Genomic DNA, 72,089 nt, shown 5'->3' with positions numbered 1-72,089 from the left:
GTGTAGTAGCAAAAATACATATTCTTTTCTCACTATTTAAGTTATCAGATAAACTGAAATCTCCCCTATGGATGAGTGCCAAGTGGTGAGTGATGTCTATTTCAGCAAAAGACTTTAGATCAGGGTAAGAAATTCTTTCTGGCCTTTTACAGGAATGTATCCTTTTTAGGTTGGACACAGGAGGCAGTTGGGCTATAACCTGAGTTAGATTCCTGTATGAATAGTCTTTCAAAATAGGAGCACTGAAACTAGTTGAGGTTTCTTTCAAGCCTTGGATTATCCCAGTAATAATAATTTGTTTTAATATAGTGCTTCATCCCACAGTTCTGCCATGTTTAAGCGCTTTAAATAATAGACATAACTATTACCCACTCATGGTACTCAATTCACCAACCTATAGAATGATGGAAGGCTGAGTTAGTCTTGCAGAGATCCGAGCTTGTCATCTGCTGATCACCTTTTTTTTACAACAGTGGGCGTTCAGCTCATTGAGCTACCCCTCCGGCTTGGATAGAGTTGCAAACCTCAATCTCAGCCGTATTTGGTGGAAGGTTGTGCTCAGTTACATTCTCCTCTTCGTTATTTGGGGGCATATTTACAAGCCCATTGCTCCGCCGGAGCAACACTTTTTGTGATGTTCCGGCGGTGCAGATTACAAAATCCTATCTATGAGGACAAACAAAGCCACTATGCATGGCTTTGAATGGCCTCATAGATACGGAGTAAGGCAAGGCAGCGCAAATTGCTGCGTTGCCATACTCTGCTCTTGGGATGCATTCCATGGGTGTTGGGGTGGGTGTTCCCATGCAACGCCCATGGATTTTGACACTTCCCCAGATTTACCAGGGGCGGCTCCTCCATGTGGGTGGAGGAGTGTCGCTCCACTGCTTTCTCACAGTGCGAGAAGCAGTAACATAAAATACATATATATACCATTTTATGTTTCTGCTTCTCGCACTGCAAGAAAGCAGAAGGGTATGGTTGGTTTGGTCCTGCTCCAGGGCAGGTGAGGAGTGGCTTGCCCACTGTTGTGGGCGCTGACTGTTTGGTCGGCCCCAGGGCTGACCAAACCAGTCTTACGCACTCTGTCCTTTTCTCCATGTAGACTCCATGCGAGTCATTCCGGCCGCAACTGGATTTACAAGACCATGTAACCCTAGGCAAGCGCCAAATCCTTACCCCACCCGAGGTGAGGTGTAACGAGGGGATATAACTTTATTTCTCCTCGTTTTTCCTCTTTCTGCAACACCTCCAAGGATTGTTTCTGTGCAGAAAGGAACCCCTTCCTGCACAAAAACAATCCTGCTGACAACACAGGCACACTTGCACCATGGTGCATTGGTGCCTGTGTTGGCGCTAGGCTGTAGAAACGGCACCAGCACAGGAGAAAAGGACAATGAAGCACCATACTGCATAAATTTAATGCATCCCCGCTCTTTCACTTTCGCTTAGGGAAGCAAACAAGCTGACTTGCTGCACTGCCCTACGCCAAATCACCATATATGAAGCCTTAGTGCTGTGGCCATTCCATAGTAACTACTGAAGTAGTATTTTGCAGACTTACAGTGGCTATGTTTGTTGTCACTATTACTTTTACTTTATTTTTATCAAAGGTACATTAGGTACATTAAAAGTGTTTTCCCTTTTTGTGAGGTAGTTAAAGTAGACTCACTAGGCACACTGGGATCAGTATTTCGTTTAAAAATATTAAAACAAGTGTAGTGTAATGGCATGTATGTTATTTCATGTAATCTACATCGTTCCTTAAGTAGAGTTACTTTTTCTAATTTCCTACCTCTTCCAGTTGTTTTGTTGTTCAGATGTGAAGTTTTGAACGGTAGGGGGTCCATTAGTATGTCGGGTGGATCGCCACCGCCCGCATACTATGAAATCACAGATCAATGCTGTCTCCTCCGCCTGCTTCCTCACTCTGCGCATGCTACGTAAGATCTTCAAGTGGTTACCCCTACACACGAGGGTATGCAGATAGAATATCGAGTTGGAATTGTCTACTTACACAAATATTGAGTTGGAAATATCGTGATACAGAAATATCGACAGCAAGAATATCGTGGTCAAGAATATCAACTTTAAGGTAAGAAATATCGTTGAAAAAAATAAAATATCGAAGTCATTAATATCGTTTGCAAAAATATAGTTGTTTAAAATATCAATTTTTTAATTAGTGTTATGTATTTTAGTATGTATTTTAAATGTAGGTGATCTATTTTTTTTGCATAAGTATTGTTTTTGGTTTTTAATATACGTGTTAAATTTCTAGTAGATATCAGTTTTATTTTAATTAAATGTTGAGTTTTTAATACCGTAGCGGGTTGTGGGTTTATAGAAGAATAGGGTGGAAAGTAATTTAATTATGATAAATTAATGATTATTTTTTATTTAGTAATATTTATTTAGTTTAGATTTTATAGTGTTAATTGTGGGAAGTAATTGGTTATGATTTAATTATTAATTGTTAATTAATATTAATTAATTGATTGGTATTTAATTATGGTAATGTAATTATTTTAGAGCGGTTTGTGGGAATTATAGGGGTAAAGGATGGGAAGTAATTTAATTATCATAAATTAATGACTTTTTAAAATGTACTAATATGTATTTAATTTAGATTTTATATTGGTAATTGTAGGAAGTAATTTATTATTAAGTAATTATTAATTGGGTATTAATTATGATTAATTAACTAATTGGCAATTAATTATGTTAATTGTGACTTTTTTTAGGAGCGGGTTGTAGGGTTTATAGGGGTAAAGGGTAGGAAGTAATGTATTTTTAACGAATTAATAATTATTTGATAATTCATGCTAATTATTTAATTAAAATTTAAATATGGCAATTGTGAAATTAATATTAATTTTAGATGTGAGTTGTGAGTTTTATAGTGGTAAAGGGTGTGAAGTAATGTATTTTTGATTAATTATTAAGTAGTTGTTAATTGATATTAATTTATTATTTTTAAATTAATTATGGAAATTGTGTATTGATTTTTAGGTGTGGGTTGTGGGGTTTATAAGGGTAGAGGGTGGAAAGTAATTTATGTTTAAATAATTAATAATTAGATGATAATTAATATTAATTCATAAATTGATAATTAACTAGGGTAATTATTTATTTTTGTGTTTGAGTATTGGTTTTGTAGTGGTTATGTGGTATCTGTTTTAATTAGTTTTTTAATGAATAATATTTCTTTAATTGATAGTTATGTTAATTATGGAGGTACATTTAGATGTGTGTTGTGAATTGTGCGGTGTTATAGGGTAGGAAATAAAAAAGATTACATTTATGTAAAATTTAATGTTTTTGTTTATAAATAATTTCTAATTAAAAATAGTTATTTCTTTGTAAATTATTTTTACATTTATTTAATATATTATTTCTAGGTATTTGTCATATCTATTTAACATAATAATATGTTTCTATTTTTCAGATTTTTAAAATATTTTAAAATATTTTTCTTTTTTTTTCTTTATATTTTGTGTTGGTGATATTTTGTTTGTTTTAAATTTTGAATTGACTGGAGTGGGAATATTATTTTTTAACCCTCTGCTATCCAACACTTTCCCTATTGTTGCACTAACTGGAGTGGGAATAGTATTTTTTACACCTACGCTATCCAACACTTTCCCTAGTGTTGCACTAACTGGAGGGGGAATAGTAATTTTTACCCCTCCGCTATCCAATACTTTCTCTCTTGTTGCACTCACTGGAGTGGGAATATTTATTTGTATTCCTCCTCTATCCAACACTTTCCCTTGTGTTGCACTAACTGGAGCAGGAATAGTAATTTTTACCCCTCGCTAACCAACACTTTCCCTACTGTTGCACTCACTGGAGTGGGAAGAGTATTTTTTACCCCTCGGCTATCCAACACTTTCCCTACTGTTGCAGTCACTGGAGTGGGAACTGTAATTTGTATTCCTCCGCTATCCAACACTTTCCCTACTGTTGCACTAACTGGAGTGGGAACAGTCATTTTTATTCCTCCGCTATCCAATACTTTCCCCACCGTTGCACTCACTGGAGTGGGAATAGTAATTTTTACCCCTCCGCTATCCAACACTTTCCCTACTGTTGCACTCACTGGAGTGGGGATAGTAATTTTTACCCCTCAACTATCCAACGCTATCCCTACTGTTGCACTGACTGGAATGGAAATAGTAATTTTTACCCCTCCGCTATCCAACACTTTCCCTACTGTTGCACTCACTGAAGTTGGAATAGTAATTTTTACCCCTCCGCTATCCAACACTTTCCCTACTGTTGCACTCACTGGAGAGGGAATAGTATTTTTTACCCCTCCGCTATACAACACTTTCCCTACTGTTGCACACACTGGAGTGGGAATAGCAATTTTTACCCCTCCGCTATCCAACACTTTCCCTACTGTTGTAGTCGCTGGAGTGTGAATAGTCATTTTTATTCCTCTGCTAGCCAACACTTTCCCTACTGTTGCGCTAACTGGAGTGGGAAAAGTAATTTGTATCCCTCCACTATCCAACACTTGCCCTACTGTTGCACTCACTGGAGTGGGAATAGTAATTTTTACCCCTTTGCTATCCAACACTTTCCCTACTATTGCACTCACTGGAGTGGGAATAGTATTTTTTACCCCTCCGCTATTCAACACTTTCCCTACTGTTGCACTCTCTGGAGTGGGAATAGTAATTTTTACCCCTCCACTATCCAACACTTTCCCTACTGTTGCACTCACTGAAGTGGGAATAGTCATTTTTACCCCTCTGCTATCTAACACTTTCCCTACTGTTGCACTCACTGGAGTGGGAATAGTATTTTTTACCCCTCCCCTATGCAACACTTGCCCTACTGTTGCACTCACTGGAGTGGGAATAGCAATTTGTATTCCTCTGCTAGCCAACACTTTCCCTACTGTTGCACTAACTGGAGTGGGAAAATTCATTTTTGTCCCTCCGATATCCAACACTTTCCCTACTGTTGCACTCACTGGAGTGGGAATAGTATTTTTTACCCCTCCCCTATCCAACACTTTCCCTACTGTTGCAGTCACTGGAGTGGGAATAGTCATTTTTATTCCTCTGCTAGCCAACACTTTTCCTACTGTTGCACTAACTGGAGTGGGAAAAGTAATTTTTATCCCTCCGATATCCAACACTTACCCTACTGTTGCACTCACTGGAGTGGGAATAGTAATTTCTACCCCTTCGCTATCCAACACTTTCCCTACTGTTGCACTCACGGGAGTGGGAATAGTAGTTTTTACCCCTCCGCTATCCAACACTTTACCTACTGTTGCACTCACGGAAGTGGAAAATTTAAGTTTAAAGACTTTTAAATAGTTTAATGTTTTAATTTATAATATAATTTTTTTATTAGATTAAATGTTATTGGTGTATATGTATATATATAATGTAATGTTAGCATATACACAGCTACATGCATGTCAACCACACTGCATTAAGCAGTATTACTGACTTAGACTGTTCCAAGATGTCTGCCATGTTTTGCACTCTGCATATTGATGTTGTCCTTCCTCTATGATCAAAGCCAAATACTTTATCTGGACACCAGTGCAAGCACAATTATTCACGTGGTCAAGGCTTTTGTAGTCGAAACACGTTTCGAATAAACACCCTTTTTGAATCATCCAATCTGTTGGAGTCGTTGGTTACTGAGAGCGCACAATATTGATTTTGTTTGACAGAGGCCTACGTCCCGGCGTGCTCCGCCGGCGTGTGCGCCACCTCTCGTGGACCCCGAAGCAGTCGGAAGGAGCGTTCTTGCAATTTGTTACAAAGTGAGGACTGCACTTGGACCGGCCGTATATTGAGAGTTTTGACAAGTCGGGAACAAGATTGTGCGCAGGACGACATGCTCAGGGGTAAGTGCTGGTCCCGTACTGTCCGTCCCTTGGGGGTTGAGGGTGGGTGACACCACAACTGCGGTTCTGCCGGCTCTCTCCCCAGGGCAGTGGCAGAGGGACCGCGTTATCCTTTGGGCACTCGGGACTTTCCCGCTACGAAACTCCACTTGGGCATTGCGTTTCTCCGTGGAGAAAGAAACGCAGTAACATCAAGATCTCAGCTCAGGAGTGTATGTAATAGCAATATACAAGGCATTTCACCTGTGTGAATCTAAGGAGCAATATCAATCTGCTGACTCCATCTCCAACTTTTTCATGAAACTTTTTCATAGAACTTTTCCTAAAACCTTTTTATGAACACTTATTCATGAACATTTCTCAAAATTCAAGTGGTCAATAGACAGATGAACGGCAGGAGGAACCTGTATTGAACAGGGGTATATCGACTCCAACAGATATTTTGACATTTATTAGGGTGTAGTGTACTATGGAACAAGAGGAAGAACGAAGGGCAGCGGCCCAGATTCTTTTCACCAGGAAACCTAAAACTAAGGCTGGAACAACATTAGGGACAGTCCAAATTCCACCCATGGATGACAAATTGGCCAAACTGGAAAAGTTGAAAAAGACAGAAATTTCCAAGTGGTGGGAAGCTATTTCCTTACAAAATTATATTGATCAAGAAATGATACCCAGGGGCTTAAGGATTTTCACCACACCGACATAGGACACACCCAATCCAGCCATGCTTACAGAATGGTCAGAAAATTCTGCACTAAGTTCCAAAAGGATGATAGAGATCTTGGTGAAGTATGCATGGATCGACAGGGTTGTTATCTTAAAACAAATACAAGAAATATTGGAAGAACTCAAAAAGGTGACTGAAAGTGAGATGGTGGAAAGGGCATTAAGTGCCATGAAAGACCGCCTCAAGAAATACGAAGAGGATATCAAAGCCCGCAAGGAAAGGAAACTCAATAGACTATGAGAGTGAGAGAATTCTCACTTTAAGTCGCAAATATGACCATCTCTATGAAAAGAAGGAAACGCCAACCACAACATTTGAAAACATAGAACCTGATCGGGCAGCCTCAATTTCCACGGCAAGTGAAGCGGAGTCGGACATTTCAGTTGAAGGAGCGTCCAGTCTCGATCCTACAACTCGCCCAGTGAATTTTTTAGAAGAATATTGCCATCTGCGCCGGAGCAGGCGGACAACGAAGGAGACTCCGGCATTGAACACACAAGGACGAAGAGGACGGGGAAGAGGCAGCGGACGGGGAAACGTAGAAACAGAAGCAAAAGACTTCAGCAACGATGGGAGAAGAGGCAGAGCAAGGGGCGGCATGGCAACTTACAGAACCCCCTCCAGAAGAATGCGCTGATGGATTCTATAATGGTAAATAGGACTATTATAAATCTGTCTAAAAGAGTAATGACTGAAATGGGGAAAAAGGACTTTATGTTTGGGCCTTTCTTTCTGTCCATCTAAATATTTTAACTATACTGATGCCAAAATAGATTTATTCAAATTTGTCAGAAAGTTGAAATTAAAAAAATGGCACACTTTGAAAAGATTGGGTGACAATAGAAGAACTAGATTCCCTGCTCCCAGACAACAGGACAATGTCACCATTGGCGACATTGACACTCTTATTAATCTAGTAGAGTTGGAGCAAGCAAGTCTTGGGGAGAGTAGGGAAGGTTGGAGTGATCCAGCTGACCCCTATGCTGATACCAACAGGCAGAGTAGTAATACTCAAGTGTTGGACAGTTTAGGACTGACTACTGACAACAGTGCTCTCTCGGGTTTCAAACCCAAATTTACGTTTCTGCCCACTCTTCCACATGGCAGTATCGACACTTTTCATGAGTGTGTCACGAAAGCCTTATGCAATTTTAGATACAAAAAGAAGAATTTTAAGAACATGCACAATAATCTATCCTATGATCAGAGACAGGCTCTTAAGTCTCTCTCTGAGGATATGAATATTGTCATACGGCCTGCAGACAAAGGAGGCAATGTGGTCATATTAGATAGGGACAAATACATTGCTGAAGCCTCGAAACAACTGAACGATCCCAAAAGCTACATTCCCGTTACCACAGAAGTGTACAGCAATAGTGTCATTGACCTCTAGGATAGGCTCATTATGTGGAAAGATAAAGGCATTTTGGAATGGGAGGAGTACAGGTATCTCAAGAATGACCATCCAATACTTCTGGTACTCTACCTTTTGCCCAAACTCCACAAAAACCCTATTGATCCACCAGTGCGCCCTATAGTGTCATCTAGAGGGAGTGTGTCAGAGCATGTATCCACATATGTGGACCACTTCCTCAGGGACTATGTCATGAGCCTACCCAGTTACGTCAAGGACACCAAAGACTTTCTTAAGAAGATCCAAGACATCGAGTGGAGTGAGGATTCCCTCCTCATCACACTCGATGTACAATCATTGTACACCATCATTGATCACAAACAAGGGTTGGAAGCGTGTGGTCATTTTCTCAACAACAGGCCCCTCAGGTTCAGAGAACAAAGTAAGATGATATTGGAAATGATAGATTATTGTCTCTCCAATAATATCTTTTTGTTCAACGGTGTTCTGTATAGACAAGTAACCGGCACTGCGATGGGCTCATGTTTCGCCCCAAGTTTTGCCAATCTTTTCATGGGACGTTGGGAGGAGGAGGTATTTGCGAACCTTGAGTATGGACACCATCTAGAACATGTAACCACGTGGATGCGTTACATTGATGATCTGTTTATCATCTGGAGGAGCAGTGAGCGAGAGGCACATAAATTTATTGAAGATCTCAATGTCAATAACAACAATATTGTCCGCACAGGCCACGTCAGCAGAGAGCAAGCAGAATACCTAGATGTTAAGATTGACATCAAAAACAACAAAATGCAGTCCACTCTTTTCAGAAAGACCACTGCAGGCAACAGTATCCTTCATGCCCTCAGCAGTCATCCAGAGACTCTGAAGTGGAGCATTCCGTTTGGAGAGCTGCTGAGGGCTAAGAGGAACTGTAATACTGAAGATGCCTATCAACAAGTGAGTAACAAAATGTTGGACCGTTTCAAGATCAGAGGATATCCTAATTGGGTATTACTTAGAGGCAAAGATAGAGCTAATGAGATATCTAGATCTCTCACCTTAACGGATAAACGTGTACAGTCCACAACAGAGGATGAAAACAACACCCGCATCATCATGACATATAATGCTGATTCCGACAATATTAAAAAAATCCTAGTTAAAAACTGGGACATTCTCAAATGTGACAACACTATTGGTACTAGCATACCTAATCGACCCAGCATCACGTACAGAAAAGGGAGGAATATCCGAGACACGGTGGTACGCAGTGATGTGGCCATATACCCCATGAGACATGAACATGGCCTCAAGGGATTTTTTCCCTGCGGCCACTGCAAGGCGTGTAGGAACAGTACTTTCCTTAAGACAACCACCTACAACGGGGTAGACAAGGAAATTAATCAATTCCTCACATGCAGTAGCACGTTTGTAATTTATGTGATTGAGTGCCCATGTAAACTTTGGTACATAGGCAGTACCACTCTCCAGGCAAAAAAACGGGTACTAGAACACAGTAGGGCCATCACGCATGAGGATGAAAGGTATCCAGTTGCACACCATTTTAGAGACCAACACTATTCCGATCCCACTTTGCTTAGATTTTTCATTTTGGAACAAATTATGAACAATCCCAGGGGAGGGAATAGGGTATTGAGGTTAAGGCAAAGGGAATCCAAGTACATTGCGGATTTCCAGACCAAGGATCCGGGGGGCCTCAATCATGACGAAGAATTGGCCATACATCTCAGAGAATAATGTATCTATATTGTGGTATTTTACTGATTTTCCAGTTGGTGCCCTTGAAGTGAGCTTTTAGTTTTGTGTTTTTTTTGTTCTCTTCTCTCCTCTCCGACCATTTTCAGCATTGTGCACTAGAGCAAGTTAGTATATGTATTTTTTAAATGAATGTGTGAATTGTTTTTCATAGTGGTTTTTGATTAATGTTACAGGAGGAAAGGAAGGGGCCCGGACACCAGCACTCACTCTTCACAGGCAACCTACCCTTTTCCCCTTATTATCACTCCCATTGCTGAATGTCGGGTACTGTGAGACTTGGCACATAAGAGCATTGGACTATAGCTCCTCATTCGATACGGTCAGTTATCGTAAATTACAAAATAGCATTTGGTTTATGCAGAATTTTGGATTTGTGAGAATATGTGCTCGAAGGCATTGCAAGGTATTCACGAATAACAGGGGATAACATCTATATTATTTTGGTTGGAAGGGGACATGTCACCTCTGGGCACTTGCCCATTTATTGTGTGATTCATTGCGCAATGCATTTCAATCAAGCCTCCGCGGATTCAAACAAATCTGCTGATTATATCTTGTATTTTGTCATGTTGGTTTATATGCGAACAAATCTTCAACAGACATTTGCGTCTATGTACGTAATTTGTACAGTTTGCCATAAATACACGATACACAAGGAACTCAGCTTACAACATGATAATATCTTTTGCTCAATATATCAATATGTATATATAATATGGCGCGCTGCCGTTTATACCTGATTAAAGCTGTGCTTCCAGTTGGTGTTGGAGTGCGTCTCATTGCACAGGGCAAGTAGTAGCGTTCATATATATATGTAGATAGTTATAGTTAGGACCGAGTTTCCATAGGAAATCTGAAAATTCTATTTTGAATAACTTTGGCACCGGTTGACGAATCCTCGCGAAATTTTCAAAACTAATGAGGCGCTCCGTTCAGCTCCTACCCTGAAAGTCTCGGGGTGATTCGTCAAGCGGGGGCCGAGAAAAAAGGGGGGTCCCAAAACACGTTTTCCCCATGCATTTTTCCATAGGACCTTTAGTCGAAGGTACAGCCCGAACGGCTGAACAGAATTACTTGAAATTTGGCAGAGAGGTAGTCCTCAGGTCAGAGAAGTGCCTTTTGCAGGTCTGGTGTCAATCTGTTCAGTAGTTCCTGAGAAAATAGCATTTAAAAGCATATAAATATCTATAAGCTCGCACCGTGCGCGCACCGTGCGAGCACCCTAACGTGCGCGAGCGTAATTCTGATTGGTGGTTACATGTTAGTCAACGTTCGAATCGGTCGAAATCAGGGAATGTCGGCCGTTATTTTGTTTGTTTTCAGTGCGAGAGTGAAAAAGGAAGGTGGCGAACGTGAAAAGGGGGCAGGGTAGAGAGTTCCTGACCCCCTAGCCTTTGTCAGGGGGTCCCTGAAGGACCCCGAAGGCAGAAACAAATTTTAATTTTTTTTTTTTTTTAAATCGCGGGGGTGCGCGCACCGTGCGCGCACGGTGAAAAACCAAAAAAAATAAATATGTTTATTGTAAAATAAATATATATAAAAAATAATAATACATAAATAAATTAGCATTTAAAAAACCGTACAAATTCACTGAAAAAACCATAGGTTTCACACATGTTATAGTTAGAAATTAGCATTTAAAAAACCTTGCAAATTCACTTAAAAAACCATAGGTTTCACACATGTTATAGTTAGGTGGATATTTCACTCGTAAAAAAACAATGAAATTCCCCCGTTATAGTTAGTTCAGATAACTATAACTCGCGCGACCGCCACTCTATCACAAGGATGATGTCATCAGTGATGTCATGAGTGATGCCACTGACCATGTCATGAGTGATGTAATATGTGACGTCATGAGCAGTGGATTGCGGGCGCGCGAGTTATAGTTATCTGAACTAACTATAATGGGGGAATTTCATTGGTTTTTTACGAGTGAAATATCCACCTAACTATAACATGTGTGAAACCTATGGTTTTTTAAGTGAATTTGCAAGGTTTTTTAAATGCTAATTCCTAACTATAACGTGTGTGAAACCTATGGTTTTTTCAGTGAATATATATTTATTTGTAAATTTCCATATATAGAATTATAAAATAAATTAAAATGAATCGTTTATTAATTGTTTTAAAGTACATACATATATATTACATTTTATATACATGTTTAGATTATTTTTAATTAAATGTATTTGTTATATTTGTTAAAATTTATATTGAATCTAATTTATTTTTAAGTTAATTTTATTATTTAATATATTTAATATTCTTTTTTATACATATATTAGAATCGATATTTTGTACAACTATATTTTTTACTCCAGTCGTGGCCTGATCTCACGCATATATGCAGCAGTGAAGGAAGATCCGGTGGTTAATATGTCTGCAGTTAGGGGGAGGTGGGAGGAGGACCTGCCCACTTTGCTGACAGACGGAGAATGGAAGAAAGCACTAGCACAGGTAGCGGAAGCCACAAGTAATGCGAGGTTTGAATTAATTCAATTTCACTAGCTACATCGTACATATGAAACACAACAGCAGAGAGCACAGTTCATACCGTGAGCCACACCGGACTGCCCGAGGTGCGGCACTGACCCTGCCACCTTTTTGCACATGACGTGGAGCTGTGTATGTTTACAACCATACTGGGACCAGGTGGTACAGTCCCTCTGTGCAGCTACAGTAATGAGAATAGACTTCTCCATAAAACAGTGCCTATTGGGTGTCCTACCAACACCAAAAAAGGGAACACAGATCAGACAAAAGTTCTTACTGCTGGGTCTGGTCTTGACGAAAAAAAGAATCGCGATCCACTGGACTAAGTCCTCTCCACCCAAATTGTGTAAATGGAAGGCTGACGTGCGTGAATGGGGGGTGGCGGGGGAGTGCCGCCTCTGGGGGGTGAGAATGGATGAAAACGCAGAATGTGATATGCTTGAATGGGGACAAATGTTAACGGCAGTGACGGTTGCAGAACCCCTACAAAATGACGATACAACACTGACGCAATCAGCTGTTTCTGACCCACAGGTACTCAGCGCCGAAGATAGGGACAGCCCCCCGCACACTCATAACTCTACATCAGGTACATCATCCAACCTGAATTCCTAAATAATGCCTAAACAAAATAGCTGCCAGCTGCCGGGAGAGAAGAGGGGTGGGGGGTGGGCAGGAAATGTTCATGTTCAAATATGTTTACAGGAGAACATCCTGCAGTTCAATAAATTGAAAAGGCGTTGCAAATATGCTATATATCGACAGGTCATGCATAATGATGCAAGTTGTGTTATAATATGATACTGTAAGGAAATGTACGACATACTTTGTGATGTGTTATCAAGCAGTGCTATCAATAAAAACAGTTTTTGACATTTTTGATATCATATATTTTGAGTTGATATTTTTTTCTCAATATTTTTGTACTTACCATTATAAATATAGGATGTCAATATTTTTGACATCGATATTTATAACTCGATATTTGTGTATGGGGATATTTTGGGGGCCAATATTCTATCAGTGAACCACACACGAGACCCACCGTGACCCAAGCCCTCATCACCAGCTGACTGGATTATGGCAATGCCTTCTACATAGGTATCGCCGCACACCTTCTAGAAAGACTTGAGACGATACAGAACGCCACAGCTGAACTCATCCTCGGCCTTCCCTGACCAACCCACATCACACTCCACCTCAGGAAACTCCACTGGCTCCCCGTACAGAAGAGATGCCAATGCAAGCTGCTGACCCACACACACAAGGCTCTACACAACTAAGGACCCGCCAATATTAACCACCACCTGAACTTCCGCCAACCGTCAAGAAGACTATGCTCCACCTCCCTTTCATTTGCCCATACTCCCAGCATCTACGGAAGCAGAAGCAAAAGATAATCCTTCTCCCATATAAAGACCTGGAACAGCCTCCCCACGCACCTCAGGACCATCATTTCACTTCCGGAATTCCGAATGGCCCTGAAGACCTGGCTGTTCGAATAAGCCTCCGGGGCCTGCAAGAGCCTGGATACCCGAACTAGGTAATTAGCCTTGCTTTATAAATCCTGATTGACTGATTGAATATGATCGATGTTATAATTTTTTTATATGTTTTCCTTATGTAGAGAGCAGGTTGATATTATGTAACTCAATATTTTGTTAATATTGATACGTAAAATTACGATATTTGTGTTGTCGATATTTTGGTAATTTACGTAGACACTAATTAAACTTAACATTTCGGTTAATTATATTTTTGTATGAAATATTTTTGTAATCAATATTTCATATGAGGACACTAAATTATTGTACATATAGTTCTAAAATTGTGGGTAAATTGCCATTGTTCATGAAAGCCTCATCTATATACATGCATCTTGTAATGTGTATTAACAGAATATACGTCACTTTTCAAAAAGCAGCACACCGATCAATGTGTGTAAGAGTAACTTAAGCACTGCATAATTTCAGGGAAGGCTTTTGTGAATTAGTCCCAAAGCACCATTAACCTTGGCTTGCCCCTTCCTCTCCTGTGCCCTTGTCACACACAATCTGCCTGTGCTTAGTATGGCTGTGGACAAACTTTACTTCACATCACCACCTACTGAATATAAGCAGGGCCACTTGAATTATGTGATTGTGCGGCTGCAGCGATTTTCACATAGTTGTATATTTGCCACATTTGCCACATAATCCGTAATCTGCTGCATACCCTGCAGATTTTAAGAACCAAAAATGTGTTTGTAGCTCAAACAGTTTAAAAGTTAGTAAAAAACGCAGTGACACGTGTTTCAGCGCAGTGGAAGAACCTTTGTAAACGTTGACCGGTCACTTATTACTATATTTTGGTGTTAAACTGGTACTAATGAGGTACAACTAATGCCCAGACAGTGTTAACAAGTTTAACAAGCATTGGTAATGCATTGGTTTCACCTATGTAATGAATAAAGAGCTGTTGTCACCAGTCATCGTCCGGGAAAAGGAAAGAGCTCCCTGACAAATAACACTGGAGTGGAGAGAATGTGGCGCAGCGGCCAGAACTACTGACTCGCGAGCTGGGGATAAATTGCTAAATAAGTATGCCACAATAGTAAAAGGCAAACCTTTATGAAAATATAGTTCCACCAAAGCGGATGTTAACAGTATTTTGTCTGCGGGAAACTGGTAAGAGAAGCAGACGAGGGACAAGCATTGATAGATGCAGGAAAATATGCTACAGCCAATAGAAATGGAGGAAAGATAAGTGGCATGCACCGGAACCAATTAGAAGGCTGGAAATAGAGGAGGCAGGATGTGAGTCCCTTTAAAGTTTATATTAAAAACAATAGATTTCCCAAGCACAGCACAAGCGCTGTGCAGGCGAAACCAAAAAATGACTAAATAATGAGGTAATATTATCATAAAATGTGCTGCATAAATTGCCTTTTCTTGCCGTACAATTTACACAACCCTGCTACATAATGTGACCCTCTCCTGCCGCACAATTCCAGTGGCCCTTGAATATAAGCAAGATTGCTCAGTACCTGGGCCTTGAAGACTGTAGGCATGAAACACCTTATGAAACGTCAGGTTCTTTTAGAAACATGGCAGCATTCCAAGGCTGGAGACTTGATTGTACTCAGCATCAACAGCAGTGCCGCTAGCAAGGAGACATTCGGACTTTCAGTCGCCCTCGAAAGCTCTCAAAGACTCAGTTCAAACCAGGAATGCTCTTTTTTAAAATTGACATTGTTTCTTTTGAGCTACACTTCCCTTTTGTTGCAATTGCAAACACAAAACACACCATTACTTTGCTCAGCACCAAGGTTATTTTTAATAGAGGAGGCCGGGCATTTACTTAATTATGCCATACTTTTCAGTTTTTGGACATTCCATGTGTCGTTCAATATCTGTTTTCGCCTGGCCATGCTATTTTGCAGAATGTTCACCTGTGGGAGATTGATTTGAGGAGAAAATATCTCGCAATAACTGTGAAACTGGACTTGGAGTAGGTATACCTTGCATGGCTGTTGGATGCGAGGGCATACCGTACATAAGATATTCACATGGACGATCATTCACACCAGACTAAAAAGAAAATAATGACAACATGCATTGGCAATGTATTTGCGTATATTACAGTACATGAGGAAAGGCACACCATAAACAGGCACACATAACTACAGATCACACATGAATGTGCAAACTGACCAACACACCTGCAGCCACCCATTAACACAAAGAGATATACAGACAGATTTGCCACAAATACACCTTTGCCACAAATACACCAGCTGGGTCTGGCGGCTTAGTGGACTAATGCGTACACTGTAGGGTCCTATGTTTGACCTCATGGTCACAGGTTCAAATCCCAGCGAGTCCACTAAGACTTTCATTCTTCTGAGGTTGATAAAATGAGTACCATTGAGTTAGATAATAAACATCTGTTATTCAGCGCCAAGACAGCCTTCTGGATGAATGCGTGCTTTACAAATACACGTTATGTTATGCATTTAGGCACCCATGATCAACCAGACTACCAGTTTATAAATAATTCTTCTATACAATAAGGAGCTGAAAAGGAAACAATCAGATTAGGTCGCCCTCCACTCAAAGTCATGAACAACAACAATTAGACCTAATCTGCTAAGGCAAAAATCCTATTTACTTCATGAGTGGGATTGGAAGTTTATTTTCTTCCTCAACAACAATCCTTCACTTTTTATAAGTATTGTCCCTACTCATAATTGCCTTATAGTTTAGTATTAAAAGAACCAACCTAAGAATCAACAGTCACTTTGTTCAAGAAAAATACCCCATACTTTAACAGGTGTATATAACATACTAATGTGCACCAATGTGAAACAATGTAAACAAACGAGATAGCACCTCACGTGCGCACCACCAGAGAGGCTTGCTGGTTAATTATCACCAGTTATGCCCACGTTTCTCATCATAGGTTGCTACCTCGTAAAAACAAAAATAATTGGTGTCCAGAAAACCAGTGAAAACGGTTAACATGTGTAAAAATGACACAATTCAACCCTGTGTGATTTAAAATTGAGATAAGACACACAGTCACCAAAGAACCACTTTTATTCTAAACTCGTGGGCTTATTCAAAATAAAAACATACTGCATGTTTGCAGACCAAATAATGATGGGCCGACATGTTTCATTGCCTGTCAATTGTAGTGTCAATTTTTTCAGGGCACGAGGACTTTGTCCACCTTTTCTGCGTTTTGCGCCGTTTCATGTCGCGGGAACTAGGCCTACCCACACAAGTGAAGTACCATTTTTCTCAGGAAGACTTTGGGAAACGCGGGGTGGATGGAAATTTGTGGATCCGCGCAAATTCCAGAACTTTCCAACACAGAAATGTGAGGAAAATTAGTTTTTTTGGCAATGTTTTTGGTTTGCAAGGGATTTTAGGTAACAGAACCTGGTGAGAAGCAGTCGAGTCACCCTATCCTGTATTCCCCTGGGTGTCTAGTTTTAAAAAATGTATAGGTTTGCTAGGTGTCCCTAGGTGACGGCAGAGCTAGGGTTCGAAAACTACAGCTAGGTACTTTGCCAAAAAAGAGTCATTTATCACTGTGAAATTGTGTTGTGTCCACATTGTGTTTTGCGCCGTTTCCTGTTGCGGGCACTAGGCCTACCCACACAAGTGAGGTACCATTTTTCTCGGAAGACTTTGGGGAACGCGGGGTGGGTGGAAATTTGTGGATCCATGCAAATTCCAGAACTTTCCACCACAGAAATGTGAGGAAAATGTGGTTTTTGTTGGCAATTTTTAGGTTTGCAAGGGATTCTGGGTAACAGAACATGGTGGGAGCCAGTCAAGTCACCCCATCCTGGATTCCCCTGAGTGTCTATTTTACAAAAATGTATAGGTTTGCTAGGTTTCCCTAGGTGCCGGCAGAACTAGGGTTAAAAAACTACAGCTAGGCCGTTTGCCAAAAAAGGGTCATTTTTCACTGTGAAATTGTGGTGTATCGACGTTGCGTTTTGCACCGTTTCATGTCACGGGCACTAGGCCTACCCACGCAAGTGAGCTACCATTTTTCTCGGAAGACTTTGTGGAACGCGGGGTGAGTGGATATTTGTGAATCCACGCAGATTCCAAAACTTTCACCACAGAAATGTGAGGAAAATGTGTTTTTTGACAAGTTTTTAGGTTTGCAAGGGATTCTAGGTAACAGAACCTGGTGGGAGGCAGTGAAGTCACCCCATCCTGGATTCCCCTGGGTGTCTATTTTTCAAAAATGTAAAGGTTTGCTAGGTTTCCCTGGGTGCCAGCAGAGCTAGGGTTCAAAAACTACAGCTAGGCACTTTGCCAAAAAAGGGTCATTTTTCACTGTGAAATTGTGGTGTGCCCACGTTGCGTTTTGCGCCGTTTCATGTTGCGGGAACTAGCCCTACCCATGCAACTGAGGTACCATTTTTCTCGGAAGACATTGGGGAACGCGGGTGGGTGGAAATTTGTGGATCCACGCAGATTCCAGAACTTTCCACAACAGAAATGTGGGGAAAATTTGCTTTTTTGGACATTTTTTTAGGTTTGGAAGGGATTCTGGGTAACAGAACCTGGTGAGAGCAAGTCAAGTCATCCCATCCTGTGTTCCCCTGGGTGTCTAGTGTTCAAAAATGTATAGGTTTGCTAGGTTTCCCTAGGTGCCGGCAGAGCTAGGGTTCAAAAACTACAGCTAGGCACTTTGCAAAAAAAGGGTAATTTTTCATTGTGAAAATGTGGTGTGTTCACGTTGCGTTTTGAGCCGTTTCCTGTTGTGGGCACTATGCCTACCCACACAAGTGAGGTACCATTTTTATCAGGAGACTTAGGTTAATTCAGATTTGTAAAGCAACTGTGATTACCTATTGACTTTCAATGCATTTCTGCCTTCCAAATGAAAGACAATGTGTAAAAAAGAAGTCATTTTGAAAAATGACCGATAATTCTCATGCTAGTATGAGTGTTCCCCATTTCGGAAATGTGCAAATATCTACTGTTTCTAAACACTATATTTTGTTCCCATTTCAGAAATACATAGGTGTCTTTCATACCAATTTTTACATGTATACATTTTCCAAGAGTAAGTGCTATATACCCGCTACATAATACAAAACCATTGCAAGTCGCTGCTCAGTTTTTGGCTCTGGGTTCGTCGGGTTCTTGGTGAACCTACAAGTCCTATATATCCCCACAACCAGTAAGGTCCTGTGGATGTAACAGTATATTGCTTTCAAAGAGCTGTCACAATTAGAAGAAGTTACAGGTGAAAACGTTGACACAAAAAGATGTTTTTTTCAACTAATTTTCAATTTGTCCTATATTTAACTGTTAGTTTCTATAAAGAAACCTTGAAGGATGTAGACAAGTGACCCCTTGCTGAATTTAGAATGTTGTCTACTTTTCAAAAATGTATAGCTGTCCAGGATCCATTATTGCTTTCATACCCATTTCTACCATTAAATGGAAGGAGGTTGACAGCACACAAAATAGCAAAAATAAGCTATGTCGCAGAAAAATACCAAAACTGTGTACAAAATTCTGGTTTTCTGACAAAAGTCTGTCATTCCCTAAAAGCTGGGAAATTGTTGATTTTAGCCCCACAAACTCTTTTTTGATACCATTTGCAGGGAAAAACCCAGACACTTTCATTTGCAGCACTTTTTTCCCATTTTTCCAAAAACAAATTTAGCTGTATTTTGGCTAATTTCTGGTTAATAGTCCGCTCTCCCATGGTACTGACACTTTTCAACTCCAGTTCCCGTACGGTGAGCAGCCCAGTCCGCTGCATATCTGTCCCTATCGGTCCTCGAGCAGCATACCCGTGCCAGCATGGCAAGTCCTGGCCTTTCCGCTACGGGGGCAAATTCTTACACTCTGGTCTACCCCCCAACCTCTCCAAAACCACCGCTAAATCCTTCAAGCACTCCACCCTGAAAAGGCACCCCGAGTCACTGAACTCTGACCTTCGTTATAGCACAGACAACGGCACAGTCATTAATGACCCCATTTTCTACTCTAGAAGAACCTCTGCTTGGCGCAAAGCCTTTGCCCACCTCCTCAATGTACGTGCAACAAAGAACATTCCATACAGCACTAAGCTAACAATAACACCCTCTCCAATCCTGCGAGCTGACCTCACCATCACTCTTTACAAAAATGGCATTGTCTTAATCCAAGCCTCAACCAAAAATTTTGATAAATTTGCAGACCTTTTCACTCTCCTCAGAAACCACGTGCATGACTCTGGTAGGGTAACCAACTCCCGCCCTGATGAGTCCTCATCCAGCCTACCCAGCGTAGCTAGCCATTCACAAACCCCTCTAGGTAGGGTAACCAACTCCCGCCCCAATGAGTCCTCATCCAGCCTACCCAGCGTAGCTAGCCATCACACAAACCCCTCTAGGTAGGGTAACCAACTCCCGCCCGATGAGTCCTCATCCAGCCTACCCAGCGTAGCTAGCCATTCACAAACCCCTCTAAGGTCTTCCAACACGGACCCCCCTATCCACTCAAGCACGGCGCCAGGCCTTGCCATCAGAATCACCCCTAGACCTTTGGTCTCCTCCCTACTAGCCCCCTATATAGACTATGCCACCGGTACGCCCCCATAGACCTATGATACAGGTCGTGCTTGCCCTCCCAGCCCTCAACCCAACCCGCAAAGGGGCCCCAGCATAGATACAACGACCTACAATACAGGTCGTACTAGCCCTCCCCTCCTATCCCCTATACATGCCGACAGAATGGTTCCTGAACCACTGCCCCCGCCCTCTAACGCCTCCACCTGATAGGGACATGGTTTTTCTGCTCTCCAGGGCTACCAAACTAACCCAGAGCGTTCATATTTCTATCTTGGAATTAATTAACCTCCTTCACCTCGCTGAACTCTCCCTCACCAACCTCTTGGCCCTGCCTAACTCCACTCCCCCTCAGTTGACAGAGCGCCCTAAACAACCCCTTCCGCTAGCCTTGAGACAACTTCGCCCCCATAAGCAACCATGTCTCCTCTCAGAGGAAGAAACCCTCGCTCTGGTCCTCTCCTACACCTCTTACCTTACCGTCCCAAGTCCACTAGACCTCACTGAAATGGAAATCCTGGCCATCCTCCAACACTACAACTCTACCCCAGCTTCCCCTTATCGTTTTGACGGGAATGCCGAACATGACATCCGCTTGGTCACTATCAACCCCAACAGGCCAGCCACCCTCCGCAACAGAACTGTGGTCAAGAGTAATCTAGCACCTGTTCACCTGTCCGCCCAGACTCCCGAAACTCCGTCCAAATCTTCTCTGTCTGGTCTGTTAATCAATTGCCGATCTGCAGCTCAGCACGCCGCAGATATTGCTGATCTCATCCTTTGCAAAAACCTCGACGTAGCAATCCTAACAGAATCATGGCTAAATGAATCCTCATCTCCATGCCTGGACCTCCTAGTCCCTCCTAACTACAACATCGCAAGGCTGGACAGACAATCTATCAAGAAAGGAGGAGGCATCGCCTGCATCTACCCCTCTAACCCTCTTGTCACAGGACTTTTGGCGGACACCACCGAATCCTGCGAATACCTCGCCCTCGCTATTTGCAGCAACTCCACCCAACTATGCAACCTACACATCTTTTACCACCCCCTAGACCCTAGGCAGGAATGACTCCTTCACTGACCACCTCATGGAAGTCATCACAGCTAAGATTCCCACCAATACCAAAGATATTTTCCTAGGTGATTTCAACTTACACTGGAATGATCCCAATGATCCACATGTCAACGCCATCAAAGACCTCCTGGCAGATCAAGCCCTGACCCAAGCCTGCTCATTACCAACTCACTCAAAAGGGGCCACCCTTGACTGTATCATCTCCAAAGAGTCAACTGTCAAGCTTATCTCTATTGACCCTTGCGACTGGTCTGACCATCAAGTCATCACCTTCCATCTACCTGGCACCCACAAATCTAAAGCACCGCAACTGACGATTCCTAAACGCTGGATCAGAGACACCAAGATCTTGGACCGAAGTGAACTTGAGGCCCGATGCAAATCCAACCCCCCCCCCCCGTCGCATATCACAACAGTCAGTGGCCTCAATGATCACTACTCTGCGACCATCTCAAACATCCTTGACGATCTAGCCCGACTAAAACTGAAAAGAACCCAAATTAAAGACAGAAACCCCTGGTTCACGGGATCCCTTAATAATGAGAGGAGAGCCCTCCGGCAAGCTAAAAGATCCTGGAGGCAGCACCCCTCTACCGCACATCTAAAACTCCTCCGCCAGGCCAGAAATGTCTACAACAGGAACATACTCAAATCAAAAAAAGACTTCTTCAGAACTAAACTAGAGAAAGCCAAGAACAGACCCCACAAACTCTTCGAACTGGTCAAACACCAATCTAATAAACTGGCCAAAACATCGAAAGAAACCCGCAAGTCTCTTATATCCTCAGAGGAATTCTCCTCTTTCTTCGCTGACAAAATCTTGGCCCTTGGAAACGAACTCAGCGCCATCACACACCCTCAACCCCTTCCTAACCCACCTCCTCCCACCGCGACGCACCTACAGGCTCCACCCAAAAATCATGCTCACTGGACTGTCTTCAAAGACTATGATGAAAACTCCATCTCTAAAATCCTCTCTACCTTAAACCCGAACAACCATTTCAATGACCCGCTCCCTGCCAACTGCCTAGCTGCCGTCGCCCAATCCATTATTCCCAGCTGGACTACAATAATCAATGCCTCTCTCCAGCAGGGAACGATGCCTGGCTCTCTAAAAGCCGGCCAAGTCCTCCCCATTTTGAAAAAGCCATCACTGGATCCAGCCTCCCCCGACAACTTCAGACACATCTCCAACATCCCCCTCTTAGCCAAAGTGCTGGAGAAATGTGTGCAACAGCAGCTAAGTCACCACATCAACAACTTCCACTTGCTTGATGACTTCCAATCCAGATTTAGACCAGGGCACAGCACCGAAACCACCATGCTCCACATCATGGATGATGCCCTCCAAGCCCTTGACCAAGGCAAAACTTGTCTCCTAATCCTCCTGGACCTATCCTCGGCCTTCGACACAGTCAACCATGAAAACTACTCGATCGCCTCAAACTCAGGATGGGATTGGATGGCAGTGTTCTAGATTGGTTTAGGTCCTTCCTCCACAACCGGTCACAGAGATTCCTAATCAATGGCAACCTTTCATCACCATCACCGGTCACGGTTGGAGTCCCTCAAGGATCAACCCTATTCCCCACCCTTTTCAACCTCTACCTAGAACCGCTTACCGAAGTATTACGCGCAGCTAATATGTCCTATCATATCTACGCTGATGACACCCACACCCAGATCTACATCAAAACCTCTTCTCTCGAAGAGATTCTTCCCTGAACGAAGCCCTGAAACTCACCGTCCAATGGCTCACATCCAATCAACTTAAACTCAATGCAAAGAAAACAGAATTTCTCCTGATCTCCCCTCCCAATACCAACCGCGAGATTCAATCATGGATTAAGGCTATCACAGCCTTAAATTGCCCACCGACCATTGTGAACTTGGCGAAATCCCTGGGAATTACCCTTGACACCAACCTGAACATGCGGGACCACATCAATTTGATGGCCAAAACAGCCAGATTCCACCTGAGCTACCGTAGGAAATTGAAACCCTTCCTCGAAGCTTCCGACCTAAAAATGGCAGTCCAAGCACTCGTCATCTCGAGACTGGAATACGGCTGCTAACCCTCTCTGGTTTACCCGAGATCTCCCTGGCACCTCTTAAAGCCTGCCTCAATGTGGCCGCCAGACTACTTACCGGCTCAAGGAAATACAATCATATTTTCCCACACCTGAAAGCTCTCAACTGGCTTCCCCTGGAGGCAAGAATACAGCTCAAACTAGCATGCATCACGCACAAAGCTTTATACTCTAACTCCCCTGCATATCTGACACAGAAACTTGTGATCTCCGGAGGAACCAGAGTCTCCCGATCTGCCAGAGACCTCTTGCTCCAACCTGCACGCTTTCGGGAAAAATAAACTTACAATCGGGCCTTCTCATGGGCAGCTCCAAGAATATGGATCTCTCTCCCACCCGACATCGGAAGAATCCTCTCACTGATTCACTTCAAAAAGGATGCCAAAACCTTCCTTATGGGCAAATTTCTTGGCTAAATATTGCCTCATCCACCACCATAGCCCGACCTAGGGCCGTCCACTACCTCCCTTCGGACTACCCTGTCACCCCATCAGAAACCTGGGGCCTGGCTTGAATAATTGTAAACGTATTCTGTAAATATGGTATCTCACCTTGAGTAACTGGTTATGTAAACTGTAAACACATGCTCTTCTTTCCTGTATGTATCTGGCACCCCTTCCTTTACTACTCGAGCTGTTACTGGCTTGATTCTAAGTCTGCCTGTATATTGCTTTGCTCTCCCGTAAAGCGCTCTGTAAAACACATAAATAAATTAATAAATAATAATAAATAAATAAGAGGGGGCGAGTGGGCCTACTACATTTGTTGCCCTGGGTACACAGATAGGAAGATGAAACCTGCGGTTGGGTAGCAGTGTCCATGATGAGCGTAGAGTACAGTACTTTGTTCCACATGCACTGGCATGGTGTGAGCCACTCTTACCTGGACACCATGCACCGGTGCACACTGACTTTGGAGATTAAGCCCGGGTCGTGACATGAACAGAAAATTAAAACCATGAACCGCATCAAAGTTGATCTTGCACACTGCCACACGGGATACTCGAGGGACATTTATAACGAAGATTGCTTCATTGTTCGGTTTTCGTATAAGCCTTGAGAACGCACCAGGCTAATGGGCCAACAGGGGGAAAACACTTGTCGGCTGTCTCGACATCTATCTACTTGTGGAACATTCTATGTAGGATGAAATGATGGGAAATTCCAACTGTGAATAAAACTTAAACAAGAAGCGATATTCATATTTACTACAGTTCACAATGTCTGGATAATGGAACAATGATATAGTCAAAACAAGTGGGAGGACGCACTCACCCCCTTTACAAACTTTGATATAGAGACATGAAAGGTCTAAACCTCGAGTAGCGATTCTCCCCAAAAAAAAAAGGTACTGCCCAAATGGGAGGGAGAGTTGAACCTTGTAATTCAATACCACAGACACAGACATCAGACTCATTCCCCTGGGGTCCACAGCACCGATATAACAGTTGTGGTCACAGGTCCCAAGGATGGCCAGTCACTGGAGGGAGGCAGAGATAGGCAGATAGGCAGATTGTTACACATGCCTCAGGAAAGAGCGGCAGAGAGCCACCAGTCCTGACAGTCTCACCATACCACTGCCACCAGCAGCTCGGAACCGCAGACCAGCTCTCTGGTGTACCAGACATCAAGATGAGTGGGGTCTGCATCCAGGCAAGCGGCAGGGAAGGGAAATATCCAGCTCTTCGTATCCATGTTTCAGAACCACCACTGGCATTCCATCGCCAGGAGCTGGACTCTTCAAACTGGGGGGCAGGCCCCTATGGGGGGGCCTCAAGTGATCCCGGGGTGGGGTGCCAGGCTCTGGCCAAAAGAAGCATTATGCTGATACAAGTGCTTTGCTTTAAACGGAAAAAATGAGCAGCAGTAAGCCACTCTTTAATGGGCCATTACTAACATCTTCTGCTGGGAGTATGTGTCAAAAGGGAAAGAACTCCAAATATTCTTCAAAACCCCCAGCCCCACACTGTTGATACTGTTACACTTTAGTATGGCCTGCCTGACCAGAGTAGTATGTTTGGCAATCGTGTATATGATTGCATTTTTTTAAATGGTAACGGGAACTTAGCTGCAATGTTTAAATAAGTCTAGATATATTTAAACATTGCCAATTTAATAGAATAACTGTGAAAAGTTCTGAGGGAGTCCATGATTTTGTTTCCACTGGGGGCATGGCATGAAAACGTTTGAAGACCACTGGCCTAGAGGGACATCAGTGGCCCTCAAAGCAAGTTATGCAAGCAACGACAGCCGGATCACAGTGCCGCCATCGCATAGTACTTTCACGGGGAGGCAAAAGTCCTCATAGCCTACCTGGGCCAACACCAGCAGTGGATGCTGCTCCCTTGGAAGCGCTCTCTCTAGGCACAGAGATAGTGACGCTAAATCATGAATGTTCCATGATTGAAAGACTGTAGGGCATATTTATGACCCGGTTTGAGGCACGTTTGCACCACGCAACGTGGTACATGCACGAGGCAAACTTTAAGTGAGATTTATGAAACCATGCAAAGCCATTTTGCGTGGCCCTGAGTATCTTCAAAATCTGGAGTAAAGCAATGCAGTGCACATCGCTGTGTTGCCTTACTCTGCCCTGGGAAGGCGTTCCATGACAATGCGTGTTTGTTCCCACGCAACTCCCATAGGTTTTGGCGCGTTTACAGATTTACTAGAATTGGTAAACCTTGGAATGCACCAAAAAGACATGCCTAAGGCATCTCGAGGACAAATAGCTTTATTGCTCTTCGTTACTTCCCTTTCCTCTGTGTTGTGCGCTCTGCAGCACACATAGAAAGAGGAATCTGCCTCCTAGGATTGTTTTTGTGCATCAAGGTGCCCCTACCTGCACAAAAACACTCCTGAATGCAACGGAAGCAGGGTGCCTGTGTTGATGGTAGGCTGCCAAAAGGACGCCAACGCCGGGAGGGGGGGAAAGGCTGGAATGTGCCGTATTGCGTTAAATACAGCACAATCCTGTCCTTTCCCTGTCGTGCAGAGCAGCAAGGTGACTTGCTACGCTGCACTGCGTGACAAGTTCATAAATCTACACCTTACTCTCAAAAGGGTTCCGTGCATCGCTTCGCTTGCCACGCTCTCCATTTCACTGGAAAACCATGGAATGTTTGTGTTTTCACTGGACTATGGAGATTCGAAGCACTTTAGGTTGGGTCCTTCCAGCCTACCCCAGAATATCAGTGTCTTCTAAGCTCCTGTTTACCACGGTGCATAAACCACCATCCCGGCGCCGTTTCCTACATTGCACGTACACTTACTTGGAGCTTTGTTTCTCCCTCTATTCGGCCTGAGCAATTTAGCATTCTTGTTCACTGCGATTACACGGAGGTGCGCAAACGCTTTTGTGAATTTGTGCACCAACTGCTCTTTGACTAGGAAGATTGTAATATATTTCTTCGTAAGAAAAAAGGAGCGAAACAGAAATTAATACTGCAAACTGTCCTCCTAGCAGCAAAAAAGTCTAGCGCATAGAAGTGCAAGGCGTTAATGAGGCACGTCAGGAAGTGGAGTGCGTGTATTAACCCAGTGCTTTAAATGGGCCGGTACTGTCCGGTACTGAGTACCGGAAAGTCAAGAAAAACGTAATACTTACAATGGGAGAGAACCGGCACTTTTCAGAAACAAGCAGGTACTCTGTTAGAGAGTATCTGCACTTCTATTTTTCCATTCAAGCACTGTATTAATCTCTGAGCACCGCTGTTCATCCACAGGGCTTTCGGCAGAATCAAGTTCTTTGTATTTTAAAGTCAACGAACATTACCCCCTTCCGCTTCTCCCCCTCCCCCCCAAACGTCATCACTTCTCTCGTACGCTTAAGCACGCACCTTATAATGAACAGCTCACGAAAGTGCTGAATGTCGCCTCATTTAAATCATATCGAAGATTAATCACCCAGCTAAGGAAAACAGCAAGTCCTAATCACCTGGCCGCTTTGCAGGATTCCTTGAAAGAACACATTGTAACGGCGCATGAATAATGCTATAGACGCGGCCTACATACGCAGTGTGAGTAGAAACGAGCCACGCTCACAAGAGCAGACAGTGCGAGCCCGTGACAAGCATCAGTGGAGCCGAGCAGATGAATGCCAATCCGAAAGGCTTCGGTAAGCAGCTGAAACGGAATGTGTTTTCACATGGGAAGGAAGGCCTTATCTTTGCAAGCGGTGCGCATTAAACCAGGACAGACCTGGGTTTGCATAATTAGCTTTACTCTTTAAAATGATTTCATGTCTTTTTACACGGAAGCAGTCTTCTGTTGTGTGGGTTTGTAAACAGAACATGCTTTTTGCCCCTTCAGTCGTGGATAGGGGGAGGGATCTACGGCCCCAAATTAAAGGGTTATTCAGAGTACAGAGAAAACAAGCATTTGCAATGCAATAGGTCTCTCAATTGCAAGAGTTTAAGCTATTGGTATTATAAATGACAATGCCTTTTATTTATGTTTAAAAAACAACACATAGTTAAAAGGCATTGTCTCTTTTACAGTGCCAATAGCTTAAACTCTTGCAAATGCGAGAGCTATTGCTTTGCAAATGTTTGTAAAAGCGCCCCAGGCCGTGCTTTCACTTTAATGCCGGGTGCTCCCCTTTCTTTAGACGCGACTCGTCTAAAGAAAGGAGCGTGGCCCCCATTAAAGTGAAAGCGCGGTATGGGGCACTTTTACAAAAAAAAGCTTGTTTGTTGAGTTGACAAACAAATGCTTTTTTATTTTGTAAAAGCGCCCCATGACGCGATTTCACTTTAATGGTGGCCACGCCCCTTTATGTAGACGCAGCTCGTTTAAAGAAAAAGGTGCGCGGCCGCCATTAAAGTGAAAGCGCAGTATGGAGCGCTTTTACAAAAAAAATCCATTTGTTTGTGAAGTTGGCCTAATAAAAATGTAAAAACGGGTGCCATGCTGAAACTGTAGCGCGGCACCCGGAGGCAAACCGGGCACCTTTGCAGGAAAGCACTTTGTGCCTGCAATAGGGGAAAATCATTTAAGAAAATTGTGCTTACAGACTGTAGATAAAACAGACCGGGTAACAACAAAAGTAAAAAGTCCTGTCTTTATGGGACGTTACAAATGCAGATGAGGCAATACTAAGGAGGAACTACTAAGCCTATTTATGAATCAAAAGCAACCATTTAGAAACGACATTAACAAGAGCCAATTGAAAAGATGGGCGGAAAATAGGCGGAGATTCAAGTCCATACCTGAATACTGCCTCGCAGAGCAGCGAAGGCACCAGCACTGCTTGTTTAGGTGCAGTATTGCAAGCTGCTCCTAGAGGTCCCTAGTGAACATCATAAACCTTTGGTCAAATATGGTACTGCACCCTGCAGCAGAAAAGGTAAATCCATCCTACCTATAATGCATTGCATGCAAGACAGTACCACAAGTACATTCAAATAGCTATGTCCATATATACAATTAGTAGCTTTGAAATGTGATAAAATAATTATTATATTAATTCCGGATTAGGCTGCACTCTATGTGGAGCTGATGAAGGGAAATTCACATGCAGTACCGCAAGCTGCTCCTAGAGGTCCCTAGTGAGCAAGGCACCAGCACTGCTTGTCTAGTTGCAGTACCGCAAGCTGCTCCTAGAGCCCCCAGTGAGCAAGGCACCAGCAGTGCCTGTCTAGGTGCAGTACCGCAAGCTGCTCCTAGAGGTCCCCAGTGAGCAAGGCACCAGCACTGCATTTCTGGGTGCAGTACCGCTAGCTGCTCCTAGACGTCCGTAGTGAGCAAGACACCAGCACAGCTTGTCTAGGCGCAGTACCACAAGCTGCTCCTAGAGGTCCCTAGTGAGCATCATAAACTTTTGGTCACATATGGCACTGCACCATGCAGAAGATATAGTAAATCCACCCTACCCATAATGCACTGCATGCAAGACAGTACCACAAATACATTCAAATAGCTGTGTCCATATATACAATTAGTAGCTTTGAAATTTTACAAAAGAATTATTATATTAATTTCAGATTAGGTTGTACTCTATGTGAAGCTGATGAAGGGAAATTTATAGAAGGTATAATTTAAATGTGAGATGTGCTAGCGAGTAAAGTAACCACTGCCAACCTAGTTTAGGTCCATGTGAGTGTCCTGTCTGAAGGCCTTTAAGAAAATACCCCTTGAGACCGTAAATAAAACCTAAGGTGTAACAACACATTTAACAGGGGGGGTCCTCATGGGAGGCTACAAGAAGAGACAAGCGGTACTAAGGAGGGACTACTAAGCCAATGACCAATGAAAAGGCACCATTTACATAGGACAGGGACAGGAGTCAATTAAAAAGAGGGGTCGGAAGTAGGTGGAGCTTTATGCCCATATCCTGAATACAGCATGTCTTGAAGAGACAGCACAAGTACTGCCTAGGCGAGACCTAAAAAGCGCTGTGATCCTCCCAGTCTGCCTGAAGTCACCTACTGCTGTGAACCGTTCCATAGAAAGCTGTTATACAAAACAGACATTTCTGGCAGCTGTTAATGGCTGTAATGTCACTGCAGCTAACAATCAACGTGACTATCAATTGTAATGACATCACAATACCGAAAGGTGCATTGAACAGCCCCATCTCTCCTATCACCCCTTTGAGGGTGGCGAAGACAGGTAAGATAGGGGATTTGATGTCATGTATAACATAAAATGGGAAGGGTATCAACAAGTGGATTCTCTCCATGTCAAGGGCCAGTGTGACATCACAAACAACATGGGATTTACTCTCATTGCCTAGACAACGCGTACTTTGCTCTTGTTGTCTATGTCTATGACGCATTTGGCAGTTACACATTTACTATATATACATTGTTGTCAGTGTGGTTGGTCTTTCTCATTTCCCGTGCATCCTGTTACAGTCATTTAATATTTGTGTGGTTGACAGCATTATAAAATGGCCACCATCTCTGGTGGTCAGTTGGTGTTAATGAAAGTTCTAAGTCTTTGCAATTCATTATCCTGGAGTGTGTGATGACGGCTTGTCACTCTATGATTGTGCATAAATGAGTGTGTCCAATTCAGTGGCTTAGCTAGACCTACTGCCACTCAGGGCGGCCCCTAAGTTTGCCGCTTGGTGCAGGTTCGAGCGGGGAAAGGGAGCAGTTGGCAGCAGACGGACGACTTGTTCCTGGTGGGGCAGCCGGGGGACGTCTTGGGGGGGCGGGAGGATTGTGGTAGTTGACAGATACGACTTGCTCTTCTCTGCCACCCCCAATAACAGTGCCGCCCAGGGCAGACTTCTCCTCCCAGCCCCCCCTAACAACGTCACTGGTCTGATCTAGATGAACTACAGAGATGTGTTTGTGAGATAGTGCATGTCAGGCCTACCCTCTCTGACACTTCTGACCTCCTTTGGTGCCTTCAGCCATGCTTCAAGTTCACATACACCTTAATCCGTCTCTTTGTTTTGCAAGATTCCCCTGGGCGCATTTTTGAGTCCGCAAAAGTTTTCAAGATTTTCATCCTTACTATTTATTATGTCTTTGCTTTGTCCACAATTGCACAAATTTGGGCTCAAGCTCTTCAGTACACTGGCTTTTCACTAGTAATTCTCCTGCTGTCTACAATGGTATGCCTGCACGCGGAAACACAATGAATCTGCAGCCTGTTATTTAGTTTTAAGCAAGGAAAAGTCGTGTCCAATGGACCAGGAATGCATACTGCCCTGACAAATATGGCCACAGTAGCTTCTGTGTGCTCAACAGTCAGAAAAGCATTCAACCACTCTCGCGGTGAAAGTTGCTTAACCTAAATTGTAAAAGATTTAGGTCACAAGCGCACAGAAATGCCCTCAGTCCATTCGAAGCTGTTCCACAAAGGCAGTGACAGCGAGGACAGACTATTAGAGGGCCGGATGTTGACGTGACAGTATGCTGCAGTCATTCCAGGCATACCTCTGTCGGACAATCACTGAGGAAACGTTTAATAGTTAGGGGAAAGTGGGTATTAGGTTTAATGAGGCAGAGTCAGATCTGGGAAGGCTATTCCTCCAGGACTCTGAACCAAAGGAAAGTATATATATCCTGTACCGTGTCAGAAGGCAGCTCGTTTTGTTTTAACTTGCTCCCAAGCAGCGGCCTTTACTGGCATTTACACATGGGTGCCTAGTGAAAACCTTAATAAAGGCGACGTGTGTTACCTTGAAGGATCATTAAAAAGATTGGGGACTTAAATAAAAAAAAAGCCTGCCTTGTACCCTGTCACGCGTTACGAGGCCTTGCAAAATATGAAGAAATGGGAAAAGAAGTGTGCATCCTGCACCAACCTCCACACAAGGGCATCTTTAAGAGCCTACCTTTACTAGACAACTAAGAAACATAAACATCTTCTGTGTAATGACACGAGCATCCTTAAAGAGTAAATAGTAAGCAACTTGGCCGAGCGGCCCGGCCCCACAACTAAGCCTGGGGGAAGCACTACGCTACGCTCGCGTAGTTTGCGAAGTTCGCGCTACTTCGCACTACGCGAACTGCACGTAGCACAGTGCGAACACGCGTAGCGTAGTGTTGCGTAGTGCTGCGGTCATTTTTTGCTTGCTCGCGGTCCTCAACGTCAAGTTGGCGATCGCGAGCATGGAAAATGACATCCCGGCGAGACTTTTTCCTTGTTCGCGATGAGCAACATCAAGTTGGCGATCGCGAGTATGGAAAATAAACCTCCCGGCGAGATTCCCAACGCGAGGAGGTCAGGTTTCTCATTGCGAGGGGTCGCGTATGCTCGCGACCGCTCGCGATAAGAAACTACCAGTTCGCGTTGAGAAAGCTGCTGCTCGAGTAAAAATCTACTCGAGCAGCAGAAAACTACAGCTCGCACTGTGCAGGATGCCATTTTCAATGATTGCACAGTGCCGGTTGCTTGTCCGCACTGTGCAATCATTGAAAACAACATCTTGCACAGTGCGAACATGTTACTACGCAGTTTGCGAAGTGCTACGCGTAGCTCGCGTAGTGCGAACTTCACTTTGCGTAGCTTCGCGAAGTGCTACTTCGCGAACTACGCCCACCCTTACCCACAACCCACAAACCCACTTGGACTTCATTACGAGGACTCGAGACGTGGTGCCTTAGCAGTTATCGACACCGGGACTCCCTATAAGTGGTCATTCTGGTTTCAGAATTCCCTGAGTAGTAAAGAAATACAAGGGGAGAGAGTCATTTTGGGTCCGATTTCATATTTCCCCCCACCCTAAGAAGCATTTAGCCGACTATAAACAGCCGAAATCTCAGAGAAAAATATCCAAGATGCAGTAACTTTACAAAAAAAAAAAAAAAAAATAGTCTGCTGTGGCTAAAAAGTGCACTCTCTTCTCAGTTTTCATGTTCCCATGTCCTCGAGTAAAAAGGTGCAGTAGTCCCGGAGTATTGAAACACAGACACCATGGGGTCTCCACTTTCTGCAGCCAAAGAAAAAGGTTGTCAGATCAACATTTTAATGCAAGAAATGATTTTGTAATGTACTCTAAATTATACAGTTTTGCAGTCAAATGTAATACATTTATATTCCCATAGGCAGAAGGTTGTTCACATTTATTTTTATTTTGGGGGTAAACAGAAGACAATAGCTCATGTGTCACTCAAGTTTTCACATAGTCAGAAATGGAACAGCCAACATTTTTCATGCCAGAACATATTGGACTTATTCCCGGTAAATTATTGTAAGATGCTTAGCCGGTGGCGGCCGGCATGACTCGCGGGTGGAGAGACAGGAGTGGGCTCGGGGGGGGGGGTGGGGGGTTGAGGACGGATGCAGGCGGGAGATAGCGCAAAGAAAAAAAAATTCAAAAACAAAATTACAAACTCACATTGCGGCCTGTCCCGCCGCGGCGTCTCTGCTCCTTGCTCCTGCTCTCCTCGTGGGACAGGAAGCCAGGCTCCCCTGACCAATCACAACGCTGCAATGCAAAGTTGTGATTGGTTTTGAGCGCTCAACCAGGAAATGGGGGCCTGGGCTTGTTCTCTATTCAGGTTGCAAAGCAGCCTGCATGGAGAACGGGTAAAGTGCGCATGACTGGTTTGGGTGGCAAAACCACTCCTCTTTTGCCCTGCTCTGTGAACAGAGCAGCCCCGCCTACCCGCCCGCCAGTGAAGGAAGGAAACATGAAATGATAATAGCAAAGTTATTATCATTTTATATTTCCTTTCCTTTACACTGCTCAAAACAGTGGGGCGATGCTCCTCCGCCATAGCATCTTGATCAGGATATAGTAGTCTTAAATCATATTGCGATGGTAGAGATTCACTAAGTGTTTCATTATGCAACTACAGAAGCCAGTCAGGTGACTAATTGAAAGTAAGTGAGAAGCATCTCAAACTTTAAAAAGTAAAAAAAAAACAATATCCATTCTAAGCCAGGACAATGTACAGTTATTCAAGGCACAGAATAGCAGCAAAGTTTGTTAACACGGCACTGCCCAGTCTAGTCACTAGTGTATTCTGTCACATGTATTGCCCACCGCAAACGACCAGCTGCCACATGGAAAGAATGATGAGAGACAATACAAATTAGTACAGTAATGAGTCAGTGATCAATAAAAATTATTCCACAGGTTTAGTTGTGGTGCGTTGCAGAGTCTTTATTTTTTATATTCTTTTCACAGTTTGGTACAGCCTTGGCATTACTGTACTAATTTGTATTGCCTCTCATCATTCTGTCCAAACTATGTACAGGTATGCCTGTGCAACAACACACTGATGTGAATGTGGTAAAGGCACTGTCCTTTGCAGTTTCCCATTAAGATTTTGTTATCTTCTCACAGCTGAAATCTCAATAGTAAACATGCAAGATCCAGAGTCATTTTGCTGAGCTAGTAATTGTTGATGAGCCCAGTAACGGCGTTATCAATGAAATCAGTAATTATCGGCATCTTGTAATAAGGCTCCCAAATCACCAAGCAGAAACCTACTCCAGGTTACTGGAATTATGCGCTTCTGTGAATATGTAGTTTTCCACATAATTATAGCTTTGCCACATTCGTCATATAATCCATCATCTGCTGAATAATTTGCAGATTTTGCAAAAAATTGTTTCTAGCTCAAATGGATCAAAAGTCGCTATAATCACAGTGACACATGTTGAAGCGCAGTGGAGGGCCCTTTTCAAAAGTTGACTGGTCACCTTTTAATTGCCTGTTGCTGTATTTGAGTGTTTAACTGTTACCAACGAGATGGAATATTTGCCTTGACACTGTTGACATGTGCAACTAGGCCTGGCAAAGCCAATAGGTCTCGCTATGCAAGGTCCATTGTCTTTGTCAGTTTTCTTTTTACCATGTTGTACAACAGGATCGTTATATTATAATGAATTATACATAATATAGAATGTATTATATATAATAATATTATATTATTCTATGATAACATTTGTGTAGTACGATATGGTATTGCCTGTCATTGTCTAGTATGGTATGGTATGGCATGGCATTTTATAAAATGGTGGTATGGTATGCTTTGACATTGTATAGAATGGAATGGTATGGCCTGGTATTGTATAGTATGGGATGGTATGTCATAGTATGGCCTGTCAAAAATAGTTTGTATGGTTGCAGGTCTATTGTCGCAGGTGGCTATTCAAGAGCAATCCTTTGACTTCTTTTTTAAATGCAGAAGTTGAGGGGTTCATTCTGATTTGAAGAGGGAGAGCGTTCCATAGTCTTGGAGCAAGACCAAAGAAGGTGCGGCTGTAGGTTCTCTTCTTTTTGACCTTTTGTGGTTTCAACTGTAGATTGTTTGAGCTTCTTAGGGCTCGATTCCTACCAGATAATTCAAGTTTGTTAGCCAAGTAAGTGCAAGTGTTCTTATACAGCTCTTTGTGCGTCAAGCAGGCTATCTTGTACCTGATCCTTGCATTGAGAGAAAGCCAGTTGAGTTGGATTAGATCTGGTGTGATGTGATTATGTTTTCCTGATCTCATGATGAGCCTGGTGGCAGAGTTCGGAGTGACCCTTAAAGGGGCCAGTTTAGCTTTGGGTAGCCTGGCTAGGGTCACAATTTCATGGTCTAAATGGGAGATAAATAGGGATTGAATAGCTCGTTGCATGTTCGCAGGCAGCAGGAACGGTTTGATTTTCCTTAAAGTGTAGAGTTGGTGATTGGCTTCTCTTGTTGTTGCGTTTATGTGGTCTTGCATATTCAGTAATTTGTCCAAAGTGATGCCTTATGATGTATTTGAGTTAACAATATGTGGGGTGCAATTGAGGGCTGTTAGTTGTTTGAGTCAATCTTGAATGGGGGCAGGATAATTGCGGGGGCATGCAGGAAGAATTCTGTCTTGAAAGTATTTAGCATAAGGTGGTCGTGAGATAGCCACTGTTGAGTTTTCAGAAGAGCACAGTTGAGAGTATTGATGTCATCCGGTGAAGACATTTTCATGTACAATTGAGTATCATCTGCCTACATGTGATAGTGTATGTGTGGGTGTTTCAGAATTTCGATGAGAGGTTCCATGTACAAGTTGAATTGTTTGGCTGAAATTGCAGATCCTTGTGGGACTCCAATTGAGACAGGCTTACTGTTGGTAAGGTCATGGTTGACTTTGATTCGTTGCGTTCTATTTTGAAGTAACAAAGCAAACCATATTAAGACTGGACTCAATAGCCCCATCCTTTGTTCAAGAAGGTCCATCAAGTTGTCATGTTTGACCGTGCCAAAAGTTGAGAAAAAATCAAGCATTATAAGTAGGCATGGTTCGTTCTGGTCAAGTAGTCCAAGGGCATCGTCAACAATGTGTGTTAGAGCAGATTTGGTACTATGTCCAGATCTGAAGCTCGATTGGTATTGGTCTAGGGACTGAAACTGTTCAGTGTGATTGCAGAGTTGTGTATGGACGCACTTCTCAAGCAGTTTGGCTAAAGTCTTGATATTAGAAATTGGCTGGCAATTCTGCATTTGGCTTCCTTGGTATGGGGGTGACTTGTCCGATTTTTAGGCAATCTGGAATCAAGCCGTGTATGAGAGATTCATGTGAAATCCTAGACCAGAGAGGAAAAATAGAAGATGTAAGCTCTTTGAAGAACTTGGTGGGCAAAGGATCCTTGAAATGATTTGAAGGTTTTAATGAAGTTATGATGTTGAGCAACTCAGCATCATCCAGTAGTATGAAGGTATTCCATGATGCATTATTTTTTGGAGTATAATCCGCCGGTCCAGCAAGAAGGGAGCTCGCCCAAATAGGCCTTAGAGAGGGAGAGGATTGAACCGGATTCTGTGTGTCAAGAGAAGAGAGTTGCAGTTCTAGTTCAATCTTTCTTGTCTTTTCCATAAAGTGTGGTGAGAGCTCCTCGCCACTTGGTAGTGAGTCCTTGAGTGCAGAGAGTTGATTGTTAGAGTGGTTTGCTTGTTTTTTGATGAGTTCAAAACTTGTTTTGGTCTGTTTTTGTCCTTATCAAGCTGAGACTTAAAGTGATCAGTTTTGGCACTACCGATAGGTTTGTTGTAAGCATTTCTTGTCATCTCTCAATGCTTGAAGTTAGTTAAATGCTTGAAGTTAGTTATGGAAGGAGAGTTTCTCCAAGCTCTTTCTGCAATCCTTAGTTTACGTCGTTCCTCATTAAGGGTGCCATTAAACCAAGGTTTTGAATGTTTGCTAGGAATCCTTTTGAGATGCATAAGAGCAAGTGAGTCAGAAATATCCATCATGGAATTAATGTAGTGTTCAGTAAGTTCATCCATATTTGTCGTGTTGGGGGCGAAGAAGATTATTGCTCATGCAGGTAAGATCATTTACGTTGATGTTCCTCAGCTCTCAAGACCATTGTTTGGTCTTACGAGGTTGTCTTTGTCTAAACAGCACCCTTTCCAATATGAGAAAAGAGATTAGGAAGTGATCTGACCAGTCGCATAGTGATATGCCATTCAGTTGTTTGACGTTGTCTTTGACTATGGTGAGACCTAGGATGGAACCCTTGCTATGTGTAGGTCTGTTGCATGACTGTGTGAAGTTAAGGTCAGAGAGGAAAGCCTTGAAAGTTCATAATAAAGGGTCATTATCATTGTTCCAGTGTAAGTTGAAATCCTCAAGGAAGATATGGTTAGGGAGTTGTTCAGAGATAACTGATATAATCTCCATTATTTGTTCGATGAACAGAAGATTGTCTCCTGGGGAGTGGTAGATCGTGTGGAGTGTGCATACTATCTTGTTGCTGTTCAGGATTTCGATTTCCAGGTGTTCACAGGAGGACATCAGGGCTGATGGTGAATGTCTTAAGGAGAGACTGCTCCGATGGATGCAACCCCTGAGTTTAACAGGTTTATCAAGTCTAATGATATCATATTCGGGGGGAAACTAGAATGTCCAAGATTGGTGTAGAGGAATAATTGAGCCAAGGTTCAGTTAATATCAGGAGGTCTAATTCTTGTGAGAGTATGAGTTCGGCAATATCAGCTGCATGTCTTACGGCTGATCTGCAGTTAATAAGCATACATTTTATGTGGGATTTGGTTACTGCAACATCAAGGTGTGATGTGTAGACAGTAAGTTTTGCTTGTTCATAGATCTGAAACTGACAGTGGATTCTCTAAACGGATTGGGGGGAATAGTTTGCTATATTGAATGTTGAGGGAGATAGGTCAATATGCGCTGCGTTGTAGGATAGTAGAAAGGAGTGAATGTCTGCATCTGTCAAGCGATCTGTAATCCCATGTGACCTGGAGAGGTGATTGGGATATGGCTGCGAAATCCAGTATGGGTTCACTGGAATTTCCATGGACAAGAGTTTCTTCCAGAAATATTAGATCATTGTATGGAGAGTGGGTGGTTAATCTTAGAGGTTGTACTGAGATCCCATAACTTCTCCATTTTCAACAAGAAGTGTAATATGTTCTGGATGCCCTCTTTAACTAGCTGCAGATCATTCTTGATGTCGGCCAGTTTATCCTCAATGGAGGGAGGGTTTGTAGTGTGTGTGAGTGGTTTAAGGATAGACTGTACATGAGATCCCTCAGATGGTATAGAGGAGGTGTTGGGCAGGGTGGAATTCTCATACGACAGGAGGTAAGTAGTGGGAGGGTTGACAGGCGATTGCGGGCTACTGAATGGTGTAACAGAGGTGGGAAGAGGAAGAGGTGTCAGATTATTTCCTTCACTAGGCATCTTGAGTTGTGGGACCATTGAGGCCTGTGGGTTGGGAAGCGGTTTGTAAGGATGAGGCTCAAATAGGGGTGAATTTGGTGTGGATGAAGGGTGGGTGCCAGAGGACCTAAAGTTCCCCATTTGTTGTTGTTGGGAGCTATTGGGGGTGAGTATTGTGATTCAATGCCATGAGTGTAGAGGGTGCATGATGGTTTGTTAATTTAGTGTTTTAGGCAGATTTTAGTTGCTATATGAGGCTTTGGTTTGATCACCAAGGATTCACTGTTGATGCAGGGGGGTTGGTCATGTTAATGTTTTGGAAATGATGAAGATGTGGTGGAGGGGATGGAGCTGAGGGTTGAGGTTTCACTGCGGAGGATAGACCTTGGTCTGGTGGCGTAGACGGTACATTGTTAGCCATTGAATTTTTGATCCTCAAAAAGAGCTTGTTGAACTGCTCTAGGTTTCGATCTGATGCTTGTATAAGAATGTTCCCATTGTTGTACAGTGATATTGCGAGATCAGCTTTGAGGACTGGCGAGGGTATAATGGATAATCTGAAACTGTAAGGTGTTTCCCTTATTCGTTGAATCTGAGCATGGACGTAAAGGCTCTTCTCCATCGGGCTCTCCTGTTAGTGAAGAAGATTAGGTTGTTAACGACAATGCCTTTAGACATAGAACAGTAGGTATCCAAGACCAGTGTTTCCGGGTGCCATTTGAGTAGATTATGCTTAAAGTTCTTAGCATAATTTTTCGATAGGTTAGGGGGTGAACAATTGTATAAGCATTGTGACCCACCTGTGACAGCAGGTCCTCTCATTGGCGATATTTGGAGCCATGGTGGAGAGGGAAACAACAATCATTGTTTAATATGGTAGTCTATTGTATGACCTGTCATTGTATAGTATGGTACAACCTGTCATTGTATAGTATGGTATGGCCTGTCATTGTATAACATAGTATGGTATGGTATGGCAGGTCATTGTATAGTATGGTATGGCCTGCCACTTTATAGTATTGTCTGACCGGTTATAGTGTAGTATGGAATGGCCTTTCATTGTATAATATATATGTCATGGTCTGTCATGGTATAGTCTGTCATTATATGGTATGGTATGGTATGGTCTGACATTGCACATTATGATATGGTATCAATCAATTCAGTTTTTATTAATGTTTAGACACAAGTCTTTAAAACATAGCGATTTATATTTACATGAGTATTAAAATTAACAATTAAACTAATATAGGGACGGTCTTCGACCAACCCCGGTTCTAGGCCTGGGTCACAAATACATGGTAGACTTCATCAATAAAAGTAAAAAAGCCTTCGTCTCACAATTACTCAGTTTCTAACCAATACATACTTTAAAAAATCTAGCCATGGCAAAAGCAACATCTAAGAATTCCATGTTCAACAAAAGTGCAAGTGCATTAGTACGGTGATTTATACCATACTTTAAGAAAAGCATTTTAAAAATGGAGCGACGAGGCCAATTGAAATGGCGACAATCAAATAAAAAATGTACATTACAATTTTGAAATTGCAGTCCACATGTGCAATAATTCTCTATATCCAATAGAGATTTGAATTTCTGCACTCTGAGAAACCGAACATTTAAAGCAACCTGAAATTTTAGGAGAAGTAAACGTAATTTGGCATTGGGGTAAACAAGTAAGGAAACACTTTTCTACCATCCCATGAATCTAACATATATACTGCAGAGGGTTTCATCCCCACATACTTCATATCCACCAATTTAGACTCCCTTCTGCAGGCCATCTGAACCTCTGCATCTCCATTTTTAAAGCCCCTGCGATGATGCCCTGTCGCTTCCTGATCTGACCTGCCCTGCCCACCTGAGCTCACTTCTTCCTATTTCAGAAGTGCAAAGGATTGCCATCTTCTGAGTCTCTGAGGAACAAAGTTTATTACAGAATCTCAGGGTTATTTTGTGCGCCAGGAAATTCCAAGCCTGTAAATCTCATTCAAGTCTTATTGCTAGGGCAATCGCAGCATTAGGAAGGGCCAGGAGTCTTTTCAAGCACTTATTCTCACACCTTTCCCAACTTCTCGGCATACTTAAGGACAATACCTCGGCCCCACAAAGACATTGAGTGGGGGCCATTGGACTGTATGCAGTTAAAAGGGGAGACCAAGAGGGACCGCCAAATCTATTACTAAAGCGAACTAGGCCCCCTACGGTTGCAGCAACCATTTCTTTATGTTGGGCCCTGTTTAACTGTTTTATAAACACCATGCCTAAATACTTATATGACGACACCACCCCCACTACCTTGTTCCCCAAAGCCCACTTAAATAATTGCGTTTTTTCCCCAAATGGTATTACTTTTGTTTTACCCATATTCACCTTTTTACTAATTTGCCTCACAATAATTGCTCAATTTAGTAAATTTCCTCTGTAGACTCAATTGGGTAAGGTCAAGAATAGCCAGGTCATCTGCGTAAAGTAAGCAAGGCACATGCCTTCCCCCCATTTTCAGCGAGAATGACTGCGTGTTGGCCAGTTCCCTTGGGAGGTCTGCGAGAAATAAGGAAAACAACATAGGGGCGAACACACCCCCCTATCTTAACCTATTGCCTACAGATATCCTTTCTGAGAGGACCCCGTCCATGCCAAGCTCCACCTGGACCTCAATTTTGGGAACGTAATTCCTGCAGGATTGCCAATATACATAGGAGAATGCCCTGCTGACGGAGTTTTGTCCAAAGCATATTACGATCTACCAAATCAAAAGCAGAACTAAAATCTGTGACACAACAGAATAAAATCTGAGTGTTTTCCATAGCCTTTTTGCCCAAGGCCCACAAACTAAGGGAGTGATCTATTGTTGAGTGCCCGCATTCAAAGCCCCTTTGTTCCATTGATATTATATCATTACAATCAATCCAGTTCTTTAAGGAGATAAGTATGACCTTGGAATACAGTTTTGCACCCGCATATAGTAGGCTTATCAACAGATAATTACCAGGTGCATTCAACTCCCCTTTTTTATAGATCGGTTTGATTACTGCACCCTTCCAACTAAGCAGGAATATGCCAAACTTGTTTATGGCTATAAAAACCTTTGAGAAGAAAGTTGCCCACCACAGGGGGTTATTCTTTATTGCAATTGCTTGGAGATTATCTGACCCCGCTGCTTTAGTCTGCTTTAAGGAGGATATTAACTTGACCATCAATTGGACGGAAAGGATTGCACTGCCTCTTTCTCCAAATTTGGGCCATTTCTCCCTCATAATATCCTGTCTGGGATTGTAAATATCATTAAAAAAGTTTACCCAAACAGTTTCTGGAACCACGCATTCCCGCATCACTTCTTAACTAATTGCCAACATTTCCTCATGTCCTTTCCCTGAAAGGTACTTTTCCTGAGATTCCAATTGAATTGGTAATTAGCCTGTTTCTTAGCCCTAATCAGGGTCTTATATGCCCTTTTTTTTAGAATTGTAACCCTCACAGAAAATAGGGTCTCTTGGGTGCCTAGTCCATCCTGCTTTCCTTAGCTCCTTCCCAGGCTGCAAGAACTCCATATCAAACCACGACTACTTTGGGGACCAGCTAGGCTTTTCATCTCTTGCTGCACTGTTACCTTGCCTTACTATTGAGGTCAAGCGCTTTACTACCTCCGTTATGGTCTTAGAGTACCATTTCAAGACGGTTAACCTTGTATCCCTCTCTAGGTTCAGCTCATTAAGGATTTGATACTTCGTCAGTTACATCATATACCTATCCTCTATCCTTGTTGTTAGAAGTTTTGTGAAGGTGACTTCCATCGGGATCACCCGCTCCCTTACTAAAAAGTCTGCCGCAATTACCATTTTCAAACCCCAATGATCACTGCCCCTGATTCTAAACACCTCAAATCTTTTAGAGAGGTTAAAAAAACCAAGCCTCAATAAGCATATAGTCTATCAAGCCCGATTTGGTTCCTTCTTTGGTAAACTGCATATACCCACTTTTCTGGAATGGATCACCCACCCAACAGGTCTCCTGGAAGCAAATGATCTCATTCTCCTCCCATATTTGATAGAGATCCGTTGTATTTATTAGGTTCCTCAACCCATGAACATTCCAGGAAATGCCCTCAGGTCGGTGTGTGCAGATGCTACCTAGTCATCCTGTCCCCCCCAAGATATAACACTTTCCCCATTAACGCTTAGATGTGCAAATCTATTGTAGAGGTGGATTGGTTCTATCCCTCCATTTTTCGGAAGGGTGGAATAGTTATCTTTAAAGTGCCTTGCTTATATCCTACCATTCGGGAATGAGGCGGTGTAACCTTTCCCCAGTTAGCAAGTTTACTTGCTCATAGTTTAAGCCTGCATGATTTATCAGGAGGGGGGTTGTGTACAGGGAGGCTCTATCTAAGATAGCGGGACAATTCTTAAGCTCTGTCTATTTAGCTAATCGTTAGCCTCTAGTGCCAGGTCCACAAATACTGATCAGCTAAATATCACTTCTGTTGCTTCTCTCCCCTTTTTGGATTGATTGAATGCCAGAATTCTGTATCATTTGACATCACTACCTTCAATTCCGTATAGGAAAAAATGCCTTTAATACTCTTGCTCTGTTTAGAAGCTTCAGTTTATTTGCTTTCTTCCCTTTTTGGGTCACCTCCAAATACACATATTTTACCTTACGTTCTCTCTGCAGCGAATGTGCCTGGTCATGGGCTGAAACTACCTCTAGTTGCTGAAAAACTGGCATACCATGGTCCTCTAGAAGTTTAAAACTGCTTACTGAGTGTTAGGGGAGTAATTTTTCAGTACGTTGTTTGATATTGTGTCTCTTCTCTGCTGGTTGGTGGACGTGGTGGACGTGGTGGTGGACGTGGTGGTGGTGGACAAGGTGGTGGACATGGTGGTGAATGTGGTGGTGGATGTGGTGGTGGACATGGCGGTGGTGGTGGTGGTGGATGTGGTGGTGGAGGTGGACATGTTGGTGGTGATGGATGTGGTGGTGGTGGTGGACGTGGTGGTGGATGTGGTGGTGGACCTGGTGGTGGTGGATGTGTTGGATGTGGTGGTGGTAGTGGATGTGGTGGTGGTGGTGGATGTGGTGGTAGTGGTGGATGTGGTGGTGATGGACATGGTGGTGGATGTGGTGGATGTGGTGGACGTGATGGTGGTGGTGGTGGACATGGTGGTGGTTGTGGATGTGGTGGTGGTGGTGGATGTGGTGGTGGTTGTGGTGGATGTGGTGGTGGTGGTGGATGTGGTGTTGGTGGAAGTGGTGGTGGTGGTGGATGAGGTGGTGGATGTGGTGGTGGTGGAAGTGGTGGTGGTGGATGTGGTGGTGGTGGACGTGGTGGTGGTGGATGTGTTGGTGGTGGACTTGGTGGTGGACGTGGTGATCGACGTGGTGGTGGTGGATGTGGTGGTGGAGGACATAGTGGTGGTGGACGTGGTGGGGGTGGATGTGGTAGATGTGGTGGTGGACGTGGTGGTGGTGGATGTGGTGGATGTGGTGGTGGATGTGGTGGACATGGTGTTGGTAGATGTGGTGGTGGTGGACCTGGTAGTGGCGGACGTGGTTGTGGACGTGGTGGTGGTGGACATGGGGATGTGGATGTGGTGGTGGTGTTGGAAGTGGTGGTGGATGTGGTGGTGGTGGACGTGGTGGTGGTGGTAGACATGGTGGTGGTGGATGTGGTGGTGGTGAACGTGGTGGTGGTGAACGTGGTGGAGGACATAGTGGTGGTGGACATGGTGGTGGAAGTGGTGGTGGTGGTGGACGTGGTGGTGGGAGTAGTGGTGGTGGTGGACGTGGTGGTGGTGAACATGGTGGTGGACATGATGGTGGTGGATGTGGTGGTGGATGTGGTGGTGGACGTGGTGGTGGAGGTGGTGATGGACATGGTGGTGGTGGTGGACATGGTGGTAGTGGTGGATGTGGTGGTGGTGAACATGGTGGTGGACGTTGGGGTGGTGGACGCGGTGGTGGTGGACGTGGTGGTGGTGGTGGACGTGGTGGTGGTGAATGTGGTGGTGGACATGGTGGTGGTGGTGGACGTGGTGGTGGTAGATATGGTGGTAGATGTGGTGGTGGATGTGTTGGTGGTGGACGTGGTGGTGGATGTGGTGGTGGTGGATGTGGTGGTGGAGGTGGTGGTGATCGTGGTGTTGGTGGATGTGGTGGTTGTGGACCTGGTGGTGGTGGATGTGGTGGTGGTGGAGGTGGTGGTGGACGTGGTATTGGATCGGGTAGACGTGGTGGTGGAGGTGGACGTGGTGGTAGTGGATGTGGTGATGGTAGACCTGGGGTACGTGGTGGTGGTGGTGGATGTGGTGGTAGTGGTGGATGTGGTGGTGATGGACATGGTGGTGGATGTGGTGGATGTGGTGGACGTGATGGTGGTGGTGGTGGACATGGTGGTGGTTGTGGATGTGGTGGTGGTGGATGTGGTGGTGGTTGTGGTGGATGTGGTGGTGGTGGTGGATGTGGTGTTGGTGGAAGTGGTGGTGGTGGTGGATGAGGTGGTGGATGTGGTGGTGGTGGAAGTGGTGGTGGTGGATGTGGTGGTGGTGGACGTGGTGGTGGTGGATGTGTTGGTGGTGGACTTGGTGGTGGACGTGGTGATCGACGTGGTGGTGGTGGATGTGGTGGTGGAGGACATAGTGGTGGTGGACGTGGTGGGGGTGGATGTGGTAGATGTGGTGGTGGACGTGGTGGTGGTGGATGTGGTGGATGTGGTGGTGGATGTGGTGGACATGGTGTTGGTGGATGTGGTGGTGGTGGACCTGGTAGTGGCGGACGTGGTTGTGGACGTGGTGGTGGTGGACATGGGGATGTGGATGTGGTGGTGGTGTTGGAAGTGGTGGTGGATGTGGTGGTGGTGGACGTGGTGGTGGTGGTGGACATGGTGGTGGTGGATGTGGTGGTGGTGGTGGTGAACGTGGTGGTGGTGAACGTGGTGGAGGACATAGTGGTGGTGGACATGGTGGTGGAAGTGGTGGTGGTGGTGGACGTGGTGGTGGGAGTAGTGGTGGTGGTGGACGTGGTGGTGGTGAACATGGTGGTGGACATGATGGTGGTGGATGTGGTGGTGGATGTGGTGGTGGACGTGGTGGTGGAGGTGGTGATGGACATGGTGGTGGTGGTGGACATGGTGGTAGTGGTGGATGTGGTGGTGGTGAACATGGTGGTGGACGTTGGGGTGGTGGACGCGGTGGTGGTGGACGTGGTGGTGGTGGTGGACGTGGTGGTGGTGAATGTGGTGGTGGACATGGTGGTGGTGGTGGACGTGGTGGTGGTAGATATGGTTGTAGATGTGGTGGTGGATGTGTTGGTGGTGGACGTGGTGGTGGATGTGGTGGTGGTGGATGTGGTGGTGGAGGTGGTGGTGATCGTGGTGTTGGTGGATGTGGTGGTTGTGGACCTGGTGGTGGTGGATGTGGTGGTGGTGGAGGTGGTGGTGGACGTGGTATTGGATCGGGTAGACGTGGTGGTGGAGGTGGACGTGGTGGTAGTGGATGTGGTGATGGTAGACCTGGGGTACGTGGTGGTGGACATGGTGGTGGTGGACGTGGTGGTGGTGGACATACCGGTGGTGGACGTGGTGGTGGTGGACGTGGTTGTGGTGGACATGGTGGTGACATGGTGGTGGTGGTGGACGTGGTCGTGGATGTGGTGGTGGTGGTAGACATGGTGGTGGTGGAAGTGGTGGTGGTGGATGAGGTGGTGATGGAAGTGGTGGTGGACATGGTGGTGGTGGACGTGGTGGTGGTGCTGGTAGTGGACGTGGTGTGGGGGACGTGGTGGTGGTGGTGGACGTGGTGGTGGTGGTGGATGTGGTGGTGGTGGAGGTGGTGGTGGTGTACCTGGTGGTGGACCTGATGGTGGTGGTGGACGTGGTGGTGGACATGGTGGACATGGTGGTGGTGGACCTGGTGGACATGGTGGTGGACATGGTGGTGGTGGATGTGGTGGTGGTGCATGTGGTGGTGGTGGACGTGGTGGTGGTGGATGTGGTGGACATGGTGGTGGTGGTGGGGGTGGATGTGGTGGTGGTGGACGTGGTGGTGGACATGGTGGTGGTGGTGGATGTGGTGGTGGTGTACATTGTGCTGGTGGACCTGGTGGAAGTGGTGGTGGATGTGGTGGTGGTGGACGTGGTGGTGGTGGTGGACATGGTGGTGGTGGAGGTGGTGGTGGTGACGTGGTGGTAGACATGGTGGTGGTGGTGGATGTCGTGGTGGACGTGGTAGTGGTGATGGTGGACATGGTGGTGGTGGACCTGGTGGATGTGGTGGTGGTGGACATGGTGGTGTTGGACGTGGTGGTGGAGGACGTAGTGGTGGTGGATGTGGTGGTGATGGACGTGGTGGTGGTGGACGTGGTGGTAACATGGTGGTGGACATGGTGGTGGTGGATGTGGTGGTGGATGTGGTGGTGGTGGTGGATGTGGTGGTGGTGGACGTGGTAGTGGTGGACATGGTGGTGGTGGATGTGGTGGTGGTGGATGAGGTGGTGATGGAAGTGGTGGTGGACGTGGTGGTGGTGGACGTGGTGACTTGGTGGTGGTGGATGAGGTCGTGATGGAAGTGGTGGTGGATGTGGTGGTGGTGGATGTGGTGGTGGTGCTGGTGGTGGACGTGGTGGTGGGGGACGTGGTGGTGGTGGACGTGGTGGTGGTGGTGGAGGTGATGGTGGTGTACGTGGTGGTGGACCTGATGGTGGTGGTGGACGTGGTGGTGGTGGTGGACATGGTGGACATGGTGGTGGTGGACCTGGTGGACATGGTGGTGGACGTGGTGGTGGTGGACGTGGTGCATGTGGTGGTGGTGGACGTGGTGGTGGTGGATGTGGTGGTGGTGGGGGTGGATGTGGTGGTGGTGGACGTGGTGGTGGTGGACATGGTGCTGGTGGACCTGGTGGACGTGGTGGTGGATGTGGTGGTGGTGGATGTGGTGGTGGTGGACGTGGTGGTGGTGGTGGACATGGTGGTGGTGGAGGTGGTGGTGGTGACGTGGTGGTGGACATGGTGGTGGTGGTGGATGTGGTGGTGGATGTGGTGGTGGACGTGGTGGTGGTGGTGGTGGACATGGTGGTGTGGATGTGGTGGTGGTGTTGGAAGTGGTGGTGGATGTGGTGGTGGTGGACGTGGTGGTGGTGGTGGACATGGTGGTGGTGGATGTGGTGGTGGTGGTGGTGAACGTGGTGGTGGTGAACGTGGTGGAGGACATAGTGGTGGTAGACATGGTGGTGGAAGTGGTGGTGGTGGTGGACGTGGTGGTGGGAGTAGTGGTGGTGGTGGACGTGGTGGTGGTGAACATGGTGGTGGACATGATGGTGGTGGACGTGGTGGTGGATGTGGTGGTGGATGTGGTGGTGGACGTGGTGGTGGAGGTGGTGATGGACATGGTGGTGGTGGTGGACTTGGTGGTAGTGGTGGATGTGGTGGTGGTGAACATGGTGGTGGACCATGGGGTGGTGGACGTGGGGGTGGTGGACGTGGGGGTGGTGGTGGACGTGGTGGTGGTGAATGTGGTGGTGGACATGGTGGTGGTGGTGGACGTGGTGGTGGTAGATATGGTGGTAGATGTGGTGGTGGATGTGTTGGTGGTGGACGTGGTGGTGGACGTGGTGGTGGTGGATGTGGTGGTGGAGGTGGTGGTGATCATGGTGTTGGTGGATGTGGTGGTTGTGGACCTGGTGGTGGTGGATGTGGTGGTGGTGGAGGTGGTGGTGGAGGTGGTGTTGGATCGGGTGGTGGTGGAACCGGTGGTGGAGGTGGACGTGGTGGTGGTGGATGTGGTGATGGTAGACCTGGGGTACGTGGTGGTGGTGGTGGACATGGTGGTGGTGGACGTGGTGGTGGTGGACATAGCGGTGGTGGACGTGGTGGACGTGGTGGTGGTGGACATGGTTGTGGTGGACATGGTGGTGACATGGTGGTGGTGGTGGACGTGGTGGTGGATGTGGTGGTGGTGGTGGACATGGTGGTGGTGGACGTGGTGGTGGTGGACGTGTTGGTGGTGCTGGTAGTGGACTTGGTGTGGGGGACGTGGTGGTGGTGGTGGACGTGGTGGTGGACGTGGTGGTGGTGGTGGAGGTGGTGGTGGTGTACCTGGTGGTGGACCTGATGGTGGTGGTGGACGTGGTGGTGGACATGGTGGACATGGTGGTGGTGGACCTGGTGGACATGGTGGTGGACATGGTGGTGGTGGACATGGTGGTGGTGCATGTGGTGGTGGTGGACGTGGTGGTGGTGGATGTGGTGGTGGTGGACATGGTGGTGGTGGTGGGGGTGGATGTGGTGGTGGTGGACGTGGTGGTGGACGTGGTGGTGGTGGTGGATGTGGTGGTGGTGGACATTGTGCTGGTGGACCTGGTGGAAGTGGTGGTGGATGTAGTGGTGGTGGACGTGGTGGTGGTGGTGGACATTGTGGTGGTGGAGGTGGTGGTGGTGACGTGGTGGTGGACATGGTGGTGGTGGTGGATGTGGTGGTGGACGTGGTAGTGGTGATGGTGGACATGGTGGTGGTGGACCTGGTGGACGTGGTGGTGGTGGTGGACATGGTGGTGTTGGACGTGGTGGTGGAGGACGTAGTGGTGGTGGACGTGGTGGTGATGGACATGGTTGTGGTGGACGTGGTGGTAACATGGTGGTGGACATGGTGGTGGTGGATGTGGTGGTGGATGTGGTGGTGGTGGTGGATGTGGTGGTGGTGGACGTGGTAGTGGTGGACATGGTGGTGGTGGATGTGGTGGTGGTGGATGAGGTGGTGATGGAAGTGGTGGTGGACGTGGTGGTGGTGGATGTGGTGACGTGGTGGTGGAGGATGAGGTGGTGATGGAAGTGGTGGTGGATGTGGTGGTGGTGGACATGGTGGTGGTGCTGGTGGTGGACGTGGTGGTGGGGGACGTGGTGGTGGTGGACGTGGTGGTGGTGGTGGAGGTGGTGGTGGTGTACATGGTGGTGGACCTGATGGTGGTGGTGGACGTGGTGGTGGTGGTGGACATGGTGGACATGGTGGTGGTGGACCTGGTGGACATGGTGGTGGACGTGGTGGTGGTGGACGTGGTGGTGGTGCATGTGGTGGTGGTCGACGTGGTGGTGGTGGATGTGGTGGTGGTGGACATGGTGGTGGTGGTGGGGGTGGATGTGGTGGTGGTGGACGTGGTGGTGGTGGACATGGTGCTGGTGGACCTGGTGGACATGGTTGTGGATGTGGTGGTGGTGGTGGACGTGGTGGTGGTGGTGGACATGGTGGTGGTGGAGGTGGTGGTGGTGACGTGGTGGTGGACATGGTGGTGGGGGACCTGGTGGACATGGTGGTGGTGGTGGACATGGTGGTGGTGGACGTGGTGGTGGTGGACGTAGTGGTGGTGGACGTGGTGGTGATGGACGTGGTTGTGGTGGACATGGTGGTGACATGGTGGTGGACATGGTGGTAGTGGATGTGGTGGTGGATGTGGTGGTGGTGGTGGATGTGGTGGACGTGGTGGTGGATGTGGTGGTGGTGGACATGGTGGTGGTGGATGTGGTGGTGGTGGATGAGGTGGTGGTGGAAGTGGTGGTGGACGTGGTGGTGGTGGATGTGGTGACATGGTGGTGGACATGGTGGTGGTGGATGTGGTGGTGGTGGACATAGTGGTGGTGGACGTGGCGGTGGACGTGGTGGTGGTGGACATGGTTGTGGTGGTGGATGTGGTGGTTGTGGACATGGTGGTGGTGGACATGGCGGTGATGGTGGACATGGTGGTGGTGGTGGATGTGGTGGACATGGTGGTGGACGTGGTGGTGGTGGTGGACATGGTGGTGGTGGATGTGGTGGTGGTGGACGTGGTGGTGGTGGACATTGTGGTGGTGTTGGCGGTGGACGTGGTGGTGGTGGTGGATGTGGTGGTTTTGGACATGGTGGTGGTGGACATGGCAGTGATGGTGGACATGGTGGTGGTGGTGGATGTGGTGGACATGGTGGTGGTGGTGGATGTGGTGGTGGATGTGGTGGTGGATGTGGTGGTGGTGGTGGTGGACATGGTGGTGGGGGACCTGGTGGACATGGTGGTGGTGGTGGACATGGTGGTGGTGGACGTGGTGGTGGTGGACGTAGTGGTGGTGGATGTGGTGGTGATGGACGTGGTTGTGGTGGACATGGTGGTGACATGGTGGTGGACATGGTGGTAGTGGATGTGGTGGTGAATGTGGTGGTGGTGGTGGATGTGGTGGTGGTGGACGTGGTGGTGGATGTGGTGGTGGTGGACATGGTGGTGGTGGATGTGGTGGTGGTGGATGAGGTGGTGGTGGAAGTGGTGGTGGACGTGGTGGTGGTGGATGTGGTGACGTGGTGTTGGACATGGTGGTGGTGGATGTGGTGGTGGTGGACATAGTGGTGGTGGATGTGGCGGTGGACGTGGTGGTGGTGGACATGGTTGTGGTGGTGGATGTGGTGGTTGTGGACATGGTGGTGGTGGACATGGCGGTGATGGTGGACATGGTGGTGGTGGTGGATGTGGTGGACATGGTGGTGGACGTGGTGGTGGTGGTGGACATGGTGGTGGTGGATGTGGTGGTGGTGGACATGGTGGTGGTGGATGTGGTGGTGGTGGACGTGGTGGTGGTGGACATTGTGGTGGTGTTGGCGGTGGACGTGGTGGTGGTGGTGGATGTGGTGGTTTTGGACATGGTGGTGATGGACATGGCAGTGATGGTGGACATGGTGGTGGTGGTGGATGTGGTGGACATGGTGGTGGACGTGGTGGTGGTGGTGGACATGGTGGTGGTGGATGTGGTGGTGGTGGACGTGGTGGTGGTGGACATTGTAGTGGTGTTGGCGGTGGACGTGGTGGTGGTGGACGTGGTGGTGTTGGTGGACATGGTGGTGGACGTGGTGGTGGATGTGGTGGTGGGCCATGTGTTGGTGGTAATGGTGGTGGACGTGGTGGTGGACGTGTTGGTTGTGGACGTGGTGGTGGATGTGGTGGTGGACGTGGATGATCCCTGGTAATTTCTCTGTGGTTGGCTCTATGGTATATTTCCTCCATAAATGGAAGCAATTGTTGATTGTTATTTTGAAATCATATCAGATAAAGTACTGCCACTACTAAGCAGCCGGTAGTAGGAAAGTGACATGCAAACATAATGCAATGCAGTAAAATGAAATGTGATGGGACACTTTGGAGCGAGAGCCGTGTATGAGGGGAAACTTATAATGTGATATTTTATGGCTCATTAGTGTCTGCCTTATATTGAGGCTAGTGTTAATTGTCGTCACAAAGAACATTGTAAGACCAATTGATGTCTCTGTGCGACATGCGACTTGCGACAATAAAGAGAGAGAGCGAAAGAGAGAGTGTGAGCGAAAGAGAAACAGAGTGAGGGGGGATGAAAAAAAGAAGCGCGGCCTGCGATATGTTAAATCACTTTGAATGACTAATGCTGGAACGCAAACAAGCAGCAGCTGTTTTAAAGCACACTCGTGTTTGTGCTGGCCTCCGCCTTGCGGGAGCGAGCAGCGGCGGCGCCAAAGCCATATGTTTTCAATTAGAATGCGTGCCGCTGCTCGCTCCCGCAAGGTGGATGCCAGCACAAGCACAAGTGTGCTTGAAAAGGAGCAGACCGATGGGTAAAGGCCCTACTAGAGGAGCACATGCGCGCTGCCTAGGCGAGACCTAAAAAAGGAAAAATATATAAATTAAAGAGGAAGGCACATAGGGAATTAAAGAAAATATGTAAAGAAACAGAATTAGAACAAAAGAAGGTGTAAAAGTTAGAGAGATATATGTAGATGTGGCAGAACTGGCGTAACTAGTATATCTCATGTAACTAGTGTTCTAAAGAAATTAAAGTTACTTTGCAGAGTCATATGTCTATTACTATACTACATTTCAAAATGATATATATTACATTCAAGTGAGACTCACAATAGAAAACTGTCCCAAAGTGCATAAGTGACTCAAGAGAGTCGTTCCTTGTCCCCAAAAGAATAATGTTTCTGAATATACAAAATAATCCCAACATGAGCATATCATAAGTAGAGATAAAGTAAGATGTTATGTAGCCTAATAGATATGATCTTTAAACTGAGCCTGAACCAAAGTACTTAATATGTGGGCTTACCATATATTCAGTAGTATCCATGGATAGATTAGCTGCTCAGATTAATGTTTTTAAAATTAAAAGGTTTCAACACACTGTCCAGAGTCTCATCAAAATTCAACTACAAAATAGCAACCGATAACACTTTAGTTTGAGATAAAAGTATTATTCACAAAATAGACAAAACAAGCCGTAAACCCCCTGGTGCGTCCATGCCACAACACTTCTCATCATGCTGAAACAAGCAAAAATCATCCAGGAGTTTTCATGCCAAAGCATTCACAAGTGAATTTTAATTGTGCTCCCACCGAGTGAAATGACTGATACTCCTAATGGCCAACAATGAGATACAGTCAAAATGTATGGATTCTTTGTAAATATGTACATTAATGCATATTTAGAAACTCTGACTTTCAAGTGCTGCTGTACAGAAAGATAATTTCTTGTGTATATATCTTTTCTTTTATAAACTTATAAATACAATTATTATGATAATTTTTACTCATTGTGATAAATAAAATAAACATACAACAGAGACACGTAAGCATGTAATCAAATAACGTATATGTAAACTATGCAGTGATCTATATTCATGTCAAGCATAACATAATATATACATTTTAGCCATAAGTAATATATACATTTGTTAAGCAGACCTATAAGAATATCTATATATTTGTAAACCATAAGTAGTATATATATTTGTGAAAAGAAATGGACATATCTAACTACATACATATAATCAAATTATACATGTTTACATCTACACGCGTTTGCTGTACATTTGTATTTTGGGTACGGTTTTCATGTAGGAAACAACCAACTCTTGAGTAGACTTTTGAAAATAAGAAAATTATCAAAGGATCTTATGTTTGGGGGTAGTGAATTCCATAGTTTGGCTGCTTGAACAGAGAAAGATGTACCCCTCATGGTTATTTTCTTGTATGCTAGGGCTCTCTCTGAGGCGAGGTGCCAATCTGGAGAGGAGGTTCCTTTGTTTTAAGTATTTGGGGATTTTATTCCTGATGAATAGTGGTCCTCTTCCAAGTTTTGCTTTGTGGGCGATACAAAGCAGCTTGAAAGTGGATCATCTGGCAAACGGTAACCAATGTCGGTACCTCATTCAGAAGTCTGCCACCAGACTACTCCTGCATGGTTTTACATGCAGGAGTAGTCTGGTGGCAAACTTCTGAATGCATGGTAGCCTTTCATAGGCTAAGGATGATCCGTGGTAGAGGTCATTCAATCAATCAATCATAGGCATTTATAACGCGCACTACTCACCCGGAGGGTCTCAAGGCGCTTGGGGGGTGGGGGAGGTCCGCTACTGCTCGAACAACCAGGTCTTGAGCTTCTTCCTGAAGGAGAGGTGGTCTTGGGTCAGGCGTAGGTCGGTCGGGAGGGCGCTCCAAGTCTTGGCGGCCAGGTGGGAGAAGGATCTTCCTCCTGTTGTCGCTCTGTGGATGCGGGGGACGGCGGCGAGGGCGTGACTGGTCGAGCGGAGGTGGCGTTTGGGAGCGTAGAAGTTGAGGCGGCTGTTGAGGTAGGTCGGGCCTTGGTTGTGTAGGGCTTTGTGCGCGTGGGTGAGGAGCCGGAAGGTGATTCTTTTGTTGATCGGGAGCCAGTGCAGGTCTCTCAGGTGTCTGGAGATGTGGGTTCGTCTGGGGACGTCGAGGATGAGTCTCGCCGAGGCGTTCTGGATCCGCTGGAGTCTCTTCTGGAGCTTGGCGGTGGTACCGGCGTAGAGGGCGTTGCCGTAGTCCAGTCGACTGGTGACGAGGGCCTGGGTGACCGTCTTCCTGGTCTCGGTGGGGATCCACCGGAAGATCTTACGTAGCATGCGCAGGATGTTGAAACAGGACGAGGAGACGGCGTTGACTTGTCTGGTCATGGAGAGGGAGGAGTCCAGGATGAAGCCCAGGTTGCGTGCGTGGTCTGTCGGTTTGGGTGCATTGCCCAGGGCGGGGGGCCACCAGGAGTCATCCCAGGCGGAGGGTGAGGAGCCCAGGATGAGGACTTCCGTCTTGTCTGTGTTCAGTTTCAGGCGGCTGGTCATCATCCACTCGGCCACGTTTTTCATCCCTTCGTGTAGGTTGGCTCTGGCGGTGGCGGGGTCGTTGGTCAGGGAGAGGATCAGCTGGGTGTCATCAGCGTAGGAGATGATGTTCAGGTTGTGTTGGCGTGCGATGGCCGCAAGGGGGCTCATGTAGATATTGAAGAGGGTGGGGCTGAGCGAGGAGCCCTGAGGGACGCCGCAGATGACTTCCGTGGCTTCTGATCTGAACGGGGGCAGGCGGACTCTCTGTGTCCTTCCGGTGAGGAAGGAGATGATCCATTCCAGTGCCTTCTCCTTGATTCCGACGTTGCTGAGGCGCTGCACTAGGGTGCGGTGGCAGACAGTGTCGAATGCCGCGGAGAGGTCCAGGAGGATGAGGGCCGCTGTTTCTCCGTTGTCCAGCAGGGTTCGGATGTCGTCGGTGGCAGCGATGAGGGCGGTCTCGGTGCTGTGGTTGGCCCGGAAGCCTGACTGGGATGGGTCGAGGGAACCAGTCGTCTCGAGGAAGGCTGCCAGTTGCTTGTTGACGGTCTTCTCGATGACTTTGGCTGGAAACGGGAGGAGCGAGATGGGGCGGTAGTTCTTGAGTTCGGTGGGGTCCGCCGTTGGTTTCTTTAGTAGAGCGCTGAGTTCGGCGTGCTTCCAGCTCTCAGGGAAGGTGGCGGTGTCGAGGGAGGTGTTGATGATGTCCCGCAGGTGGGGTGCGATGACAGCGTCGGCCTTGTTGAAGATGTGGTGAGGGCAGGGGTCGGTTGGGGATCCGGAGTGGATGGAGTTCATCGTGCTGATGGTGTCTTCGAGGTTGATCGGTGTCCAGGCGTTGAGGGTGGTGGTGGGGGGCGTTGGTTTGGTCGTGGGGAGCGTTGGTTGTGTTCTGAAGCTGTTGTGTATGTCAGCGATCTTGTTGTGGAAGTAGGAGGCGAGGGAGTTGCAGAGGTCTTGCGATGGGGTGATGTCGTTGGTTCCGGCGTTGGGGTTGGAGAGCTCTCTGACGATGTTGAAGAGTTCCTTGCTGTTGTGTGCGTTGTTGTCCAGCCGGTCCTTGAATGCTGTTTTCTTGGTGGCGTGGATCAGTTGATGGTGCATTCGGGTGGTGAGCTTGAGGGTAGTCATGTTGTCCGGCGTTGGGTCTCTTCTCCAGGCTTTCTCGAGGGCACGGCAGTTCTTCTTGGAGCTCTTGAGTTCGTCGGTGAACCACGGGGCCTTCTTGCTTCCGGGTCTGCTGGGCGGGGTCCTCAGAGGGGCGAGCTCGTCCGCGCAGGTGGAGATCCATTTCGTGAGGTTGCCGGCGGCTTGGCTGGGGTTCGGTGAGCTGGCGGGAGGGTGCTGGCTCAGGGATGCGGCGAGTTGTTCGGCTGTGATCTTGCTCTAGCTTCTTCGTGCAGCCTGTTGCTGGTGGTGGTGGACCGTGGTTCTTTTGAAGGTGAAGTGGATGCAGCTGTGGTCCGTCCAGTGGAGTCCAGTGGCGTGGCTGAAGGAGATGTCTTTGCTGGACGAGAAGACGGCGTTGAGTGTGTGTCCGGCGAGGTGGGTGGGGGTGGTCACCAGCTGCTTGAGTCCGAGGGTGGCGAGGTTGTCAAGCAGGGTGGTGGTGTTGCGGTCGTTGTTGTTCTCCAGGTGGAAGTTGATGTCCCCGAGGAGGATGTAGTCAGCAGAGGGGAGGGCGTGCGGGCTGATGAAGTCGGCGATGTCTTCGCTGAATTGAGTGCGTGGTCCCGGGGTCGGTAGATCAGGGTGCCTCTGAGGGTGGTCTTGGGGTCGGTGTGGATCTGGAAGTGCAGGTGTTCTGCGGTTGTCAGGGTGTCGTCGGCGTTGGTCGAGATACGGATGGTGTCCCTGTGGATGATGGCGATGCCTCCTCCAGTCTGGTTGTCGCGGTCTCTCCGGATGATCTTGTAGCCCTCTGGGATGGCGATGGCGATGTCGGGCGCTGAGGAGTCGTTCATCTAGGTTTCCGTGAGGAAGGCAACGTCAGGAGCTGTGGTGTCGAGGAGGTTCCAGAGTTGAACGGCGTGTCTGTGGACGGAGCGGGTGTTGAGCAGGATGCACTTGAGGTGGTTGCTGCTGGTGTTCCGTTTGGTGGGTGCTGAAGCAGTGCAGGTCCGGATGCAGGAGAACTTGCAGGACTGGCAGGTGAAGGGTCCGTGGGTGCGTCTCGGAGTGGCTCGGTAGCACCGGGGGTTCGGCCAGTGTTGAGTGCGTTGAGGGTGGCGGCATCGTAAGTCCGGCGGGTGGGGTGGCCTCTGCGGGGGCCAGGGGTTCTGGCGCTGGGCGCGGTCCAGGCACGGACGGGCGCAGACGGGCTTACCTTTGGCGCACCTTCGGCGCTCAATCGGTGCTCCCGCTGCGCGCGTCCGCTGCGCGGTCGCTCTGGGGGCGTCATAAGAGGGGAGGGAGGGTCTGCGGGGAGGCGGGGAGCGCGGGACCCAATCGGCGGACGGGGGGGCGGGGTCTCGTTGGTAGCGGCGGGAAACCTGGGGGCTCGGCGGCGGCTCTGAGGTGGCTGGGGCGCCGCTCGGCGGCCCTGTGGCGGCTGGGGCAGCGCTCGGCGGCCCTGTGGTGGCTATGGCAGCAGGTGGCAGCAGGAGGCTCAGCAGGTAAGGAGCAGGCGGGAGGTGTGGGGGCGACCAGGCCGAGGGCGCAGTGGTCACTCCTGGGGCAGTGGTGAGGGTCCCCTTAAGAGGGAAGCCGGGAGGGAGGGTCTGCGGGGAGGCGGGGAGCGCGGGACCCAATCGGCGGGCGGGGGGCGGGGTCTCGTTGGTAGCGGCGGGAAACCTGGGGGCTCGGCGGCGGCTCTGAGGTGGCTGGGGCGCCGCTCGGCGGCCCTGTGGCGGCTGGGGCGGCGCTCGGCGGCCCTGTGGTGGCTCAGGCAGCAGGTGGCAGCAGGAGGCTCAGCAGGTAAGGAGCAGGCGGGAGGTGTGGGGGCGACCAGGCCGAGGGCGCAGTGGTCACTGGCGTAATTAAGTTTAGTCTTGGACCTTGTGAGGAAATCCTAGGTGGGGGAAGATGCGTCACAGAGTTTTCATAACAATGAAGCTTGATCTTGCTAACTTACCCACTTGGGAATTCACTAATAGCTCGGACTCCATGGTAATACCAAGGTTTCTTACTTCTTTGGATGCTTTCAGTGGTGATCCCAGATCATCAGGTGCAGAGTGTGTCATAATTTTTACAATTGCCACATGTGGGTATTTCAGTTTTGGAAGCATTTAATTTGAGGTGGCTCCATGTCATGTTATTGTATGATATGGCATATCATGGCATAGTATGGTATGGCTTGGCATGTTATGTTATTGTACAGTATGGTATGGTATGGTATGTCCTGTCATTGTATAGCATGGTATGATATAGCAAGACATTATATAGTATGGTACGGTATGGTTTGGCTTGTCATTGTATAATATGGTATGATATGGTAGGAAGTGTAACCAAACAAGCAAAAAAGTGCTTTACAATATAATGTCATTTTAACGCTAGAATGTTCTAGCCAACCTGTAATCGAGTAAATAGAACCCCTGTTTTTCCATGTAAAACATTTGAATCATGCCCAAAGCATCCAATAAATCATGAAACATGTACCGAAAAGGCACTTTGTTACAAATTAAACAGGAGGTTACTAAATAGCAAGCGCAAAGCCATTAATGTATTTTGAAATCTTTGTTAAAAGCGACGCTAACAACCTGTAGCCTGCTGGTGTTGTTATGCTGCACCAAAGAGTGGAAGGGGAGAGAGAAAAAAGAAAAACAGAACAAACATAGGAAAACACGATGACGCAAGACTACCTAAAAACATATCCACTCTTACGAAGTGCTGGTGTTGCAAGTAGAAAAAAAATCAGGTTGAGACAGAAATCAGTAGAAGAACGCTCCCAAAAAAAGGCACACTTGGTCCATGCTCCAGGGGCAGGAAAACACACAAACAGAAATTGAACACAAGGTGAAGCCAACATGTGCTGACTATACAGAAGCCAGCAGATAAGACCGACAATGAAGCCAACGAATGTTAAGCAGTGGGGGGCTGTAAGCCCCTTGTATGTAAACAAAATGCCGGTAAGGGGACTCAGGAGAGACATAAAAAGACAAAATAATGCAGTAATGCTGTCACAAGATGTGCCATTTTACACTGCATAATTTGCCTATTTTGTGCCACAAAATTTAGTCAACCTTGCCACATTATGTGTCCTTCCCCAGTCGCATAATTCCAATGGCAATTCAGATGACAGTCTGTGATGGGATCAAAGGTCTTCTTTCGAAAGCCTTCCCCGAATTACCAAAAACACTGCGTTGCCATAGTAATTGCAGATCATGCTATGTATACATGGCAAGTAATAATAACAGTGTTTATCTGTTTCTGGGACACAGTGTTAAGATAGCAATGGGGTCATTTAGATTCTGGTCTAAATTGCAGGTGCAATAAATAACACAGTACCAAATAGCGATCGCCTTTCATTCGATCAATTTTTATTTATGTCTAAAAAAAGATAAGGACTGAGGTGGAGAAACATTTGTGTGCCATTTTATCCATGTTATGTTCGGCTTTTGTGCATTTTGCACTGTCAGTTGCCTTCAGGTTCTGGAGCAAAACAGGAGTGTGTGTGACTTGCACCGAGTTCCCAAGCAGCACCAGGGCTACAACTGGAGTAATTTTCATTTCAGCACAGCCTCTTTGGTGTAAATCACACCTTAAGTGACATTATTTAAAATGACAGCAGTACAAAAAGTTGCTGAATATATCAAGTCTGTAAACAAAACATTTTGGAACGTGAAAGGATGAAGAAACATGCCACTATGACTGAGACCACAACATATCTGCGAGCAGACTTTATGCTTTCCATAGAGATTGGCGGACTGACATGGCGTCCGCCGTATTACAAGTGTCAAAGACTACAACGCAATTGAAATACAGCAACCAGAACAACTGCCTAGTTTGTGAAAGAGTGTTCCATCCGCCAAACTCTAAATAGAGTCCTTTGTTAGCTTGGTATGAATGAGACAGCCAGGCATGAACACCCAGCCAGGCAAGCAAGAAGTAGTCATAAAAATCCTGAGCCAAAAACACGAGATATCCAATGAGAAGTTCAGCCCTGCAGCCGCGCTTTATATAAACCTACCTCCATTTCAAGACTGCAGTCGAAAAATTGTCAATAATAGATACCTAACTGTATATTCTAGGCATTCTGGTAAAATAGCAAAGCTTTGAAATATGTGCTGTAAAAGGTAACATTCTGCGTTTTATTCCTACCTTGCAGCTAATGAGTAAGGAAGGAACCGCTATGAAATAGTTCTGTTACACTGTAGCTTGTTAGTCTATGACGCAACTTAATAACATTTTTAAAAAGTTTAACGTACATACGCAAATCTTTTTTTATGACTACAAAATCACTTTCGGAGTACACTAAATTGGTTTTGCACTCATCAAGGAAGTAACTCACGTAAACATTTTTATCTAAGTAAATCTACATCCAGGGGATAAAAATCACTGTGAGTATGAGCACACCCAAAAACGTACACAATTGTTGACATTTACAAACTCCTCTTTGAGAACTTTCTACCCTGGAAATGACAAAAAATGTATTCTTTACTCGCTGCGCCTTCACCTAAACATCTGATCACGAAACTGTACAATTCAGCTCAGATAACAACACGATCACCTGCGATTGCCTCAAAGCACAAGTGATCATTCGAGCTGCAGAGACCACTATCAGAAAAAGACTGGGGCTTCTGTTGTGCTCAAACCTCTACCTTGTTGCCCAGTAGCAGTCTTAGATTAATTAATTTCCGCTATTAACACAGGTTATACCACACACCACTCGGCCGCTGGAAACAGGGACTCTGCCCAGATCCATGCTGTGGAAGGCGCGGAGACTTTGAGTCGGTTTTCCTGCTCCTGGCCTGGAGTTGTCCAAAAATTCTGGAATGAGATCATACACACCATCTCCAAAATAACAGGAGAATCCATAGTGCAAGTCCCTAAAATAGTACTGTTGGACTGGGCATGCCCTGTATCGCCATCCCATAGGAAATTAGTGGCAATTTCACTCCTGTTGACCAAGCACCTGGTGGCTAAGTGCTGGGGCACGGGCAGATCACTCACACATGCCGACTGGCTATCAGACCTCTCCTATTGTAACAAGCAGATGGAAACATATGAAGAACTTCAACCTCTGACTGCCTGCCCCAGATGAATGTGGGCACCCCTCTGTCTGTATCTCTTAAATTGGGACCGTACTGCACAAAACTCTGCTTCGAGGTCAGAGGAACTGGAATCACAACAGTTCTAGAGCAGCTCGTCTGTCACGGTGGGCAGGAACTTTGGGCACCAGGAATTGCATACCTCATGAACGGTGGCATCAAAATTATCAACACAGGATAATTGGGCAGTACCAAGAGGGAGGCATGTCTGCATATAATGCAATATACTGTATAATGCAGTATACTGTATCAATGTCTGATTGATGTTGTAGCTTTTGGTTCTTTTCTTCACATTGAAAATAACAAATACATTTTTTTTATTCCTGACAGGAGCAGGATAAAATAAGTTTCAAATGGTAAAGGAAAAGAGAACACCGCTAAAATTGGTGGGGGGACAATGGATGAGAATTTTCGATTGTTAAAATATTTCCCAGTGGAGTAAAAAAGAAAAGTTAGCCAGTGTTTTTGCACTTGTTCAACAGATTTTCACATGAGTAATTACACACACACATTTGTTTATGCAAAAACAGAACTCACAAAGTTATTAAGACATAGGGCCCGATTTAGATTTCGGCGAAAGGGTTACTCAATTACAAAGGTAAAGGATTTCCCGTCCACCAAAATATATATTCCATAAGATATCATGGGATTTATATTTAGGGGGACGGGATATCCGTCAACGTTGAGACGGAGTAACGCGTACACCGAAATCTAAATCGGGCACATAATGAAGCAAACCTTCACGAATTCCCAAAATAATAAAAATGTACGGTCCTGATAAACTGTCAAGCAATACATTTACTGATTCTTTTTTTTAAAGAATTGTGTCCTCATTCTCTAAAGTCAAACTACAGTTCTTAAGTTAAATCCATGTTGCCAGTTACAACTCACCTATTATGATCTAATTGAATCATGGATTTAAGGCCCAGTTTTGGCGAGGCAATATAGTCAAGGAGGACAATGCTAAAATACTATCTAGTAGAACAGGGCACAAAACAGCTCAATATTATGGAGATGCATCTCAACATATCACACTCTCCAAGGGTCAATTTTCAAGTTCTGGGTTTTGATTTCCATGGCCAATAGCCATCTGTTTGAGGCACCATCCGTATTCAAACCGGTACTAGAAGTCAAGAAATCTTATTCTAGAGCTTATTCTAAAACACAGGCAGACAATGGTCTTGTGTTCAATAAGCAGTCTGCATGGGGATGAATCATAAGAAACCTGTTCCACTGTGGCCCTAGAGAAATGGGATGATAGTGTTTTATGAGGACGCAGATGAAAGTGATGCATGCTATAGAACTACAATGGTATTGATGCCACTATGACTATTGTAAACTAATGCAATATTACTTAAGGCTCCCACACACTACAACCAACAGATGTCCTTCTGCCCTCTTGTTTGGAAGGACAGTCAACACAAGACTACCACAATGAGGGAGTAAGCAAACAGGAATCTCTTCCACCAATCTGGACTGGAACAAGTCTCGAAAATGTCAAAAGGATAAAGCCAATAGATAGTGTCATGCCAAAATCTCAACACTCAAAACAGCCAGATGTGTTGTGTGAAAGCAGCAGCAAAAGGGAAACCAGGGCATCACGACCATTTTTGATCATATGTTGGAAGAGGTCCAATAATAGATCTCAAGCGCCACGCCATTTGTTCTCAAGAAAAACACTTTAGTTCATGAGCAAGCATTGGGACCAGCGGTGTATAGCATGGCCACCACCATCATCCTCCCCCCCAACTGGAAAAGATGATAAAAGGTTAGAAAGAGATATGTGGTCATGCAGGGGGGGCTCAAGAACAAAAACGGAGTGCCCAAAAGATTAGTTTATGACAAGAGCAATAGTGGACTGACCAAGTGAATAAGGATAGAGTGGGAAGCTGCATAGAGTGTCTTCAAATCCCAGTGGGGTGTGTTGTGCAGGTAATGGTTCGTCTTGAACAACCAGGAAATTTAAAAAAAAATAAGGGCTTGCTTGCTGACTAAAAGAATAGGGGACAAAGTAAGAGACCAGCCTTCCTCATAGGCAGTTATTGTGAATACCAAAAAATACATTTCTACATTTCAGCATCAGAGCCTTGTGTGTTCACTGCTCGCTTCAAAACATGCTTGAAGACCCAAGAAAAGAGAAGACAAAAGTGCTGATAATAGAATATTTCACATGCCCAAAGTCCTAGGCCATACAACTTTGTGGGTTGTTGTTAACAGCACCAGATTCACAAACTATGAAGCTGGAAAAGTATTTTTTAAAATGGGTAAAAAGGGCTCTGAACTGCAGTGGGAATGTTTGTGGAGTCACACAGAGCTGCAATCATACTGCTTAGCATCTACCATTGCTTTAAGTTGTGACACACACCTCTCCTTTCCCTGCTGCCAGAAGTCTTAGGGCGGGACTTCCAGTATCAGGGAAAGAGATAACTTGAGTGTTGATCAGTGGCTATTGTGTTTTTCTGTTGCCACTCCGGTCTGGACTGGAACTGAGTGGCCCAGGGAAACACAGGTCCACATAGCTTGTTGTTCAATGCATGTTAAGCAGGACATCTGGTTGCAGTGAGTGGAGTTAGGATGGTGAAACTATGCCTGGGTGAAGTTGTGGCCAATGCACTTTTTCACAAAGCAGGATATTGGGCAAGAGGGTACAGCACAGACCACTGACACCATAGGGGGGAAAAGGCTGCTTTATTGAAGCAGGTGCACATCACAAACATTTTACCCTAGGCAAATCGTCCTTACAAAACTACCAGCCTCATTAAACATCATCTTCTCCTACCTTTCCCCACCTTCACCCCTAAGTGCTTCCCCCCACCTTTACCCCAAGCAGACTGCCTGTCGCTGTATCTGCGCTCTCCTTTCTGAACAAACTAAATTTCTAAATGTATAAACCTTGAATTCCCCGACTACTGCAAACATCAACTTACCCTTTCCAAACTGCTTCACCCACCCCAACAGCAATAAAAACAATTCAGTCATGCAAAACTGTCTGAAAACTGCCACTCAGAAAAGCACCATAAGGTTTTTCTTTTCTGCCCTTCAATTGACTCTTAGCTCGCACTCCACAGCCTCACTCCTAGAGTTTCTGCCATTGCCTCCCTAATCTGCATCAAATAAAACTCCATACCCATCTGTGATAAATGCACCCCATCGCCACGAAAGAAACTGATCTCATATTTCAAGTCAGCGTGCACAATCCTGCCCATGCTTTCCGCCCATGCAATTTTGTGAAAGTTCTCTGATAACATTCTACCTTGTCTTGTCAATAGCTTCTGGCCTCTATGCCCCTGCCAATTCTCTCCTAGTTGTCAACACAGTCTAAAACACGAAATTTCCTACCCAGCTAACTTTTATCTTCATCAAGTCCCTCTTCATTCCTTTTCTCAAAGCCAAGCCTTTCTGTTTCACCATATCTTTCCCCCTGAATAGGCAACCAGGATATCCAGACATCCACTACCAACTAGTAAACTGTTTAATAACAGCAACAACTGCTGCTACAACATGCCCCCATTACTATACCATAGAACCCCAATTACACCCTTTTGGATGCTTAAATTGCTCCTGTATGTTCTACCAGATGCCAGTCTCTCTGCTCATTTGATGAAGGAATGGCCCACAATCCAAACCATTAAATCCTCTCTTTCTGGGCCAACGATGGTGCCTGCAAAAAACAGCATACAGCAACAATTATTGACCATCATCCCCGGACCCACGTCATCCCCTCCAGTTTTGACGTATCTCTTCTAACAGTCTGAGAAGCATGTGCTCATTTCTTGGATTCTGTATCCTGACCAGCTCCTCCGTCTGTCTTCCCTGGCTGCCTTTAGTCGAAAAGAATGTGTCCCAAACTCAGCAACTGATTTCCGTAAAACTGCTACCAATTGGAACATTGACACTCTTGACCCATCTGAATGCCGACAGACTCCCTCCCTCCTGTGAACTAGGGGCACACATACACCTGGCAAAATTGCCTCACCGGCTATGCCCTTAACCGAACTGGTCTGCCCATCGCCCTCTGATCCGTCTTTGCAAGCGTGATACTGACACTCTCTGCACAAAATTCCACATCCGCCCATTGCACCACTGCTTCATCTCGGACCCCAAACAACTCCAACACCTGAAATGCTCCAAAGAACATCTAACTCATTAGCAAAAAATCAAATCTGTTTCCGCTTTATGACAAACAGAACTCAATTCACTCACAACCCTCTACAACACTAACCAAACCAGTGGCCACCTTCTCCTTCCCCATTCCCAATTTTCATCATCCAACTTTCCAAGAACCTCTGACCCAGTTCCTCAGCTGCATGTGCATGGCCCCATGGCAGCTTACCCATAAACTTTATGCCCGCCAACTTACCCGAAATCGTAACCCACGACCAACCTTTTCCTTTTATAACCATGATAAATTGTACCACATCCTCACGCCTTTGCCATTCTTCTCTATCCACTTCTCTCCGCCGTGCCCAACTCCATGAATTCTGACCATGGCTGTTCATAACCTTGCCTCGTTAACCTTGCCAATGAGGCCATTACCAGCTGCAGAAACCTTTCGTGCCGACTTGCCAAAGAAGGCGTCATACTTGAATATCTCATGCCAAATGCCTGTTCACTGCTCACCACATGCACCACCGTCATGTTGTCCACATTGAACAAGACTGTCCTGCTGGCAAAGTACTCCCCCACAAGTACAAAGCAACCACCAATGGAAGAAATTCCAGAAACACTATGCTCCTGCTCCCCTTTTTTCTTGTCTCTGGCCACTGCTTTGCACACCAATGTCCTCGTCAAAATAGCCCAAACCTTTCACCACCTGCTGCAACTGAGAAAACCTGTGCATCCCATTTTGTCCTTTCCCCAAGATCCTGTAAGAAAATGCAGTTTAACTAATAAAGTGTTCCAAGAAGGTTCTCCACATACACAAATCCTCCTTCACTTCTGCCAACAACTTCAACCTGTAGTGTGAAAGGGATAAACCTGACAATGCTAGCTCCAGTCACGTACAAAATGTCCTACCTGCCCTGACCACCTTACAAGGAAAGTTCAAATATCCCATCAGCACTCGCACTTTCCTTCACCTGCCCCTTCTTCTTTCTTAGCATCCCATCAATCAGTACCATCTTTGGCCATTTGTTATCCTCCGGCAACTTTGCCTCCATCCACAATGTGTCAATTTAGATACCCAGAAATGTCAAAAGTGTATCCAGCCCCACCATTTCTTCCACATCCAGGGGTACCTTGACATTATCTAATAGTTCTTTGAAACTATCCAGCATCCTCTGGCAGTTCATCAAGCCTGGAGGCCCCACAAAGAGGAAATCATCCACGTAATGTGAAAACGTCCTGTAAAGCCACTGAAGAAAGGTAATGAATTTTTCAAAAAGGGCACACGATACAGAGCAACTCTCCAGCAAAGCTATATCCACGAAACACCTACCATCAAACTGCATCCCCAGTCGCTCAAAATCTTGGTGAACCGGCAACAAGTGGAAGGCTGACTTAATGTCGCTTTTAGCCATGTAAGCCCCTTCCCCTACTGTCTTCACCATCTCGATGGCGACATCTTCTGTAGGGAGTGACACAGGACAAGTCGTCCACAATAAAGTCATTAACTGACTGGCCTTATGACCACAAAAGATGCTGTATCAACCTGAACTAGCCCTGCTCTTTTTTTGGAACCACCCCAATCAATGACACAATTAAATTGGGTAAGGACAACTCTGCTAAGGGGCCCACCATCCTGCTTTCTCTTGTCCCTCATCAACTGAGACCATTCTTTAGCAAACTTCAAATTCTCTGTCTATGTTATGTTGTGTTAAAATAACTTATAATGCACATGAATCACCCCCAAAGGGGTAATCTCAGTGCAGCAGGGACCAACAAGCAGGCAGCCATAGTATTAAAAAAAGTATGGTTTTGAGAGGTTTTCTGAAAATATGGTGATCAGTGCACTATCGTATGTGAATAGGAAGTCTGTTCCAGTAGTGAGGGGTCAGAGACGAGAAGGCTCTGCCCCCAGAACGAGTTTCTTTGTTTGTGGAACTGTATATAGTGACTTTTTATTGATCTTAGAGACCCTCTTTGCAGGTAAGGAATGAGTTTCTCTCATAGGTATCTGGGTCCCTTGTTATTTAGCACGTTATGAACTATACAGCAAAATTTTAAAGTAATTCAAACCCCAAGTGAAAACCCTGTTCCAAACCCTTCTCTCAATATGTCAGCATCCCCCTGTTTATTGCAGCATTCCAACCAATTGGTCAACCTCTGTATCTTAACTGGAGTATTATCCTTTCCCCACAGGTCCTTGAGCACCCTGCCTTCCCATAGCTAGCTGCTGCTGCCAGGTACCCCCCTTGCACTCCCTGCTGTTCGTTTGCTGGTTCCCCACAATGTATGAGCGGGTGCCTTGCCACACACTTAGAACACAAATGCCTGAATTTGCTCCTGACTGTCCCATCTGACCTCTAACCCCTGACCTCACAGCAGCCTGGATGGGACGTCTCTGAAAGGCCCGCTAAACTAAGGGCAACCAACTTGCCATGAAGCCCGTGGGAGCTGGCCGCGAAGGCCCCATCATGTGCAGCAACAAATCGTTATCAAGTTCCTCACATTTGCCCTCCGCATCTGCCACCAAACAAACCCTCCTGGCTTCCTTGACATATCTTACCCACACATAGCTTTCCTAATGACATCTATGTACTTAAACAGGGCCACACAGTGCTCTGGGAATTTTTTATGGTGCACACTGGCGTAAATTAAAAATACTGCTGTCCCATTTTCTATGGTCACCAGAACCTTAGCCAGTTCATACTCCTCCTCTTTAGACCCTACCTTAGCCCTGATTTCTCTGGGTAGTAACCTGAACACTTCCATGTATTCCGCATTCCAAATTTTCTTTTGTTGACACCATAAGGTGCGCTCCTAACAGCTTTGTAATCCCCATTTAGGGCAAATTCTTTATCTTCAGCCCTTGCGCTCTTTCTTGACAGTAATTATTTCCCTTTCCCACTGCCCCCTCTGTCTTTTGAGTCATCTGCTATTGTTTTAGCATCCTTCTCTAACTATGTGCCCCCTTCCGTACCGTCCTCTGCTTGTTCTTCTTTCCCTATATCCATGTCAGCCACATATGTTCCCTATCTCAATTGAACCTCGCACTCCCCTTCTTCTTCACTGGTCCCAAAATTGAGTCCCCTTGAAACCATCACAGGTCTCACTCCTTCCCCCATCTGTCTTACCTGGTTTTAGGTAGGAGCCCGCACCAAAGTTTGCTGCCTCGTCACTTTGTTTCTACCACCGGTCCTACAGAAGTCACTGCTGCCCCTACCCTGTTGCACTGAAAACCGATTAGCAGTCCCGCACTCTCACTCTCCCCACCACTCGCCTACCAATCCCGCTCAGCACTGCCACCCTCATTTTCAGTGTCAACCCGCACCCCTTCCAGCAATTATTCTTCATCATAATCTAACACCAAACCGTCGTCTTCATCCCCTTCTGCCATTGGTACACTCTTCGCACATGCTTGTCCATCCAACAAGTCTGCCTCCACCAAACATCATGTGCCAGCTTGTGCTGACGCTCTGGGGGGCCACACCAGACCCTCTCCCCGGCACTGAAGGAGAGGCCCCACCAGATCTTCCCCCGCCCACCGGTGGCATTCGGGCCGGCCATCCTGGACAATGCCGTCTCTTCCCCTCGGGGTAAGTGAGACACACTGTACTCCCCCGGGTCTGGTACTCCATTGCAACCTAAAACCCAATAACATGTAATGGAGCTCCTGCCTACCCCCTTCTCTCTAATGTCACCTGCCTGCACCCAAATCCAACTCCCAGACCTGCCTTGTCAACGTATCCACTTGCTCCCTGCTCACAGTCTCTGGCCTCCTCATCGTGGGCCCCAGATCTCTCCTTGCCCTCTCCTACAAAATTATGCGCTGCCCCTGCTGAAATAGCCAGCAGATCACCCCCCACCATTCTGGCCTATCATCTGACTCTGAGTTTAACAATCTGCTGCTCCACAGATCTCCTTTTAGTTCTGCTGTGTCTTGACACCCCATTCCACCAACCCCACCTTTGTCTGTACCTGTCCACCCAAAAACTACTTCAATGCCACTACCAGACAGTTAATTGCCCTCAGACCACAATCCCCCTCCCTTCTCCCCTTTCTTATGCACTGAACCTCCCTAGTGGAGCTCTCCTCGACTGCTGACAAGCCTTGGCTCTTGCCTCGCCCCCCACCTGTTCACACATACGTGGCTGCATGCGCAAATTGCGCTGTGTTTCCTTGTTCCTCTACTCGAAAACCTCCCTTAGTCCACCCCCCCAACGCTTCACCTGTCTTCATAATTTTTCCAAGAGGTGGCGAGTAGACGAAGACCGCCACCACCACCTCATCCGAGGCCCTATGCACGGGCCGGAACAGGCCACTCTCCACCAGCAGGTCCTCACGCCCTGCCTCTCGCAGCAGACGGAGGGTCATATCCTCTTTGTCCTGCATTCTTGAGCTGAGGAACCCGTCCGACAAGTAAGGGTGCAAATTTTATTCTAACTATTCTAACCTGAATTACATTTTAATAACCTGCCTCGCCTGCTATTGCAGCCATAGAGTCACAACACAAAATGGTTGCTGGTAGCCAAATCACCACCTATTTAACCACCTGCGACCACCCCTAAATACTAAGAAACAGCCCAATCCCTCTGGACTGAATGACCCTGTTCAAAAAGCCTGGGCGGCACAACTCCCTCTGAGCACCTGTCCCCCAGGTCCCCATTTTCCCACCACAGGGTACCAAATGCCAAACCTTTTCAATAGAAAGCAGACAGTTTTCCAGCACAGACCAACCATAGTGGCCTTTTAATTATATTTCAGTATGCGATGCCTTGGTTTTAACTGCAGATGGGCCACATTTACTAGATTTTGACGCTCGGCAGCTCAGCAAGCCCGACTGCGCTGCTGTGTGTAAAAATAGAAGGGCAGAATGTGCTGTATCACGGCTCATTCCTGTCCTTCTCCCCTGAGCCAGCGCGCAAACATAAGCCGTGCGCCAAAGCAGACACCCTTGCGTCATGTTGCAAGGTTGCCTCCTTTGCATGATGATTGCTGTCCAGGAAGCTGTCCCTTTCAGCACAAAAACAATCATTGATGGCATTTTCCTCTTTCTGTGTGTGTTGTAGAACGCAGCACACATAGCAAGAGGAAAAAAACAAAGAAAAATAAAAGTATTTCTACTCGTTGCGCCACTCCTGCGCCTCCCGTGGGGAGACGTAAGATTCTGACACATTCCCAGCTTTACAAAACGGTGTAAATTTGGGAATGATGCGTGGGAACACCCACAGTAACACCCATGGAACGCCCCTTTCACGCAGAGTAATGAGTCAAAGGGGTCCATATTCACAAGGCCATGAAACGTCATGCAGTGACTTTACGTGGTCTTGCAAATATGGGCAAGCTCATTGTGCTGCCAGTGACGCAATGGGCTTGTAAATAAACCCCTTAGTGTTCTGTAGCATCTGCGGCTGAGTACTCTAATCATTTATTTACAGTGCCAGATTACATGTGCCTTTCTGCTACATTTACACCCCTGAACTTTCCTTCCATTTGTCCTCCAAAAACATGTTTGCCTTCTCTGCAGAGAGAGAAAGGTTGCTGTCCGTGACAGATGAGTATCTGTGCAGGCAGGCATGCCTATTAATCTTAAAATTATTTCTCAGAGGTTGGCTCCAGGCAGCCATGACACTACAGGTCAAGGATACACCAGCACCCTCCCCTAATCGGAGCCTTTTCTGCTAGCAGGACACTTCACAATCGTAGGCCTGTGAGAGAAAGCGGCCAGGGAGTGGCGTTTCCCACGGCCCCAGAGTAAGACATTTTCAGAATGTGTGACCTGCAGCTTCAGAGTCAACACTCCTTGAGAGCTTAAGCTGCCGTCGGGCACTGCTGAGCGATGCCGAGAACAAACACCCAGAACCTGTTCTTCAGAGTTTCAGCCTGGCCTTCGGTGTGTGAGAATGAGCTTAGCAGGGAGGGTCAGGCCGCGCCAGCCTTTCACTGAGAAAAAGACGCATCGTCAGCCTCGACGTCATCCACGCCCAGTGGAATCTCGCGCTCTTCGACGCAGTGTCACGCAGTGAGACGCTTGTGCAAACATGGGGCGGGCTTTGTCATTTTTGGTGTGTGGAAGGCCGGTCTCCACCTCTGTGAGAAAAAGACCAGATCTTCTGAAGGTGGAGCAATAACACAGGACACATAAAACAAATCCTGCAAGGCAACAACTGACAAACACGCCGAAAGTGAATCTCATGCTATGCAGTGTCACAAGGGGAGACCTCAAGGGTGGAAATGTAAAAAAATATGTGTGAGTGGATCAGATGCATGAGAAAGTTCTCCCGCTAACTACCGTAATTCTCAGGTGCACTGCCGTTACTCACGAAGTTCTACACATGAAGACTTTATGTTAAAATTGGAACTTTCTCTCCGCTTTTAATTTGTAGCTAGAAAAAAAATAATAATAGCAGTGTGGTGTGTTACTTACGCAGGTACACAGTTTTAGTTAAAATCAAATGGCAAGAAAACACTACAACAATTTAAATTGCCAAGTGGGAAACTCTACAATCTAGAGATAGTCATTTGCTACAAACTTTGGACACTGGGGGTTTTCACACTCGCTTTATTCGGCTGAACCATACATTTGTTTATGATCTTCCTTTAGGTTCCTTCTGGCGCTCATTAAAAACATTACAGACATAGCTAGTGCATCATATGCTCTATTTGAAAACTTTTTTCGGCAAGTTAATAACCGCCATAAAAGTATATAAGACGTTCATAACAAAAACATAAAAAGAGTTCCATATAGCAGAAAATAAGGCTATGGTGCATAATTCTAGGTAACACATGTGTTCAAAAATCCAGCATTGGCACATACATTTACATCATATGCATTTGGCCTCATGGGCAGTATTTTGGGGCAGATTTACAAGCCCCTTGTGCCACTTTTGCGTCATTTTTAACATGGGAAAAGTGGCGCAAGGGGCTTGTAAATCTGCCCGTTTGTTTGTTGTAAAGTACCTGCTGAGACTTTGCACCGCAATCCAGCAGCAGGGAAACAACACAAGTTGTTTTGAAATGAGAAAGGCCCATCCTGACCTTTACAGCCTGCTGGCTCGCTCCCGGATTGGTGGGTCGCTCCATAACTCCTCCAGCCTGGGAAGTGTACATGAAAATGCCAACCAAGCA

This window comes from Triturus cristatus, chromosome 2_2 (assembly GCF_964204655.1).
Source record: "Triturus cristatus chromosome 2_2, aTriCri1.1, whole genome shotgun sequence".
Lineage (NCBI taxonomy): Eukaryota > Metazoa > Chordata > Amphibia > Caudata > Salamandridae > Triturus > Triturus cristatus.
The sequence above is the reverse complement of the archived record's forward strand: the minus strand, read 5'-3'. Positions refer to the sequence as shown.